Source organism: Clarias gariepinus, chromosome 17, assembly GCF_024256425.1.
Source record: "Clarias gariepinus isolate MV-2021 ecotype Netherlands chromosome 17, CGAR_prim_01v2, whole genome shotgun sequence".
Taxonomy (NCBI): domain Eukaryota; kingdom Metazoa; phylum Chordata; class Actinopteri; order Siluriformes; family Clariidae; genus Clarias; species Clarias gariepinus.
Genome location: NC_071116.1, coordinates 1,122,144 through 1,193,884, shown reverse-complemented (window position 1 = coordinate 1,193,884; position 71,741 = coordinate 1,122,144). Strand labels below are relative to the sequence as shown.

General features: G+C 39.7%; 3 protein-coding genes and 1 long non-coding RNA gene across 12 annotated transcripts; 2 read left to right on the top strand and 2 right to left on the bottom strand.

Annotated features, from left to right (window-relative positions):
* Window positions 1-18,063: 18,063 nt before the first annotated feature.
* LOC128545424 (uncharacterized) lies at window positions 18,064-27,997 on the bottom strand. The gene is made up of 4 exons (XR_008365863.1): window positions 27,622-27,997; window positions 24,266-24,332; window positions 23,921-24,160; window positions 18,064-18,470 (listed from the first exon to the last, which is right to left on the bottom strand). It is a non-coding gene; the product is annotated as an uncharacterized LOC128545424 (long non-coding RNA).
* On the top strand, window positions 21,613-43,863 carry kdm6bb (lysine (K)-specific demethylase 6B, b). 6 transcript variants are annotated; one of them, XM_053515670.1, is made up of 21 exons: window positions 26,085-26,251; window positions 29,774-29,850; window positions 29,930-30,053; window positions 30,130-30,204; window positions 30,299-30,482; window positions 30,749-30,919; window positions 31,156-31,296; window positions 31,419-31,745; window positions 31,977-34,495; window positions 35,580-35,706; window positions 35,801-35,906; window positions 36,538-36,743; window positions 37,308-37,399; window positions 37,529-37,597; window positions 37,685-37,833; window positions 38,330-38,444; window positions 38,529-38,716; window positions 39,861-40,002; window positions 40,392-40,518; window positions 40,651-40,821; window positions 42,131-43,863. In XM_053515670.1, exons 3-21 carry the CDS (start codon window positions 29,935-29,937, stop codon window positions 42,152-42,154), a joined length of 5,052 nt encoding a protein of 1,683 aa, XP_053371645.1. In that variant the 5' UTR covers window positions 26,085-26,251; window positions 29,774-29,850; window positions 29,930-29,934; the 3' UTR covers window positions 42,155-43,863. The 6 variants fall into 6 exon arrangements, with proteins under 6 accessions (XP_053371644.1, XP_053371646.1, XP_053371642.1 ...); XM_053515669.1 differs by lacking the exon at window positions 26,085-26,251 and adding an exon at window positions 21,613-21,746 and having other exon boundaries at window positions 40,651-43,863; XM_053515667.1 differs by having other exon boundaries at window positions 26,084-26,251; window positions 40,651-43,863.
* Window positions 43,864-47,632: 3,769 nt separating this feature from the next.
* On the top strand, window positions 47,633-52,783 carry tmem88a (transmembrane protein 88 a). 4 transcript variants are annotated; one of them, XM_053475782.1, is made up of 4 exons: window positions 47,633-48,056; window positions 48,732-48,791; window positions 51,559-51,907; window positions 52,208-52,783. In XM_053475782.1, exons 2-4 carry the CDS (start codon window positions 48,739-48,741, stop codon window positions 52,487-52,489), a joined length of 684 nt encoding a protein of 227 aa, XP_053331757.1. In that variant the 5' UTR covers window positions 47,633-48,056; window positions 48,732-48,738; the 3' UTR covers window positions 52,490-52,783. The 4 variants fall into 4 exon arrangements, with proteins under 4 accessions (XP_053331757.1, XP_053331761.1, XP_053331760.1 ...); XM_053475786.1 differs by having other exon boundaries at window positions 47,637-48,056; window positions 48,754-48,865; XM_053475785.1 differs by lacking the exon at window positions 48,732-48,791 and having other exon boundaries at window positions 47,642-48,056.
* Window positions 52,784-53,071: 288 nt separating this feature from the next.
* pcolcea (procollagen C-endopeptidase enhancer a) lies at window positions 53,072-60,657 on the bottom strand. The gene is made up of 9 exons (XM_053515804.1): window positions 60,468-60,657; window positions 58,639-58,747; window positions 58,166-58,424; window positions 57,339-57,463; window positions 57,002-57,138; window positions 54,929-55,242; window positions 54,647-54,721; window positions 54,387-54,557; window positions 53,072-53,784 (listed from the first exon to the last, which is right to left on the bottom strand). Exons 1-9 carry the CDS (start codon window positions 60,557-60,559, stop codon window positions 53,654-53,656), a joined length of 1,413 nt encoding a protein of 470 aa, XP_053371779.1. The 5' UTR covers window positions 60,560-60,657; the 3' UTR covers window positions 53,072-53,653.
* Window positions 60,658-71,741: the final 11,084 nt, after the last annotated feature.

Genomic DNA, 71,741 nt, shown 5'->3' with positions numbered 1-71,741 from the left:
AACAACTTGGGTTGTCCTTGTCCTCTTTGGTCCAGATGACATGGCGTCCCAGATTTCCAAAAAGAACTGCAAATCGTGACTCTTCTGACCACAGAACAGTCTTCCCTTTTTGCCACACTCCATTTTAAATGATCCCAGGCCCAGTGAAAACGCCTGAGCTTGTGGATCTTGCTTAGAAATGGCTTCTTCTTAGCACTGTAGAGTTTCAGCTGGCAACTGCGGATGGCACAGTGGATTGTGTTCACTGACAATGGTTTCTGGAGGTATTCCTGAGCCCATTCTGTGATTTCCTTTACAGTAGCATTCCTGTTTATGGTGCAGTGTCGTTTAAGGGCCCGGAGATCACGGTCATCCAGTATAGTTTTACGCCCTTGACCCTTAAGCACAGAGATTGTTCCAGATTCTCTGAATCTTCGGATGATGTTATGCACAGTTGATGATGATAACTGCAAAGTCTTTGCAATTTTTCGCTGGGTAACACCTTTCTGATATTGCTCCACTATCTTTCTGCGCAACATTGTGGGAATTGGTGATCCTCTATCCATCTTGGCTTCTGAGAGACACTGCCACTCTGAGAAGCTCTTTTTATACCCTATCATGTTGCCAATTGACCTAATTAGTGTTAATTGGTCTTCCAGCGACTCGCTATGCTCAAATTTACTTTTTCCAGCCTCTTATTGCTACTTGTCCCAACTTTTTGGGGATTTGTTGACACCATGAAATTTTGAATCAACATATTTTTCCCTTAAAATTATACATTTTCTCAGTTTAAACTTTTGTTCCGTGATTTATGTTCTATTCTGAATAAAATATTAGAAGTTGGCACCTCCACATCATTGCATTCAGTTTTTATTTACGATTTGTATAGTGGCCCAACTTTTTTGGAATCCGGTTTGTATACAGTATATATATATATACAGTGGTGTGAAAAACTATTTGCCCCCTTCCTGATTTCTTATTCTTTTGCATGTTTGTCACACAAAATATTTCTGATCATCAAACACATTTAACTATTAGTCAAAGATAACACAAGTAAACACAAAATGCAGTTTTTAAATGATGGTTTTTATTATTTAAGGAGAAAAAAAATCCAAACCTACATGGCCCTGTGTGAAAAAATAATTGCCCCCTGAACCTAATAACTGGTTGGGCCACCCTTAGCAGCAATAACTGCAATCAAGCGTTTGCGATACGAGTCTTTTACAGCGCTCTGGAGGAATTTTGGCCCACTCATCTTTGCAGAATTGTTGTAATTCAGCTTTATTTGAGGGTTTTCTAGCATGAACCGCCTTTTTAAGGTCATGCCACAACATCTCAATAGGATTCAGGTCAGGACTTTGACTAGGCCACTCCAAAGTCTTCATTTTGTTTTTCCTCAGCCATTCAGAGGTGGATTTGCTGGTGTGTTTTGGGTCATTGTCCTGCTGCAGCACCCAAGATCGCTTCAGCTTGAGTTGACGAACAGATGGCCGGACATCCTCCTTCAGGATTTTTTGGTAGACAGTAGAATTCATGGTTCCATCTATCACAGCAAGCCTTCCAGGTCCTGAAGCAGCAAAACAACCCCAGACCATCACACTACCACCACCATATTTTACTGTTGGTATGATGTTCTTTTTCTGAAATGCAGTGTTACTTTTACGCCAGATGTAATGGGACACGCACCTTCCAAAAAGGTCAACTTTTGTCTCGTCTGTCCACAAGGTATTTTCCCAAAAGTCTTGGCAATCATTGAGATGTTTTTTAGCAAAATTGAGACGAGCCTTAATGTTCTTTTTGCTTAAAAGTGGTTTGCGCCTTGGAAATCTGCAGGCCGTTTTTGCCCAGTCTCTTTCTTATGGTGGAGTCGTGAACACCTTAATTGAGGTAAGTGAGGCCTGCAGTTCTTTAGATGTTGTCCTGGGGTCTTTTGTGGCCTCTCGGATGAGTTGTCTCTGCGCTCTTGGGGTAATTTTGGTCGGCCGGCCACTCCTGGGAAGGTTCACCACTGTTCCATGTTTTTGCCATTTGTGGATAATGGCTCTCACTGTGATTCGCTGGAGTCCCAAAGCTTTAGAAATGGCTTTATAACCTTTACCAGACTGATAGATCTCAATTACTTTTGTTCTCATTTGTTCCTGAGTTTCTTTGGATCTTGGCATGATGTCTAGCTTTTGAGATGCTTTTGGTCTACTTCTCTGTGTCAGGTAGCTCCTATTTAAGTGATTTCTTGATTGAAACAGGTGTGGCAGTAATCAGGCCTGGGGGCGACTACAGAAATTGAAATCAGGTGTGATAAACCACAGTTAAGTTTTTTTTTAACAAGGGGGCAATCACTTTTTCACACAGGGCCATGTAGATTTGGAGTTTTTTTTCTCCATTAATAACGTAAACCTTAATTTAAAAACTGCATTTTGTGTTAAATTATGTTTTCTTTGACTAATAGTTAACGGTTTTTGATGAGCAGAAACATTTAAGTGTGACAAACATGCAAAAGAATAAGAAATCAGGAAGGGGGCAAATAGTTTTTCACACCACTGTATATAAACTGTATTCAAATAAGGGGCCAACCCTTTCACATCAGGATGTGGTCTGTCAGGGGCGGGGCTTAATTCTAATCCAGGTCACAATGTAACATGCCACCTGCTTTATACTAGAATAAAGATTCATGGCCTCGAGCAGGTGGAGAGGTGTGTATGATGTGTTGAGCAGCAAAGCATGCAGAATAAGAGCTGTGCGAGTGTGTGTGTGTGTGTGTGTGTGAGAGAGAGAGAGAGAGAGAGAGAGAGAGAGACATTGATGTTTAATTGTCTCAAATAAATATAATTTCTCTCTCTCTCTCTCTCTCTCTCTCTGGAGTGATAAAAGTATGGCGGAGGGGAACGGGGGCTGAGAGATGAGAGAAAGACTTGATGACAGGTCCGACTCACACCTGCTCCAGCTCTCACACCGAATCCATTAAACACCAACAAGCACGAAAACTCCTGCATCTGACGAAAAAACATCATGCTGCAAATAAAACTCCTCCTGTTCCATGATTACGAAACTTCACTTCACTAAAGATGCCTCCATGCTGACGGTTTTTGTGACACCGTCTATCAGAAAACACATCTGCACTGTCAAATTATTTTCATATGTTTGTTTTATAGTGACTTGAATTTTTTTTTATTACCTGAAGAATGTATTAAAATGTTTTGGGACTATGATGTAGATTTTCTAAACGTTCTTCTGAGCGTACGGTGGTGTCAGGGTTAGAAATGTGGCCTCACACTGCGACCCAGTGCATGAGACGTGCTACAGGAAATTATATGTATGTTTGAATAATATGTGATACATTAAATAATGTTAAACAAATTACAAAAATATAAATGAATCTTTTTATTAAAAAAAAAGAATAGATTTTTCTTTCAAAGCCAGTTTCTTTGAAAATCCAAAAGTAATGGAACAGAATCAGGATTAAAGATGATTAACATACCTAACATACAAATTTTATACAGTAAATTCTGTGTACATTCGATTATTATGCAATACACTTCATGAGGGGCTCTTCATATATGAGGTCACATTAGGGGTAAATATAACTGATTTGTTTGAATTAGTTAATACAAAAATGGAAAAACAAATAAATAAGCAAGGATTTTTGTTGTCTTATATAGGAGGTTTGCACACACACACACTCACACACACACACACACACACTGTAGATCCATCTGAACATCCAAACGTGATGGAAAAGAGAATCTTGCGTAATACGTGCCCTATAAACAGGACATTTTCTCTGGACTGTTTTTTAGAAGCCGTGTTTATCGTGCTTTTCACTAAAAGCAGCTCGGTGTGAATCTGATCCTGATTTTTTTTCCCCCATTCCTCGGCAGGTTTACCAGTGGTGGGAACAATGGTGCAATCAGAGAGCAAATCAACAGCATCATTCGCAGCACATCGGAAAATCGCAAATGACATTAAGGCTTAAAACGTCACACGCCAATCAGAAACACGAGAGACGCTGCATATCGACACGACCGGGCTGGATGTAGCAGGTGATGTGGTGATTCACGTCTTATACACTGTAAAATAAACAGATGAGAAATGCAGAACTGGGGGATCCGACAATGACTGTAATAGCGATATCGCTATGAATTATGTTTCAGAGACATCATACAGTAAGTTTCATAAGCATTTTTTATAACGAGTACAAACTCTCACCCGGAGGCAGCTGATTGGACGCAAACATTCAGCACTGAATCGATAAAGTTGTGTTAAATAATATTCAGTATTTTGTCATATAATGTTATGTAAGTTTAGAACATACTTTACTTACTCATCATATATACTGCTTTATCCTGTATACAGGGTCGCGGGGGCGGAGCCTATCCCAGGAGACTTAAGGCATGGGGCAGGGTACACCCTGGACAGTGTGCCAATCCATCACAGGACACACACACACACACACACACACACTTACAGTACTGTACACTCATTCACACATTGCGGGCATTTAGAGAACGCCAATTAGCCTGATCTGCATGTATTTGGACTGTGGGAGGAAACCGAAGAACCTGGAGGAAACCCACCAAGCATGAAGAGGACATGCAAACTCCACACACACACACACACACACACACACACACACAGACCAAGAGGCGTGAATTAAACCCTGAACATGTGTGTGAGGCGTAAGAGCTAACCACTACACCACTGTGCGAAGGCTAGACCTAAAAAGAATTAAGCATTTAAGAGTGTTGTTTTTTTATATGACACAAATTGTGGTTTTAGATTTATTGGCACCCTTGGGAAAATGTAAAGCTCACAGTGGAAAAAATGAGCTTAAGAAGGAATATGAGAGAAGTCAAAAGTTTAATCAAAGGAAATTCTAAGAAAGAAATGAAATGACACACACACACACACACACACACACACACACACACTCATGCACACACATATGCTTTGTAATTATACACTTGATGTGGAGACCAGAACTGTTCTCCAAGTGTTCTCTGTTAACATGTGAATGAACTCTAGCTGACACTCGACCTCGCTCGCTACGGCAATTACCTGATTCTGATAACGATGAAGAGATTGAAGAGGTATCAGAGAGAGAGAGAGGAGAGAGAGAGAGAGAGGAGAGAGAGAGAGAGAGAGAGACCGGGGAGGTGATGAGAGAAATCAGAGCGCAATTTCTTTAGTTCTGATTCTAATCAAGCCGTTCACTAATCACTCTCTGATGAGCCTCTGCTTCTTTCTAAACAATCTCTCTCTCTCTCTCTCTCTCTCTCTCTCTCTCTCTCTCTCTCTTTTCACCTCTCCTATTTAAAATCAGATTATGAAGTGATCATGTCATTCATCCAACACATGACCTGAATAAGAGCAATTAGACAGGGAATGTGTCCTCTCTCTCTCTCTCTCTCTCTCTCCTTGACTCTTGTCCATAGTTTGAGAGTCTCACGCTGTTCACCACTATGTGGGTTCCATCTTCTCATGAACAATGGGGAAAAGTTCACCAGGAAAAAAAGGAATTATTCTGACTAACGCTGCCAAGTAAAGTGAGAACTGAAAACACAGCCAAGGAACGAATCTCTGGAAATATCTGACAGAACAGAGAGAGAGAGAGAGAGAGAGAGAGAGAGATTAATATGTTTAACATGATGTAAGAAACCATTAAATATATTTGATCCAAAATCTCTACAATAAACATCAGCGAGTAAATGAAAATAAACCAGATGAGAGATTTTTATTATTAATTTCGTATCGCGTTGCTTCTCTCTGAAAGTAAATGCCCAAAAAATGCAAAATTATCTCACAATCAGCATCGCGTTATATCAGTTACACCAGAGTCTCCTAATGAGAAACATTAAATCAGCTCGTCTCTTTATCCCAGATATTTTTCCTTCCTTAAATTTCATTTCGTGCGGCGTATAATCACAATCAGCCTGTGACAGGACGCCATCGACAGACTGCTGAAGAAAAGAGAGACCAGGAGGAAACTGAGAGAAATGGAGAGGCAGAACGAGAGTGAGAGAGGAGGAGGACAGGAACACAGAGAGACAGAGACAGAGGAGATGGAATGAGAAAAAGCAAAGACGGACTGAGATAAAGAACTAATGAGAGAGACTTAAATAAATGAGAGAAAAATGAGAGAAAGACTGTGACAGAAAGAGAGAAAGAAAGTCAGAGAGAGAGACAGTAGCAACTGAGGAAACAAAGAACCAAAAACAGACAGAGAAAGAGGTGTAGAAAGAAAGAAGGAAAGAAAGAGAGAGAGAAAATTTTAAAAGCGAAGAGAGAGAGAGAGACAAAGAGAGACAGAGAGAGACATGCAGCCAGACAAAGACTTTAAAAAAAATTAGAAAAAGACTATGACAGAACGAGAGACATAAAGACAGAGAGAGAGAGAGACAGGGAGAGAGAGAGCGAGAGAGAGGGAGAGACAGAGAGAGAGAGAGATCTCTGTGGAGGAGAGCAGATGTGAGATGTTCCACCAGTTTTCTCATTTTCTTCTCTTCCAGCTGCGCCCTAGTTTCCTCACTAATCACTCTGATCACTAGAGTACAGGCATGTGTGTGTGTGTGTGTGTGTGTGTGTGTGTTCACATATGAAGCAAGGCTCAAAATCAGTCTGAAAAGGAGAAATTTTCCACCACACACACACACACACACACACATCCACCCCCACAAACATTTCTCCGTTAGCATCCCCGAATGCTAGTTAGCAAAGCATTAATTAGCCCATCTGTTCCATTTGGCTTGAAATGACCCGTTTTAATATTTTTTTTTAAAGTGGAAACATATTTAATGTCAGGATTTAGAGCAGACGATGGCACTTTGAATCAGAAAGACTATTTATAAAAACCCGGGAAACATTTGAAGTGAAAACACAGTGTGAAGCTTCACGATTGTTCTTTAAGCTGTACATTGTTTAGTTCATCAGAAGATTTTAGTTATTAAATAACGTCTAATGATTTAAATGAACTCAAACAGTCATTTGAAGAAAGAAAAAAATGGTTTAATAAATTAGCACAAGTATTGGCACCCCAAAATTGCCCGTAAGTCTGACATTAGTGAAATGCGTTTGATTATAAAGGAGAATAATTCCACAGGTGACTGTGTGATTTTTTCTTTTTTTTTACCCGGTAATGTAATTGCACCTTTCAAACCCCAGCGAGAGTATAATCTCGCCCGATTGTAATTCTGACACGTGATCACCTGATTTTTCCCCTCGAGCAGGGAGCAGCTGAGGAGCGAAAATGTCTGCAATTTGCAAATCTGTGTGACAATCAGCGCCTGATTCGGAGCCTTGAATAAGAGCCGGGTTTTTTTTTTTAATGACCAAAAATATCAAATTGATGAATAAATGTTTCACTTAAGAGAAAAGTATTGAGGCCTTAAAACAGCATTTAAGAAATAATAGGTGATACAGTGCATTTTCTCCTTAATCAGACCACAGTGCTGGATTGGATTCTGCATCCTGATTGGTTATCAGTTGTTGTAACTTTCTAGAACAGACGCTCTGACGGTAGCGCAAGTTTAATATATTAATGACGTAGTGGTTAGCGCTGTAGTTACACTGTTGGGGTTTGCATGTTCTCCCTGTGCTTGATGGGTTTCCTCTGGGTACTCCGGTTTCCTCCCACAGTCCAAAGACATGCAGATTAGACTAGTTAGTGAGGATGTGAGTGTTTGTGCTTGAATGGCCTGCAACGGACTGGTACCCCATCCAGAGTGTGCCTCCTGCCTCCTGCCTCAATTTCCCTGGTGTTAGCTCCACACTCTGTACAGGACAAGAGCTATAGAGAACGAGTGAATGAGTGAGGGAATCGCCAGGGACGACCCGATACAATATTATCACGATACCTAGGAGGTGATTTGTATAAAAATAAAATTAAAACAGATTAATCTAAAATCTGCACATATCTCTGGTGTGTCATCCAATTATTAATTGTTATTTCAGTAATAAATAAAAATAAAAATAAGTACATAATACGCACTGATTACTCTGGATACTACTGTGCTGCCTGTAAATGTGTTTAAATTAACTCAAACAGTCAGTTGGAGGAAGAAAAAATGGTTTAATAAATTAGCACAAGTATTGGCACCCCAAAATTGCCCGTACTGTAAGTCTGACTTAGTGACATTTAAGACATTTCAATGCCACTTTAAAACATTAAAAAAAAATGTATATATATATTTCCCCCCCATATTCCTATATTCTATTTTTGTGATATTTTTACATGCCCTTATTTGTACAGTTGTTAATTTTACTAGTTACATTTATTTTCCTTTGTATTTTATTTCTTTTATTAATATTTATTCCTTATATATAGTTTTTTATTTTCTTTTTAAGGTAACCGGCGGTCGTATAAGCATTTCACTGCATATCGTACTGTGTATAATTGTGTATGTGACAAATAAAATTTTTATTTGAATTTGATTTGAAATTGCACCTTTCAAACCCCAACGAGAGTATAATCTCGCCTGATTGTAATTCTGACACGCGATCACATGATTATTTTAGAGAGCATCACCTGTAGGATTATACAGGGACTGCAACATTTTAGCATCTCAAATGCAAACGTAAAAACTTTTGATTTTGGAGTGTGGTGACACAAGGTATTCACACAAAATGCAATAAATAATAAATATAAAATATATTATTATAATATAATGTATTTTCCCCATCACTAATAAGTATTGCTGAATTATAAGAACTAACAAAATTCTAAGTTGATGCTGAATATTGCATATTGGCACCCACCAGTGGAACTTTTACAAACGTTTTTAATGAGACAACTAACCACAGTCAAATTAAATAATTAGGGAGTTGTGTAAAACAGTATAACCCTGTATATAAACAGTATGAAGCCATTTTTAAATTAAAATACCAAATCTCGTGTTACAGATTTAACACTAATTACTGTATGATGCATTAGTGCTGGAATCTGTATGTACTCTATCACTATGTACTTTTAATATCTCTATATACACACATTTCTTGCTGTGCCATTTCTTCAATGTAAATGACAATAATCACTATTATTATATAGTGAACTGTCTCATGATCAGACTCTTGTCTGATCTCAACCTTAGTGCACCAATCACGTCATGAAATTCAGCATTGTTGGATCTTTGACATCCAGCAATGTGGTTTCTGTTTGTTCGCCACAGACCGCATAAAAAAACCGTGTAAGGCTGGCTGGCAAAACCAAGCATCCCATCTGTAGTGTGTGAGGAGGAATGTGGGGAGGGAATGGGAGCGAATTGGCTGAAGTGGAAAAGCAGGATCATGAGTTTCCTCAGGAGTGTGGGCCAGGTTCATCATCTCATCATCTCATTACTCTCTCTCTCTCTCTCTCTCTCTCTCTCTGGGTGGGAGTTTAATCCGACTGTTGTGTTTGTACAGAAACTAGAAAACAAGACAACAGGATAAAAACAAATCCAAAGCTCAGGGATGCATTATGAACACTAAAATTAGTCCCAAAATAAAAGTAGGCTAACGACCTATAGCTAGCATATACCTGTCGCCTGTCTGGAATAATTCAGAGTGACGACACAGATCAACATTTGGTAAATGGTAAATTTTGATATATTTGGGAAATAAAAAAACTCACCAACAACAAGAAACACTCTGTTTGTCCAACATTACACAAGAGCACTAAACAATAATGAAACCTCAATCCAATATTTTGAAGAATGTCAATAGAAATTACTTAAATCCTGAGGTGTGCATTTATAAATACCATAAAAGACATCATTTAATGGAGCAGTATGACATTAAAGCGACTGCAGTGGTTGTGGGCGGAGCTACAGAAAGACTGTAGACGTGCTGTGGATTGTGGTAAATGTTAGTCACTTCAAGTTTCCTTCTTATTTATTATCTTTTCTTACTTAAAAAGTCAAAAAGGCACAATTTCAGCAACAGAGAGGAACAGGCTGATCTAATTAATGATACGAAGTGATTGAGAGATGCAACATCACATGTAACTGCAGAATAAGTGAACAAAAAAAAAACAACAAAATGTTTTTCTTTAATGAGTAAAAATGGTAATCACTGTGTTATAGGACGTATACGTGCTTTTATGGTTTCTTCATCAGTTTATCATCGTCCTGTTCTTCTGTCTATTAGGACAGCTGGATGATGGACAGCTTCAGTTCGACTGCGTGCTCGGCATCTTATTTTTTCCAGACTTTCTCTTTCTGTTTTTTTGGATTCATAAGTTTTAGAAACAGAAAGCAGCAGAGACGGAAGAAGATCTGTTCTCCAAACCCACGTTCTCAGGAGCTTAATTGTCCCTCATGGCCAAAGTGAAGGGAAGGAGATTTTAGTGATGGAGAAACGTCTTTAATCCAGAGGAGATTTCAAACCTGCTAAATTAAACAAAAGAGTGAAGGAAAGAAAAAAAAAAAACATAAGCAAGTATGTAACAATAAGATAAAATAAAATAAAAAATTTTAATGACAACTTAAGTCAATAGATTAATAATCATACAAGTATATAATAAAAAAATTTTATACAATAAAGTAAATTACAAATATAGCACCTAATCAAAGAATAGTTAATTACATTTTTAATTTATGTCAAATAATTTATTGAAATTAAATGAATTTTTGCTTCATTAATTAATTTACTTTTTATAGAATGTTCATAGATTTAGATTTTAAAACCTGCTAAAAATAAGCACTTCTTCCATTTTTTGATCGTTTATAATCTTTTGTAATGGGAAGCTCCACCCCTTCAGATATCAGCCAGGGTTGGTGTTGGGGACGAACAGTGCAGCTTCCTTCGGCTAAACCAGACTAGCAGATCTGTTTGAATCTGTTCAGTTGTTGTGAACCTACAACACACAACAGCAGCTTAGCCAAGAGACAAATCATCAATAACATTGTTAAATATTATGTAGTTTACTATTAAATATATAAATTAAGGACTTTTGATTGTACAGAATAACAGAGAACAGTCCTAAGAGTAAACACTCCCTTTATTTCTCTATATAATCCCCTGATACTCTAATGCACTTATCCCAGTGTTTCACTAGTGCTTAGACACCATCAAGGAGCCATGATCAAACTGTCTGATTCACACCTGAAATGCCGGCCTCCCAGGAACTCCTTTAACAACCCTAGGACTGTACTGGGGATGTGGCAGTAACTCTCAGCCGAGTTCCTTTAATGTGCAAGTGGTGTTGGTGATTGAGTGTGTGTCCAGTTCATACATATAGATGTGTCTCTTCTGCAAGTCATTACCACAGATTTTCAAGGATGGTTCCACTTGCTTACTGTTCACAGGAATGACTACAGTGAGCTCTGAGGATCGTCATTTACTGACTTCCGGCCTTCTTTAAAACGTTTACACCGTTCAAATGTTTTACTGCAGCTAGAAGCTTAAAGTCTGTAAATGTCAATCAGTTTCATGCCTTAATTCAACCAGAAATTACATCACAAGTCCCAGTTTAATTTGAACGCCCCTGTACTAAGTCAGGTAAATAAAAAATATAGAAAATATAGAAATTACAAATATATAAATATATATAACCCTCTTGTTTCATGAACGTTAATACCCTTTATAAGTGAAAATGGCATTTTTCTCATTGTCTGTTCTTTTTAAAAAATATATACAAATATTTATTATTATATATTATTATTATTATTATTATTATTATTAGAATGGTGATGATGATGATGATGATGATGATTATTTTAAACCTTTATTATTCTCTTTATTATCTTTTTTCTGTTGTCATGGTGTAGCATTATGTCTACATAGGAACTACATAGTGTGTGTGTGTGTGTGTGTGTGTTCGTCAGGTGTAGAAGGTGTTTTTTGTCAGCAGGGAGTGTGTGAGCAGACTGAGATTAGCCTCCTCTGTCTCCGTCTCAGCAGGTCTGATCTGAGCGCATTGACACAACAGAGTGGAAAAAAAAAAGAAACGTGCAGCAAATCTGCCTCCCTGACCGGAATTTAATTAGTGAACATACGGCGCTGCAGTCGGACGTTTCAAAATCGTAAATAACACCGCCTGTTTTTTGCTGTCCTACGATGCAGCTTAGAGATGAAGATTGATCCCTTTTGGCCTGTTTTTGTGAGCAGTAACTCATGATGAAGGCTATAACGTGCTAGTAAAATCGCAATATTTTGAAACGATCTTCTGATGCAGCGGGACAAAAAAAAGTGCTCAAGGTTATGCATTTAGCTGATCAGAACAGAGGCTTAAAGTTTTTCTACATTTAGTCATGTTTATTAAATGTGTTTAAATCAATCAGAATAAAAAAGCAATAAAAACTTTTGTTTCTTTAAAATGTAAACATATTTGTCTATTTTGAGCTAACATTATATAGCATGCTAATCAGTGAACTAGCAAGCAGATGAGCTAGCAGAATTAAGGAAGGAAGTTTCGTTAGCTTGACACGGAGCAGTCAGAGTTACAACACACTGCATTTAAAATATTCATAATCCTCACTCAAGACTTTTTAAAATAATTTCTTTTGACCGCAGTGCATTCAAAAACTAGTGTTTCTTCCATTTTTGATCATTTTAAAGCACCACCAAACAAATTAATATCAAGGCTCTTTTGCAATATAGTGTATTTCAAAGCATTTATTTGAACTCACTTGATGTACAATTAAGAGCATGTTTCTAGCTTCACTTTTATGAATTCTCTTAAGTCAGTTTGTGTGATCACTGCTGGATTGTAAGATGATTATTTCTCACACCTTAATGACATGCCAATCAAATCTCAAATTCTATGACAGACCATGTGATAGTGTGGGTACTTCAGAGATCCTGTAACAGTAGATTGTGATTAAATGAAATGACATTCGACTGCTCTGCTTATGTCGTGCTTCAGTGTGATCAGGAAATCAAATATCAAACCCTCGTTTCGTTCCAAGATCTTAGAAAAGGATATAGCTCGACAGATAGCTTTTATAATTGCACAAGAATCACATTCATGAAATCATTCGGTCAGGATTTAGTCCTACTCGTGGTACTGTAACGGCACTGGTTAAAGTGGTAAATTACCCCAGAAGGTCAGGGCTGCTTCTGCTCCCTTGTGTTGCTTTAACTCAGTAGAATATAATATAAAAAAGTAAAAGAAAACGTTCTGATTATGTAGTAGCTCTGGATGGCCTTTGAGTTACAGCATGTGCCGTTGTGCTTCATGCCTCCTCATTGCTGGTGAGCTGTTTTGTGTAGTCAGCATGACGCTCTTACAGAAACTCACTCTGTGGTAGATTATTTATTTATTTATTTATTGTCGATGTTTTATGGTCACTAAAAAATGTCTATTTCCAACAGTGTTGTGAGATATTTATAATAAATAAACAGACACAGATAACTGAGCCGGTTTAATTGATTTGGCACAGTGTTTTTTTTTTTTTTTTACACTAGATTGCCTTTTTGACACAACCCACCCTATTAATCTGGCCACTAAGTGTGCAGTGGCTTGTTCACCCCCCAGTGACTGATTGAATTGAACCCAGTCCATAGCGGTCAAGACAATGTTACCTCTCTGCATAAATATTTATGAGCGCATTTGCATATGAGCAGGGTTTTAACTAATAAAGTGAGTCGGAAATGTAAAAAAAAAACCGAAAAAAAAAACCAAGTGCACTTTAAAAACTAAACTAAATAATGAAAAAACTGGTTTAACCAGCAATTTTTGTAAGAATGTTCACAGCAATATATGTACATACAGTAATGGGTAGAAAATGACATCATTCTCCATCCAGGGTTCCAACATGCCAGATTTAGGGCTACTTATTTTCTAGTTTTGCAAAAAAAAAATTATAAATGTATAGTGTCCACTATCTACACTTTTTGTTGTGAATGTGTTTGCAGATTTGGATTAATATTTAAAATATTAAAATCCTGCTTACTTTCACTGCACTTTGTTACACCACCTAATTTTTTTTTTACATCTTTATTATATTTTAGCCTTTTAAAATATATCGTTTTTGACCACTAAAACAGAATCAAATTTACAGTATCCTAAAATGATCTTAAATATCCAAAATCCCCCCCACAAAAAAATAATAATAACAATCTGTGCATGAAGGAGTTTTTTGCTGTGCTTTGGATATTTTTGTGCAGTTTTGCAGCTCCAGCATGATTTTTGATGATTTAGGTACAGATAGTATTACAATTGTGTGTGTGTGTGTGTGTGTGTGTGTGTGTGTGTGTCCGTGCGTGCATGTGCATGCACCCGTGTGCATCTGCTTCTCATTTGCTCTGAAGGTCAAGAGCGTGTCTGGATGCTGAAGAGGTTTTTTTTTTTATTTCCTCAGGGCTCTCTCTCTCTCTCTCTCTCTCTCTCTCACTGCCATGACAACAACACCTCACCTCTCTGTCATTCATCCTAAAACACACACTTAGTGATCAAATCCACTCTGCACCACCTAATTACCTTATCATGTAAATGAAAGTATCATTACTGCACATGTATCTGCACGGGGCTCCAGTGGAGGAAAACCCATTTCTGAGATTTCAGATCAGCATCTCAAGCCGTGGTTAATGATATGGTTTTAGCTCAAATTCATTAGCAGGTTATCACAATATGACATGATTGAGTCCTGCACTGAAAATAAACCGTCACGCAAATAATCCTGTACAAGCAGAAGGTGACGAAGAGAGGTGCCAATATTTTTGTGCAGACAAACAACTTGACCTTTATGGATAAACTAAATGCTTGATTTATTTTACTCTCACTCATCTTCTATACCGCTTTATCCTGTATTCAGGGTCGCAGGGACCTGGAGCCCATCCCAGGAGGGGATACACACTACGTGCAATTTGGGAACGCCAGTTAGCCTAACCTGCATATTTTTGGACTGTAGGAGGAACCCGGTGAGTACCCAGAGGAAGCTCCATGCAGACAGAGACGGGAATCGAACCCCAACCCTGAAGATGCAAGGCGACAGTGCTAACCAGTACAACTGCTCGATTTATACTGAAATATAAAGTCAAACGTGACAAACATGCTCCAAAACTAAAAATATAGAAACCTTCAAAGTCCTTTGGTTGTTGCGCTAGAGAAACCATCAAAGTTTTGATGTAGAACTTTACAACAAATTGGGTTCCACATAGAACTCATTTTGAAGTTAGGAACTGTTCATTATACAACATTTGGTTATTATTTTCTTCTTCCAGCTCTTGGTGCTTGGTAAACTTTTTAAAATGAGATTCTTTAAAGGTTTTCTGAGTTAACTGGGTAATCACAGTTCCTAAGTCTTTGTATTAACTGGGTATTTGTGGAAGTGCAAGCTTTAAATTATTGCTCATTAATTTATTCGTAATCTTCAGAACCAGTCAAGGAGTTTAATGTATCATTAAACTACCATTTGGTCCAAGTAGAACCCATGTAGATGACTTACTGGTCCAATAAATCATGAAAGAACCATTAAAGAACCCTCGGTATTAAACTTAGATGTTAAGAACACAATCATGAGCAACAGACAAATAAACAATAAACTAATTTCCCAGGCAGAACATACACTTTTGGGGGTAGATGTTTCTTCAGGGTTCCCCCGAATGGGTCATTGTATAATAAATCGGTTCTTCACGAGATCCACTTGGACCAAATGAGCTTAGCCTAAATGTGAATCAGAGTTTAAAGCACCTGACAGGTGTTGGCCATCAAGAAGAACATAATGAGCAGGTGTTTGAGGGCCTGCTAAATAAATAATTAAACATTCCAAGCTTCTGGATAGGAGCAGAGCATTGTTCCAGAGATCTCTACAGCACCTCTAAAGTTTCCTACAGCGGGATAAAGCACTTTCTTAAGAGTTTTAAATTATTTATAAGTGTACAAGGTCTGTTCAGTCTCTGATTATAGTATTTGTGCTGTAAGATACCATGTTCCTAGTTCTACAGCCAGTTTCTAGGATTATAAGTCTCTAGCGCTCTCTAGTGGTGATTGTTGTGTAAGAGGCTGTTATCTGAATCCCAGACTCGCTCACTCATGGTCTGTACGACTTTATCCTGTATTTACAGTAGAGTCACAGGCGACCTCAGGAGACTTATGGCATGAGGTAGGGTACACCCTGGACAGGGTGCCAATCTATACACACACTATAAGCAATTTGCAAACACCAATTAGCCTAATTTGCATGTTTGTTGACTGTGGGAGGAAACTGCAGTCCCCGGAAGAAACCCAACAAGCACGGGAGAACCTGCAAACCCCATGCACACAGGGGCAAGAATCGAACTTAGACCTTGGAGGTGTAAGTGCTTACCACTAAGCCGCCACGCCAACTTCGTAGATGTAAGAAAAAACAAAGGAATATCTCTACACATTTACTTTTTACTTCTACTCACTACATTTGTAATGGAAAATCTGTACTTTTACTCCCTGCATTTTAAATAGATTCACGTTACTTTTATAATAATCACACAATGGTGCATTGATTTTTATTTAACTGTTCATGCTGTCACTCACAGCATAGCATGACTTAAGCTATCCCATGTGAGAAGTAGAACAACAGTTTCACCAGTCCTAGTTTACAGAAATGACTAGCAATGCGCCAAGACAATTTGACTGTTACCTTAGCGGTGGATTCCGCCAACTTAGTCTTTGCAGGGCAGCTGATTTTTCTGGCTACATTTTCAAGTGTCTTGATTACAGGCGATCTAACTACTTACCTAACATTCTGGGCAAAATAGTTGTGAACTCTTTAGTATAGTTGTGTTTTGCTGTTCCCTTTAACCTCATTTTATTCTGTATGTTTGCTGTATTCCTGCGTTTAATTACATAGAGTAAAATTAGGAAGATTATACAAAGTAGCAATGGTAGCAACTAGCTAGATTATCTACGGAGACAATGAAAGATGCTAACAATGCTGCTCGCCATTCTTTTAATTAATATAAAATCTTGTTCCTACCAACAAAAAAGGCCTCCTTCCCATTATCTACAGTAAGTTAATAATTTCTTAGTTATAATTCATCAACATCTGCCTTTGTGGGGGAAAAAAACAAACCATATTTCTCTGGGTTGATTTAATAATAATAATAATAATAATAATAATAATAATAATAATAATAATTATTATTATTATTATTATTATTATTATTATTATTATATTATTATTATTATTTCCAGGCACATAAAATATATATCAGTAATTCAGTCAGACAGATATTCAAAAAATAATATTTGTGGAGTACTTATGCTTTTGTATTTAAAGATCATTCTTATGTAGAGATCATTCTTAGTCTTCAGTAAAAAAAAAAAAAAAAAAACTTGTACTTTTATTTGAGTATTAAGTTTGTCTACTTCTGCCACCTCTAAATTTGACTTATTCTAGCTACATATATAAATATATATATATATATATATATATATATATATATATATATATTTTTTAATTAATTTATTGAATTTGAGTTAGAAGGCGATATGATAACCGCTAAGTCACTGTGGTGCCGCTCAGCAGAGCCCCACATGCCGAACCCGTTTATACAGAAAATGCTCAAAGTATCGGCTTAAAAAAAAGAAAGGAAAAGAAATTACCCATCTGGCCACCAGATGTCAGTGTTTTACCGCTGAACACCGCGTGGGCAGCCTTTTCATGATGAACAGCGACTTGAGCCAATTAGCCCTACTAGGGGCGGGGCTTATTGTGATTAATGGCAGCTATTAGACCGCGTCACGTGATTACCCTCAGGTTTTACATGAGATTCAGACGAATTAAACACATTCAGGAGAGAAATAAATAATGATCAGGTGGCAAATATATGAGAATATTAATTTAATTCCTTGACAAGTTTAATTATTTTCTTTTTTTTATTGCAAAACATTATAAAATATATTTTACACACACACACACACACACACATTGTAGATTGAGTTTTGTATACTGCATGCACTCGAACACACAATTTGCATATATTAAAGACCCGTCGAATCTCATACACACACGTACTGTGGATACAACACACACTCATGAAAACACAACTGTGTGTATGGCACAGACAAAATCTCAAACACATTTATTCTTATAATTATGATTTTTACTATTATTTTATGATATATATGTGTGTGTGTACAGCAAACACACACTCCCATTGTTAAACACACACTAATAGTGTAAATCACAGAAACACACTTTATATACTGCATGTCTTTACACAGCTCACAATTCTGCAGCATGTAGCAGCTCTTTGTGTGTGTGTGAGTGTGTGTGTGTGTGTGTGTGGACTCCATGTTTGACTGACTCAAGTGTGTCGTCCTGTTACCATGGTGATCATGGAACCCCGGCTTAGCATTCCAAGCACACTGATTGGCTGAAATCCTCTCCCAGACTTATCAGGCTCGTCCAATCAGAGCAGAGCAGCGCTGGTGCAGTTGCTATGGGCAAGTCAGTGTGGAGCCTGGAATCTGTCTCTCCCTCTGCCTTACACACACACACACACACACACACACACTGAGGTATCCACTGTCTGTGTGTGATTTCACGCCTCTGATTCTAGACGGATGATGAAAGTGCGGAGGAGACGTGGTTGTGTTCCTGAATGTGAAAAATAAAGGAACACTCTGTAGATCCTCTGGTGTGTGTTTTTATTTAGGAAAATATGCACACACACACACACACACACACACACACACATTTGTAAAGTTAATAACACCCAGTCCTCATAATGATAGCTAAAACAAATGAAAAGAAACACAATGTCTAGCATTAAAGCAAACGCTCCATAAAGGCACAGATGTAGACCAGATAGGACGTCTTCCATCTCTGAATTTATATTTGCAGCATTTGCCAGACGGCAGCAGACCCTTATCCACAGCGACTTACATTTTTATTCACAGCGACTTACATTTTTTTCCACAGCGACTTACATTTTTATGCAGTTCTACCTGCAGATACAAGCAGTTGAGGGTTTAGAGCCCAACAGCGGTACCGTGGTAGAGGTTGGGTTTGAACCTTGGACATTCCGAGCCATAGTCCAATGGCTTAACCACTGATCTACCTGCCTCCTGGTCCATGTTTGCTTGTTTCCTCTAGTGCTAGTACTAATGAAGACTCTAACGTACTAACTACCTCTATAAAACAGAAATCCAGGGTGGCCGTTGATTGTGTGTTTGCGGGTGTTTGCGCAGGTACTGTCACAGGCGCGTCCCTCTCTGAATTTAATGGTAGGCATCGTCATCATCAGCTTTTATGTCATACTTTGAGTGTCACTGCCGTTGTAACAATAGCAAAAACGGGTAAAGTCAGACTGAGATCATAGGTACTGAAACTGCATCAGACTGCAGGGCGTCTAGAGCGACAGCACATTCGACAGACAGAGTGAAGTCCTGCCAAACCATTGGAGCAGTGTCAGAAGCAGCAGGGATTTGACCACAAATTCCATTCGCAGGTAACGCTAGCATGCAGGTGTTAGGATCTGCAGATAACCTCTAGTAGCTGATAAGTAAAGAAAGCGTAAAGCTGCCAGTTTTAGCCAATTAGTCTGATCGATTCTGATTTGACTGAGAAAGTGACAAGTCTGTTTTAAAGAAGCTTCAACTGACCGATTCTGATCTGAATGAGAAAAAGATTAAAGTCTGATTCGAGTGAGAAAGTGATTCACATGTGGAAATGATTCGACTGAACTGCCTGAGAAGGATTCTGATTCTGATTCAACTGTAAAAGCAACTTAAATCTGAGCAACTGAGAAAACAATTCGACTTATGGAATACTGATTTGATTAAGAAACTTGAGTGAATCGATTGAAAACGTGATTAAGCTTCGATTTGACAAAGTGAGTGAATTTTGATTCCAATGAGAAAATTATTCAACTTACATTCTTATATAATATGATTCTGATTCGAATTTGATTTTACCCATTTGTTTGAGAAAATAATTTTCACAATGTTATTACTGTAGTTTTAAATTAATTAGAACAAAAAGGGTGCCCTCTGGTGGCAGACTGGTGGATGTTAGAACACACAGTACTTCAATGCTTGAGTTCAGTTCCAATCAAAGGCTTGGCATTTATATAGAAAACAAATGTTGAAGCAAAATCTATATACATATAAAAACCTGCAGTGTTCACTCACAGATAATTTGTGTGATATATTTTAATGGACTTTTGATTAATGGCTACAGTTTAGAGTTGGACACCATGAGCAAAGAGAACAACCTTGCACCACCAGGGTCGAGTTTTTGATTCTCGCCTTGGGGTCTGAGTTCATTGGGTTTTCTCTAGGTACTCTGGTTTTCTCCCACAGTCCAAAGACATGCAGATTAATTTGCGTTCCCAAATTGCCCAAAGAGTTTGACTGTGTGGGTGTATGTGTGTGTCTCCTGCGATGGATTGCAGTGATACATGGGTTGAACTCCAAAGAACTGATCATCTCAGAGAGCGATTCACTCGTTTTCTACTGTGCGCACATGCGCAAAGCATCGCAAAACCTCCGTAGGTTATGTACAGGAAACAGAAATGAGTAGTTACTTCTCAAGTCTTAGTTCGAATTGTTCGTTCTTTTGTCACATGACTTTCAAAGGAACGAACGATTCGAACCAGAAGATATGACGGTGAGCTGCTCATTCTGTTTACCATAATATGTCCTCAGCTGCATTGTAATATTTTCCCTACTGAAACTATAGCCAGGATTTGTGTATGTACGTAAATGTGTTGGGGGTCTGTTTATTGAAAATGTAACATTTTATTTTATTTCTGATCAAAAAAACTAAATGAACTAAATGACTCAAAAAAAGATTTGTTCATTTTGCTGAACGAGATTCAAAGAACTCTAAATCATCAAAACTTGATCCAAACTTCCCATCACCAATGGATCGGCACCCTGCCCAGGGTGTACCCTGCCTTGTGTCCCAAGTCTCCTGGGATAGGATCCAGGCCCCCTGTGACCTGGTATACAGGATGAAGCGGTATAAGTGATGAGTGCGTAAGAGTGTGAGAGTAAGTCCCGTTCTTTTGTTCCTTTTGCTCCTTTTGCTGTCCATAGTGAGATAAATAAGTTAAAGCCTGGATCACTTTGCTCTTTTTACATTGTTTCATTTCTCTGTGTTTCTCAGAATAGGTTTGAGCGGCAGCTTGTTGAGCGACAGCGTTGCTCTCGAGGTGCTACTACACTGCCGTATCAGCTGCATCGCACTTGAGCAGGTGTTACATCCCTCGCTTCATGAATTTCAGCCTGTTTCAGCAACTTTGCTTTGTTTAGCCTTCTCACAAGTGCACATTTCCATCACGTGCGCAGTGAAGACTGGTTCAAAAAAAGCCCTAGTGCTGGTGTGAATTCTGCGAATATCATCATTACAACTTACAAACACACTCCTTTGGAGCGTTACGCTTCACACCGTCTTTCCAAAAAGACCCCTGTTTCTGTCAGCTAGAAAATGGAGTCAACTGTGGAGAGCTAAAAATAGCTTGCAGTGTGTTGGCCTTGTTCCCAAACACACACACATACACACATATGCATTGCACAGACACTCGTATGTACACACACATACACACACTCGAGCACTAAAGCTAGGGTGCACTCCCACTCGGTCCTGATAGGCCGCGCTGGGATGAGTGGCGGGGAACCGAAGACAGGTATTGGCTGCCGGGTTTTGATCGACAGACGAGCCGTGTGCACGTGCATGGGTCTGATGTGAACGTCTGAGCATCGAAAAGAGGAGAGGAGGAAAGAAGGAGGGAGGAAGAGGAGGAGAAGAGGAAGAGGAGACAGGTTCATGTTCATGGAGCAAAGGATCAGTGAAGCTGAGGAGGAGAAGAAGAAAGGACTGAGAGGTTTTTAAAAAAGGGAAAAAGAAAAAAAGAAGGAGGACGAGGAGGTGGGGAACTGCTGATGTCTATTTCTGTGGCTCTGCAACATGAAGACATCTCCTTTGTGTGTGTGTGTGTGTGTGCGTGTGTGTGTGTGTGCATGCTCATGTACATTTATAAGCATAATTTAACTGCCTGTTAATTATCATTATGCATGTGTGTGTGTGTGTGTTTTGTACTGTGATGCAGCCGGCATGTATATATAATTATTGAAAGCACTACACACACATACACACATACACACACACACACTTGCAGCTTTACACTTGGTGCTACTAATCATTTTCCCATATTTTCTTGCTGTTGTGTGTGTGTGTGTGTGTGTGTGTGTGTGTGTGTCCTTGTCTAGTACAGGCTTTTACAGTATTATATGGTCTAAGACAGAGTGTGTGAATGTGTATGTTAACCTGCTAGCTACACACTGACCTACATTCACCGGTTAATCAGCGTGCTGCGCTACACACCGCTAACATCTCATTCTGTAACGCAAAGGCTCTTAAAAAAAAAGACACACGTGCACAGAGACACGCACACACAGATTCACCGCAAAGCCATCAATCAGAATCCAAATCTCTGTCCCATGATGCATCACTGCAGGCTGAAACACCGGGACCCGTCCCCGGCATGAGGAGTGTAATTAACGATGCTGAGTCTCACCCAATCCCACGTTCTCTCGCTTTCCCCCTCACATCAATCAGCCGGCGTTCCCTCACCTGAGCACCCGGGAACAGCTGCTGCACTCTTCTCGCCTTATTACACACATTCCTTAGTGCTCTAGGAGGATTATTTTACATCACAACAAAATTTAACGTTGTTACATTCCTTTGTATTCCAACCACATGAAAGTCACATGCAGGGGAAACAGGGGAAACAGGGTGTAAAATGGAACCGCGGCTGGTTATAACACTGTTACACTGCGACAGGGAAACCTCTCAGCTATGGCCATGTACTGCCATGTAACACCACTGTTGTATTGTGGTGTTGATGTGGTAGGATGTAACATTCTTGTGTAATTGTGTTTAAGGCTGTAGCAATGGTATTCCTTTTTTACACTTAAACATTGGGCTGTTGTGTTGTTACATTGGTACGATGTAACATCCTTGTGTAATTGTGTTGTTTCATTATCAGGATCTAACATTGGTGTGTTATAGTGCTGTAATGTTGTTGGGGTGTAACTTTGTGTAATTGTGTTGTTACATTGTTTGTAGGTAACATTGTTGTGTTAATATGTTGTTATTATGGTGTTATGTTGTTTTTCTGTGTGTTTTATGTTTCATGTGTTATAACATTGTTAGGGTGTATCATTGATGCGGTTTGGTAGTCTAATGTGGTGCTGGTTGTGTTGTTACATTGTTAAGATGTAACATTGTTGTGTTCTGGTGTTAGTATAGACCATTAAAGTGTTATTGTGTTGTTACATTGTTAAATGTAACAGTATTGTGTTGTGGTATTCTATTGTGGTTGGGCTGTAAGGTTTTCATTGTGTGATTGTTTTATTACATTATTAGGATGTAACATAATTTTGTTGTGGTGTCGTTGTGTTTTTAGATTGTAAACTGTTCTGACATTGTCAGGAGTTTTCATTGTTGTGTTTTAATGATACTGTATTTGAAAGTAGTTTTGTTGTGTGTTTACATGGTAGAATTGTTCGGATTTAGCATTGTTGTGTTGTTTTGTGTGTCTGATAAGATGAAACTGTTGTGTTGCAACATTGTCACGATGTAACACTGTGTTTTAACGATGTTTGGATGTCACATTGTGTTATTGTATTGTTACATTGTAAGGATCTAATGTTGTGTTAAAATGAGTGGGTGTGGCATTGTTGTTGTGTTGCATTGTAACATTGTAAGAAAGTAACGTTGTGGTGAGGGTTTGTCTTAATCTTCTTATGATGTACTGGTGTTTTATTGTGAGGTTAATTTTTTTGACCTAGCATTGCATTGCATTACATGTCCTGTAATATATATAAAAAAAAAGATTTTAATTAATATAAACATTCTATTTAAACATAATAGGGGATAATTAGAGTGAGTGAAAGCTAGCCTAGCGAATAAGTGAAAGCTAGCCTAGTGAATGAGTTAAACTAGCCTAGCCATCACGTGAAACCTAGCTTAGAGAGTGAATGCAAGCAGTTGAGCGAGTAAAAGCTAACATAGCCAACAGCTCCTGTGTGACTCTATACCTGGCTGGTTGCTACGAACAGGTTGATTCCTGGTTCCCTGCTGAAGTGGTGTTCTGGGCGGACTCTCAGACAGATGGTTCTGAATTAGATGTGTTTATTAGAATATTTGGCCACACCCCCCTCCAGGACCACTCTGTTGTAGAGTTCAGTTGCTGTTTGGTCTTTCATCTTATTTCGGTCTCATGTTAATTCACTAGATTTTTGTTGTGACAACTGGACTCCACTGAGGTTTTGGTTCTGCTGTAGAGGAAACGTGTAAAAAGACCACATCAAATTATGTGTCATCTCAACACACACACACACACACACACACACACACACAGACACAGATAAAATGGGACTTACTATGTTTGACTTCATTATTCGAATGCAGGGCTTCTCACACTATGTTGTGGTAGAAGATTTGAGGAAACTGCATTGAGACAGAAAAAACCTCATGATGTTACGCAGGACACTGTGGCTTCCTGCCTCTTACGCTTCACCTCACAGTCACAAGCAGAGCACTCTGACGAACTGGGTCACTTTACTACACTTCGCTGGTGGGCAAAGGTGTACTCACATTAGAGCTCACTCTGTTAATCAGCGGCGTTCCACCCAAATCTTTCACCATGAAACCAATCAGAGTACAAACCTCCTTCTGCCCCATGATGCACCACTGCAGCTGTTTGTCTTCAGGTCTTAGAATGTGAGAGTCGTTGTTAAATTATTGTCGAAACAAACAGTTTTTTTTCTCAATAGCAGGTAGCTAGAGGGGAACAGGCACCCTCTAGTGGTCAGTCGTGGGAATTATTAACGAGTGGTGTGCTTGAATGCCGGAGCTCGTTTTACTCTCCGTCTGTACTGCAGTTTCCCGCTGTCTTTGGAAGAGAACGTTATCAGATACAATCACTAATCGAAGAGCGCTGTGATACAGAGGTGTAAATAGATGATTGATTTAACTGATAATTATTGTGTTATTCTTTTTTTTAGACACCAATTGCGTTGCTTTGTTTCACTGTGTACTGAACTCTATATGATTGAAATGGCAATTTGATGGAATGTCTATCTGTGCAAACTTTTAAACTGGCAACGCAGAGTGTTTTTTAAAAATACATTTTAATAGCAATGATGGAGTTTTATTCAAGAACTGTCATAAGGTGTGCATGGATTAGTAGGGTCATACGGTGCAAACACACACACACACACACACACACACAGTGATTTTGTTTCACCTGGCAGTGTGATAGAGAGGGCAGGTGTTTGTTTGTGTGTGTGTGTGTGTGTGTGTGTGTGTGTATGTGTGTGTGTGTGTGTGTGTTTGTGTGCGTGCGTTTGTGTGTGTATATGTGCATGCATGTGTGTGTTTCCGCGTGTGTGCTGACAGAGCAAACTTATAACTTCATCCATCACATGTACAGTGCTGCAGTGTCTCCTCTTGCTGCAGAGCTTCAGTGTGCAGAAGGCCTATTGTGTGTGTGTGTGTGTGTGTGTGTGTGTGTGTGTGTGTGAATGCATTATATGTGTGCTCTGCGTGTAAAATGGGACACCTGAAATGTGTGTGTGTGTGTGTGTGTGTGTGTGTGCATGCGTGTCAGGTGAAGCTGTCCTGCTAGGTTGATTGAATCTGCAGGGGAATGAGTGTATTGCTGGTTTCCTAGGAAACACATACTGTACACCAAAGGTGTGAAATACGGAGAGAGAGAGAGAGAGAGAGAGAGAGAGAGAAATATATAATGCATAGAGAGATAGAATGAGAGGAACAGTCAAAAAGACAAAGAGAAAACAGTTAAATGGAGAGATATGGAGATGGAAAGAAAGAAGAGAGACAAAAGGTAGAGTGACAGAGAGACAGTAAGAGGGGCAGACGATAGAGGGATAGTGGGAGAAGTGGAGACTGAGGAGATGGAGACATATGGAGAAAGAGAGAGACTGATAGACAGAGAGATAGAAAAAAGGCAGTGAGAAAGAGCGAGAGGGAGAGAAAAAAGAGAGGCTGACAGGGAAGGAGGAGCCAAACCAGCTGTAAGGTGATTGGTTTATGAAAAGGGGCGGAGAATTATTTTTTCTCCCAGCCTCTCTCTGTCTTTCTCTCTGTCTTTTTTTTTTTTTTTTTGCTTTCTCTTTCCCAGCCATCCCCTTCCTTTCTTTGTCTGTCTGCTGGAGGGGGAGCAAACAGGGTGGAAGACAGAGAGAGAGAGAGAGAGAGAGAGAGACAGACAGAAAGAGAGAGTGAGACAGATAGAGGGAGTGAGGGGAGGGGGAAAGGGGGACGAGTGTGCAGGAAGAAAGGAAAGAAAGAAAGAAAGAATGGAGGAACTGCAGTCATCTGTTTGACACCCTCTGTCTGTCACAGTAAGTGCTGGCTATGTGTGTGTGTGTGTGTGTGTGTGTGGCTGTTTAAAGGGACTGAACTCAGCTGCCATTCTCTGCAGGCGTCCGGAAGTGTGTGTGTTTGTGTTTGTATTTGTGTGTGTGTGTGTGTGTGTGTGTGTGCATGGCGTGCAGGTTCTCTCCTGTGTGCATCGCATGCAACAATATAAAAATGCAAAGAAGCTACAGATGATTGCCCACAATGCTGTGTGTGTGTGTGTGTGTGTGTGTGTGTGTGTGTGTGATATGAAAGCCTTGTTGAAGTGAATACAGGAAGTGAGCTTATTACTTTTGCTTATCATGATCCCAGCCCTCACTGTGCATACTTATGTGTGTGTGTGTGTGTGTGTGTGTGTGTGTGTGTGAGTGAGAGGAGGAATTAAAAATGTATAATGTTGTACAGTATTTTTTTCACAATACATTCAGTAGTTGGTTTTTCTCAGCTGCAAGCTGTAACCACACACACACACACACACACACACACACACACACACACACACACACAAATAACCCACACCCAATAGCAGAAATATTCCAAAACATTAAATTTTTATGAATAAATTATGAAATCCATATTAGTTTGTTCCTTTAGTTAACCATGCCAAGGCGAATGCACAGCACACTAAACTGCATAAAGTTGCGTAAACATTGTTGCTAGGCAACTGGCTGGCATAGACGCTGAACAGAAGCTAGCTAATTCCTGAGGTAAAAAGAATGCAGCTAGAAATCGTTCTTTTAGAGACACGATGAAGAAACAAATCCAGAAATGAGACAGACGTGATTTACATTAAAGGTGTACATTACTACGAAAAGTTCCAGAATGTGTGAAACTACAGTATTATAACACTTAGCATCAAATGCTAACTAAACTGCCACAACATCTGTCACTTTGATGGCAAATATCGCTCGACTGTCTGAAAAAAAAAGGGAAATCGTTTTCTGAAGTTAAAAAAAGCACTTGTAAAAACACAATGAACAGAGGATGGCTTTATTTTTTTGCTAAGGTCTTAGCTGGTTTGCTAACACGGTTTAATACTGAAACATACAAAACAACCCTGCTAGATTACGACCTATCAAATAGCAGTAACATTAAAGAAAATCTATAAAATTTATCTGAATCTATTCCATGTTCTATAATAAATTCTATTGAATTTTAAAACAATTTCGGCTGGAGGATATTATGGTCTACAGTATGTTTGAGAAATTACATGCTAATACATTGTGAAAGGCTAGTATTTCTATGTGAGTGTATGACGCTGTGTTTTGTCGCGGCCATGACGTAAGTGCGAGGTGTTGAGCTATGTCTGTAGTCGTACGCTGTGAAGTGGCCTTAGCCCCTGTCTAATACTCACCTCAGAAATTGGGTTGCTTTGGAAACTTTTCCTCCGATTGATCTCCTGGTTTGTTTAGTCTATCAAGCCTTTTCTGCTTCCTTCTGTAAACGTAAAAACCAGCCCATGCTGATTTCGCTCTGCAATTTGACTAAATACAAAGTGGCTTTTGCGTTACACCCTCACACACATAACACACCATCCTACACATTGTCCTATACACAATGAAGCATTTGGAGTTTATAGGGTGGCTCCTGGATGCACACTAATCCCGGGGATTAAACACAAGCCCTGTTGGTGTGCATGCTGCCTTGTTTCTGGGATGTATTCCTATTTTGTTTAATCATGTTTGAGTGTTTGTGTTCAGAGCAGTCAAACAGGAATCCCCGCATATCGTATGTTTCGTTGCCTGCATGTTGTTGTTGTTGTTGTTGCGTTCTCGTCATGAACTCACGAGTCAGTCCAAATCCTTCGTAACTTGATGCCTTTGCCCTTGACCACTGCTCTCTTACTCTAATCCTTCTCCATCCCCCTCTTTCTTTCCTTCCGGGCTCTTGCATTCCCTGTGTAGTTTTCTTTCTGCTCCGCCCCCTCCCTCTTCCCATGTGCTATCAGTTTCACCAGGCTGAGCTCGGCTGCAGATCGTTCCCCTTTGTCTCGGTTCGGTCTGAGTGCCCGTAGTCCTCTCGCTGTCTCGCAGAGTGCAAAATGAGGCACCTTTAACTAAATTTGTATTGATGGACATTAAGAGCATTTCTGCTTATTACCCACGGGTATGCTTTTTATCTGGGGTTGAAGTCAGTCTTGTGAAGCGATGGAGCTTTGCTTGTGTGAGAATCATAAAGAGCTTTAGATCATTAGCTGGTACAAAAACAGAGACTTAGAGAGTTTACAGCACTGTAGGTTTGTGTGCATGTACGATCATATCCGCAGAAGAAATAGTTACTTTTCCACAGGAAGTTAACACCACTTCCGTCCCACCTCGTTCCTGTGCCAAGTATAATCTGCACCTGCCCACACACACACACACACACAGACTTTAACATTTAAATGCAGGGTTGCATTTTACCCCAATGTAAAAGGCCTTTTTAAGCTTTAGGCCACGCCCCCTACCTAGGTCTGATGCTTGTGCTCTCTAAGGAAGGAAGCGATTTGACTGTCTGTAGCTCTGTAATGACCTTCAGTCCATGTGTGTCAGACTTCACAAACCACATCAACAGGTCTGTGTGAAATGGTGACGGACTGCACACAAGCCCATCATGCTAAATTGGAGGCGTCCCTTTAGGCTACTTGTACCATTAGGCTACTACAGTATGTTTGTTCTCATTGCCCTAAAGAGGCAAACTTCATGCTCAGCTCATTGATGATGTTCGGCGTTTTATAAAAGAACTCCAACATGTTTGACTTCATGTCTGATGGAAATCAAAGATTACATCCATCACCCTGAAGCAGGCTTCAGATTGTCCTTCTTGGGGATAAAGATTTTATAAATAGTTCTGTTTTAAAACTATCCTGGTAATTCTCATGGGACAATCAAGGGTATTTAATCAAAAACCCAGACTGTCTTAATTTGGGAAAAGGTTTAGGATGTGTGTGTGTGTGTGTGTGTGTGTGTGTGTGTGTGTGTGTGTGTGTGTGTGTGTGTCCACGACAGAATCTTTGGTTGGTCACTGGTTTTACCAGAGCAATGTGTGTTTGCTGCACGAGTAGAACAGACACACACACACACACACACACACACACATATGCACATGCCGTTGCCTCATTCCTTTCATTCTTCTCCTGCTGCTCTGTCTCTCCTCCAAACACTGATAATTTTTCTGACACAGCAGTGACATTCATTTGCTTATCAACCCGTTGCACACACATTTCAGAAGAACTACTGTGTGCGTGTGTATCTGTTTCTTGTCATTGGATCGACCCATGTTGTTGGGCAGGGTTTGGAGCAGTTTTATGTGGTGCATTTGGTAAAAAAAAGAAGAGGCAAAGAACAGAGAACGAGTCAGAGAGGTTTTCCAGAATAAACACAGCTGTGTGGGTATAACAAACTTGACTACACACACCCATGACTCCAAATGATGTGTGTGTATGTGTGCCTGCGCTATTTTGGTTGTAGTTTCACTTCCAAACAATGGCTTACTGTTAAATGTTTTCTTCTTGCCCTTTTTTTCAGGACTGGAAGTGAAGTCAGGTGCTTTTGTTGTGGTGTCACACTTCTGAACTGGAGGGTTTCCCACACGCACTAGTGTGGTGAGTTCTTATTCGCAGATTGGATGCTCAGTTCCCCATATGAGTAGTCTGCAACAACGAGCTCTGTTTCTTTCCCCAGGCTGGATGTATCACACAGAGCACCAGTATTCTGACCGGTACCCGTGGGACTCCTTCCCCTCTGGCGGTTCCAGCAGGGCTTCATGGGCTCCCAGCTCCAGCCGCCATTTGCCCCCTTCATCCAGGTATGCTTTCGGGGAACTGAAATGTCATCATTCATACAACACTGTTCTTATGTACCTTCTCTCCATACATCTGAAGGGGCAGTGGTGGAGGGTACCAGTCAGACTTGAGCCATGCGTCAGGAAGAAACTATTACAAAGCATATAACAATAGGTCAGTCTAAGTGTAGACAATACAATTCTGCAACTTTTATGATGTTCCAACCTTGCATTTACTGTGGTAATTCCACCTTTCTGCTTTCTACCAGACCTCTGGAGTTTAGCAGACACAGAATCCATGATCATTCCCCCAGGGAGAGAGGACCAAATATTAGAGATCGGGTCACATCATGGTCTTGGGGTTTGAATCAGCACCAGAACGCTGACCGGGCTGCTTTGAATGGATATGGCTCAGGATGTGGAGGACGTGTTCCCAATAATCAGCCTCCACGGGTGAGCTAGGACGCAAGAGAGAAAGAAATGTGTGAGCCTGTATGCAACCACAGAAAGATTTGGGAGTAAAAACATTATTAAGGTCTGTGATTCAGCCATTCATTTTTCAGTAACTGCTTTATACTGGTCACAACCCAGGATCCACCTCAGGAAACACAGTTCAGGGATACATTTTCTGCATACTCATCTGCCAAATGCTTAAATGTAAATCTGTTTAGTAATACCAAAATAATGCACCTAAATGTTATTACATTTTCATTGGATAGTATGGAGGCCCCCACCAGCAGCACCGGACACCAACAGCAGACAGATGGAGTCCAGTGGCCTCGTCCAGATCCTTTCAAAGTCCCTCACTTAAACGTCCAGGTCCCCGAAACACCTCACCCTCAAGAGATGACTGTCCCAGCAAGAGAAATAAAAGCATCAGCTCACACGAGGTCAGTGACCATTTGTATTAAATAACCTTTATGTATTTCTGTGAAGGTCTTCATTTCTTAATGCATGTTTCTGGCATATTTTTACCTCTCATCGATATGGTTGCCCAAGTGATTATGACTGCCAAATATTGAACAAAAGTATTTTAGCACCATCTACTGGTCAATTAAAGAAGAGCTTAGATAAGATTGATATTTTCCTAAATAGTTCCTAAGTAGTCTTATTTTTTCCTCTGCAGGCTCTTCCCTCGAAAAATAAGCACCCTCTGCCAATGAACCCCCATCCCTTGTCTCATCTCCCTCGTACTGCTAGCCCTCCATACCGCAGTGACGGCCAATGGAGTCAGTCAAATAAGAGACAGTCTGCTTTAAGGTTTCAGGTCTGTCCCCCATTGCCTAAGTTAATTTTTGCTTCCTCCCTGGTTTTGCTTTACTTTAAACTAAGACTGTCATTATCTCAAAGGAAAATCTACACATTTTTATTCTGTTTTTATTTCAACAGGAGTCGAGTCAGTCCAACAGCAAAGATCACCTCCACAGGATCCATCCAGAGTTCTCATCTACCCTTGGTGGCCCTGGCCAAGATTTCCACAGCTCAAAGTCCCTGAAACCTGGTCACCTCCACTCTCATGGCCACCAAATCCACGAGCATCTGGGACCCCATGGAACCAAAGGGGACTGGGAGCATTCTGTTCCGCCCTCACCAGCAAACCTCACCAGAGTGCCTTATAGCCCCCAGCACCAGCCTCCAGCGGGCTCACACAGGCACCCAGTACCTCATGCCAGCCGTGGTTCTCCCACAACAGCCTGGAAGGACAAGCAGAGCAGTGTGAGTGCTGTCATGCCTCATGAGCCATTTAAGCCATCTCTTTGGATTTTTGTCCATACATAGGCAAGAAGTGCGAGCAATCATATTTGCTCCAGGATGGACTTTCAAATCCGTCAAGCCCTTAGTGAGTAACTAAGGGTTTAGGGTGTTGTAAGATCAGCACTTATCTAGCGAGCTTTGATTGATATGTTTGTTTTTCCTAAAATTCTGTGTGCTTCTGTTTCTGCACAGGACACTGGGCGCTCTGGTCTAGGGTTTGAAGAGCGGCAGCAACTGCAAGGGCCAAAAGAGGGAGGGCGGCATTATATCACCGCAAAACACACACAGATCCATTGCAGCCCTGAAAGCAGAAGCAGAAGCACCACCTGCGGGAGAGCAAGCCTGTCCCCTAGCCCTGAACCTGGGTTCAGCTCTCAGAGGTTAGAGGGGAAAAAAATCAGGGTTTCTAAACATCGAGCTCCATCGACTCACACTAAGCCCAGCTACTCTAACCATGGTGCTCAGGATAGCCCAATCCATCAGCTGGAAACAGACATGTTAAAACATGCCGAAACCAAGAAGAGACACAGAGAGCGAGAAAGAAGACAAGACAGGAAAGGGGAGGAGGGGGCAGATGAACGAAAGGCAAGGATACTAAGAAAGCTAGAGGCAAAGAAAAAGAAAAGGGAAAGGCAAGAGAAAAGGAGCCGCCGGGAAAGGAAAGGAAGCCATAGAAAAGGAGAGACAGGGGTACACTCTGATAGAAAAACAAAAGATGAGAGGAAACGAGCAAAGAAAGCAGAAAAAAATGGCAACAAGAAAGAGGAGAAAGACAATTTAAGACGAGAATTGTCTCCCCAGATTCCTTCTTGTGATTCACTGAGTAAAAGTACAGACTCAGCCACCTTTGAGTCTCCTCAGCTGGCAGCTTTTTCAGACACATCACTGTGTATTCAGAAATACACAAAACACGAGGAAGACAAAGAGTCCAAATGTGACTCTGACTCTTCAAAAACCTCAGGGTTCATTTCGCCCTCCACCCCCCCTCTAGCAAATCAGATGCAATGTCAGTCAGAAGAGATTGCCAATGACATAATTTCAAAAAATGACAACAGCCTGCCATCTTCTGAGCCTACAAGTCCAAACACCAGCAGTTTTCAGACTCAAGTCAAGCAGCTTGACCAGGACGACATTACCTCTGAACCTTCTGCTAGCAGTGAGCTGGAGTTGCCCATGTTAAATAGCTTCAGTGGTTTTCAGAAAAGATTTCCTCAGCCTGAGGAGAAGAACCAACATGCGCCAGATTTGCTACCTGCACACACCAATTCTACAGAGGACCCTCTAAGACTGGATCCCTCAGCAAGTCCTCCGGTACTGAGCTGGCAGGGCTCACCTGTTTTAGATCTCAGTGAAGAAGAGGAGGATGAAGCAGGGGTCAATGTTGCTGGAGTGATTAGGAGACCAGTTCTCCAGCCAAGCCCTACTCATCTTTCTCCAATCCAAGAATCAAAGGAAATCTGGAAACAACCAGGTCATCCCTTAGGACTGGACTACCACCCTAGTGACCTGGCCAAACTATATGGCATTATTGAGCCTTTGAAAGCTGAGGGTGAAGATGATGATGAAGAAGAAGTGGAAGAAGAAGAAGACAATGAACCTGTGTCAGAGCAGCAGGACAGTAGCACAAGAACCTCTCAGGGACTGCATCTGCATGACACTGATGTTACCTTGACCTCAGACAGCCATAAGTACACCTACAGGGGTGGCCCCTTTGGTCGGCCACCTCCCCATACAATGGTTGGGGTCAAGTACTCTTCTTCACTTTTATCGGGACCAGAGATACACTCTCCAGAACAGCACAGTCCACCCTCCACACCCCCAAGAGCTGCGTCTCAAGTTGGCATGCTTTTGACCAGCCTTTCCCCTTTCATATCTACCTCAGATCTTTCAAAGCCTGACAACAACATGCAGGCAAATGAAGAGACAAAAGAAGACAGAGCTGACCAAAAGGAGGGTGATGACATAACCGAAGCTGTAGATTTGTTAACAGACACAATCTGTACTTCCTTGGTAAAGGCGGATGAGGTCAAGGTTGTGCCCTGCACCTTGTCACCTGCTAGCTTGCAGGCTAAACTTGCACATAGCTGTGAGGTGCTACTGAACCAGACCTCTAATACCCTCCTTTCATCTGATGTGGACACTGAGAAGGAAAAATCAAAAACTAAGCTGGAGAGGAAGAAGAAAAAGAAGCATGGACAAAGTAGGGACAGAAAGAGAATGCATCAGAAGAAGCAGGAAACGAAACCTGGCAGCAGCAGTATAACAGAAGAGTCAAGTATTAGAGAGGGAAGACGGCATGAAAAGCAGAAAAGAAACACCACGAGTGAGAAACATAATTGCTCGACTAGCAGTGAAGCCGCTAAACAACTTACCAAGGGCCGCAAGAAACAAGAAGTAGCTGAGAGGAAACCAACAGAGCCTGAGAAGGAGCAAAGAAAAGGGGTTAAAGAGAGAGCCAAAGCTAAAGAGAAAAACAAGGATAAAGATGTAGGAATGACAAAACCAACCTTCTCCAGCAGAAGTGGCTCCAGTAAAGCTCCAGCTGTTCGGATTATGTCCTCTGTGCCCCTGAAGGAGCTAAAGATTCAGTTGGTAAAGCTCAAGATCAGTGGGAGGCAGATGTTCCTGGCCTCTGAGTTTAATCAGGAGAGAATCTCACTGAAGGAGATTAGCATCAACAACAGTGCAGCGGAGATCATTAGAGCCTGCAAGTGAGTGTTGGTACTTTTTGGTTAACACATTAAGCTAATATCATTAGTTAGGAAAAAAACAACCCAAGCTAGAAGAGCATCTTTAGATGGATTTTTGCCAATACTGTGTTTAGCTGAAGACATGCGATTGATTGGCATACCTGTCTGAACTGAAATAGCAGGCAAAAACAGGAGCATAAGATTAAATAGCATCTTTCTTTAGGCAGAATCTCTCTTCATTTGGCATATCACCTGTTAGTGTATTAGCATGTTATCTGGAATGTCACACAATTTAGCTTATTAGCTGTATCATTAGCTGTAAAAGGCTAAAATCCATCTAGCTGGATTAGCATATTTATTTGAGCAGACATGCATCTTTTACTCAATTAGCATTCGTTGTTATCAAATAGCATCTCCATATTTTTTCTTTCTCTCCCTATTTCATCCCATTTATTTCCATTTCTCAGTCAGATCAAGTTCTGAAGGCTTAATTAGCTATTAAATGTACCTTTCTTTCCTGAGAGTACAGGTAGTCCCCAATTTACGAACATTCGAGTCACAAATTTCCACAGACACAAATATACCGTGGTTCCACTTCTGATTCAATCGCGTAGCTCAAACAAGTAGCTCACGTGTATTGTACAAAAAACAGACACTGCAGTGCACCAGATAGCAATATTTACTATTATATACAATATTTCCAGTGTTTACGTGCATGTATAAAATGTCTAGTCCTGTATATTGTATGTGTGCGTTTGGGAGTGCGGGAGAAATGAGTCGGCCTCACTGGTTTTAATGAATCAGTCTGGCAGCACAATGATCGAAAATGCCTGTCCTGTAAAGCTGTCCTGACGGTGAATGATCCTAATTTTTTGAAAACCCTCAACAAAACAGAGTACAGTGTACTTGTACGTAAATGTGCACAACACAGCTACTAGCAGCATCTGATACCAACGGATTAAAAAGAAGGGAGAAGGCAAGAACAAAACAATAACTCTGTTTTGCTTTTTTTCTCTGTCTGCATGTCTGTATATCTGTGTGTGTGTGTGTGTGTGTGTGTGTGTGCATCTGTCTCTTTGTCTGTGTGTATTTGTCTGTGTGTCAGAGATGCGAAGCTGAAGGGTCGTTTTCGTGAGTCTTATCTGCTTCCTTCTTTGTCTGTGAAGCCTGTGCTGAACCCAGAGACTCCAATTCCAAGAGAGAAACTCAACCCACCCACGCCAAGCATCTATGTGAGATGGAAAATCTCTTCTCTTGTTCTATCTTGAAGGTGTTTATTATGGGATGTACAACCTCCCTGACTCCCTGACTCTGGTGTGTTTTTAGCTCGAGAGTAAGAGGGATGCATTTTCCCCGGTGTTGCTCCAATTCTGCACAGATCCCAAAAACCCGGTTACTGTTATCCGAGGTCTTGCAGGATCACTCCGACTCAGTGAGGACACACACACACACACACACACACACACACACACACATATATATATATATATATATATATATATATATATATATATATATATATATATATATACACCAAGAAATCTGGATTGCCCTCAAAACTCAGAGGATCTATGCAAATTGTCCCCCACTTTTTTCCTTTATGCCTGGAATGACATCATACAGCCAGGAAGATTCAGAGTTGGGGTTCTCACATTTTTTTTATGTGTATGTACACACTGGGCTCCCATAAAATGATTAAAAAGTGAATTTTGTGTAACAATTGCCCTTTAACCTGATTGTTTTATTTCAAAATGTGTTATATTTATTCTATAATTATAATTCTTAACAACATTAGCTAAGCTAGCAAAATACTGTACAGTACATAGCACTAGCTTTGGCTAGCCTTTTGAAAGTCAAGGTTGCTGACAAGTTAACTAACCTTAGGCCATTTTTTAATGAAGGGTAGATAAGACAAAGTAAAATGATTGACGCTAATTAAACGGGATGCCAAAGGCATCTGCTGTTTTTTTTGGAGAGGAAAGAGATATGTAATACAGATACATTTATGTTAAAGGTCAGATTTCTCTCTCTCTCTCTCTCTCTCTCTCTCTCAAATTTGCCAGATTTGGGTTTGTTCTCCACTAAGTCCCTGGTGGAGGCGAACGCCGATCACGCGGTGGAGGTGAGGACTCAGGTGCAGCAGCCGGCTGATGAGAACTGGAACACGACAGGCTCAGCTCAGACGTGGCCGTGTGAGAGCAGCAGATCTCACACCACCATCTCCAAGTACGCTCAGTACCAAGCCTCCAGCTTCCAAGAGAGCTTACAGGTACATCCACCTGCCACCAGAGCCTCTTTTCTTACCCTGATGCCCCATCACCCTGGAACAGGGTACATCTTTTTTCCAATGCGTTGCAGACCATTCTCTTGTGTTCTCTTCAAATTGTGTGTGTGTGTGTGTGTGTGTGTGTGTGTGGAAATTCTCTTACCTTCACTATTAAATAAAGCTGTAAAGTTTGCCAGTGTTTTTTATTCTAACAGTTTAATTTCATTGTGCATGTAAGTGATCGTCTATTCATGCTCATTCAGATTACGTGTCACCAAACGTGTAACCTTGAAGAAGGTTAAATAACTTGTTGCAGCCAACCATATTAATCACTGTAGAAGATTATAACTATGTGCAGTTAAATCCAGGTGGTGACATTTAGTGGCCTGGCAGTGTATATTTATGGTCAGCTTTGTGATGTCTGTGTTCGTGTGTTTGTTTTGGGTCTTTATGGCGCCACCTGGCTGTGGAATAGTAGTGTTTTTCCCTCATTATTGTGCCAATATTTTTTAGCGTGCAGTTCAAGCCCAAAGTTGATTTTTTTTTGCTTTTCTCAACACTCTACAGGAAGAGAAGGACAGCGAGGATGAAGATGAAGGAGAAAGAAAAACTGAATCCAAATCAGAGACTCCATCCATTAGCCCTTCCTGCACACAGAGGTGTGAAATACATCATTGATTCATCTGTTTAGTACTAAGTGTCCTTTTATGTGTGTGTGTGTGTGTGTGTGTGTGTGTGTGTGTATCTTTGTGCGGAGTGAGTAACCTGTTTGTTTCTCTCTTGTTCAGCTCAGAGCAGAAGTCCATCGGCAGGATCATCAAGTTTGGTACCAACATCGATCTGTCTGACCCGAAGAGGTACATGCACACACAGACGCAGGTGGTATAAACCAGAGTGTGTTGTTGACTGTGTGTATGTGTGTGTGTGTGTGTGTGTGTGTGTAGGTGGAAGGCACAGCTGCAGGAGTTGTTGAAGTTGCCTGTGTTCATGCGCGTCTCCTCCACGGAGAACATGCTGAGCCACGTCGGACACACCATCCTCGGCATGAACACCGTCCAGCTGTACATGAAGGTTCCAGGCAGCCGCACACCAGGTACACACACGCACACACACACACACACACACACACACACATACACAAAGAGGGCAATAAAAAACACTTTCATAAACAAACCCATAAAAAAGTAATATATGCAAATAATTTTTTTTATTTTAAACAAATAGAATGTGATTTTTAAAGCGTAAAAACAATGACCCATAAATTAATTTAAAAAAGAAAGTATTTAAAAAAAAGAATAATTTTAACTGATTGTAAAGACAACATAAAACAATTGTTGCACGCACTGATGAACGGGCCCAAGCACCTGTGCCACTGATATGTGGGCGGAACAGAAGATAAACTGGTTCATGCATTTAAACATTGCTATGATAATAATAATAACACTAAAGTAAACTTGAAACATTCTGTAATAATTATGAAAAGCTAAGCTAAAAAATGTTTTAAATGAACATAAGTATCAAATATAAAACAAAAGACGAGCTGTTGTGTGACGAGCGTGATTATTTTTTGTGCATGTTTGTCTCCTCAGGACACCAGGAGAACAACAACTTCTGCTCGGTGAACATTAACATTGGCCCCGGAGACTGTGAGTGGTTCGCTGTACATGATAATTACTGGGAGGCCATCAGCCGCTTCTGTGACAAGTGAGTTGGGTCTCAGATCCTTACACCAGCCTCCTACACCATTCACGTCAAGCGTCTCCATGTGGTCTCTTTCCTGTCCTTCAGAAATGGTGTGGATTATCTGACGGGTGCATGGTGGCCGGTTTTGGAGGATCTCTATCGCTCCAACATCCCCGTGTACCGCTTCATCCAGCGTCCTGGGGATTTAGTGTGGATTAATGCCGGAACGGTGCACTGGGTCCAGGCCGTCGGCTGGTGCAACAACATCGCCTGGAACGTCGGGCCGCTAAACTGTGAGTGTTAAATAATAATAGACAAAAAGCTCATTCAATTCCACCAACAGCCTTTAACGTTCATATTCTGTTGCTTCTTTAGATCCTAACAAATTGAAATGCATACCTACCGTCAAAGACCCACCCTACACACCACACACGCTAAAGCTCTAAACATGAGACTTTCTGATGTCTTCAAAAAAATATTGCAATATTTGGACAAGGACGTGAGACATTCTGAGCTGATGAATATAAGATACTGAATAAAGTACGAAACATTCTTTGCTAAATATAAAAGACTAAGCTAAACACACATTAGGCTAAACATGAGCTAAACTAACACAAAACACTCTGTACTAAACATGACATATTAAATTATATATATATATATATATATATATATATATATATATATATATATATATATATAAATATATAAATGAAATAATAATCGATGACTAAGAGTCTAAGTTTCTAAGAGTATATGTGTTAAATCTAGTACTAAATTAGAAATGAGACGTTCAGTGCTAAATATGAGATACTAAACTAGACCTAAGACGTTCTTTACTAAGCCAGATATAGAACAATCTGTGCTAAATATCAGACACTCGGCTAAAAGGAGACACTTTGTGCTGATTATAAGATAAACATAATACAAGACACTCAATATGCACTTAATATGGAATCTTAAAATAATACACGACATTCTGTGTTCAATAAATTTGGGATACTAAACTAGATATAAGATATTCTATGGTAAACATGAGATACTAACTGAAATCTGAGACATTCTGTGTTAATTATGAAATACTAAGCTATAAACAAGACATTCTATACTAAATATGAAAAAAATACCCAAATTAGAAGACCTTCTTTGCTAAATATGAGAAAGTGATCTACGACTACGATCCAAATATGAGATAAACATCCTGTGTTTAACAGAAAACAAGACATTTTGTGCTAAATACAAGTTACAAGTTATTAAATACAAGTTACGAGACATTCAATAGTGAATATGGAATATTTATCTACTAGGAGACAGTTTGTGTTAAAATATGAGATACTAGACAAGATATAAGATCTGTGCTAATTATGGCTAACTACACAAGATAGGACATTAGGAAGAACATGATGTGTGTGTGTGTGTGTGTGTGTGTGTTTGCAGCTTATCAGTATCAGCTGGCACTGGAGCGCTTTGAGTGGAACGAGGTCAAAAAGGTCAAATCGATCGTCCCCATGATTCACGTCTCCTGGAACATCGCCCGTACGATTAAGATCACCGACCCAAACACTTACAAAATGATCAGGTGATTTCATTTGAAAGCGTGGCTAAGGGCATGTGAGATGATATTGTGAGATGTTTTGCGTTAAATATGACTCAACAGGGGAATCCTCTGGAACAGGTTTAAAAACTAATAAACTAGTTTAGACCAAAAAGGTATGAGATTGTTTATGAAAGATGAAATTTTCTGCGCAGAATAAATAAAATAGATTTTTTTGTAGAAATTGAGTGTTTTATGTTCTATGTAAATATGATATTCTTAACAGAATTTCAGACATTTTGAGCTGAATATCGGATATTTTGAAATGTAAAATATGAGAAGTTTCAAGATAATAAGACAATTTTGAACAAAATATTAAACACTTTAATCTAAATAAGACCTTCTGCATCACTTGTGGTCCGTGTCTGGTGTAGACATTGCCTCCTGCAATCCATAAAACACGTCCAGATCCTGAGAGAGCAGCTCATAGCAGAAGGAAAGAAGATCTGCTACCAGAGCCGAGTGAAGGACGAGCCGGCCTACTACTGCAACGAGTGTGATGTGAGTCTGGCACTATATGGACTATATGATGAGAAATCGATTGTTTTGTCCCCCTGGCAGGCACACAAGCAGCCACATTAGTATTCTGCGGTATAATTGATGCAGACGTGGGATGGATGTTCTTCTGTGCAGGTGGAGGTGTTTAACCTGCTGTTCGTCACCAGCGAGGGCAGCAGTAGGAAGATGTACGTGGTGCACTGTGAGGATTGCGCTCGTCGGAGGAACTCCACCCTCAGCGGCACCGTGGTGCTCGAACAGTACAGAGCGGAGGAACTGATGAACACCTATGACAACTTTGTCTTGGTCAGACACACACACACGACACATGACATGAAAAGCAGTGCATTATGTTTTTACGTTAAAAGCAATGTACAGGATTTACAAATGTCATTAGGACATCAGTGCAAAAACTTTTTACCCCTTTTTCTAAGTGCGATGTGCTTATAAATATTATACAATCACTTGTATTCAGCATCTAGCTGGATACAAACAAATTGTTCACAGCGGTGGTTACACTAGATATTTGGTGTAAAAGAAAATCCAGTTTATTTGTATAGTTTGGGTAAATTTCTGTAATTTTCAAGATTTTATCAGCTTCGAATCCTATAAATGACTGTAAATACAGATTATGTACGTTTTTTATATTTAAAAAAAATCTTTTTTTAATATTTTTTTTGGATTTTTCCCGATTTTCTTCCCTAATTTTAGTCGTGTCCAATTCCTCCCCGCCACTAGGGGGCTCCCACATTAAGGCTACTACTACCAATCAGTCGGGAGGGCGAAGACTATCACGTGTTTCCTCCGAACCGCGTGACGTCAGCCGACTGCATCTTTTCGAACTGCTTGCTCACGCACCGTTAGGGGCGGAGTAACACACTCGGAGGAAAGCGCTATCCACTCCTTCCGCTTGGGCGAGCTCACAGACGCCCCTGATTGGCTGTAGAGCCGTGATTAATGTGGGAGCGCAAAGTACCTCTCATCCCTCGAACCCGCGCTCCCCGGATGATAGGGCGAGCACTTTAACACTGCGACAAGAACCCAACAATCAAATCTACCTTTTTCTTACTTATGGTTCTATTCGTGCTTCAAGGATGGGGTGCACCCAAAAACAGTACTTTTTTTCTTTTCATTCTTTTGCAAAAATTATTTCAGTACCAAAAGAAATGATCTTATCTTATTTAAGTGTGTTAAGGCTCTGAGTTACTCCTCGGAAGGTCGATCGTTCTAACCCGAACTCTTTTAGGATCCTACTAGCAAACGTTGCGATATGTGAAGAATAAAGAATTTTACTGTGCAATAATGCAAATGTGACAAATATGTGGCTAAACTGAATCTTAAATTTTACCCACCCTGCAGCTTCCTCGTCGTCACGCAGCCCGCAGCTTGTGGTTGCTTAGAGACGGCAGATGCTGCAAAAGCTTAAAGGAATAAGGTTTTAAGAGTGTGGTGTTACATACAACAAGTTACAGCAACAATCCAAAAAGTCAAGATTTTAACTGTGTAGTGTCTTGATTGTGTCTTGAACAGTGGACAGCACCGAGAGATTTCACATTCTAATGTTCTCTTTCTCTCTCTCTCTCTCTCTCTCTCTCTCTCTCTCTCTTTCTTTCAGGCTTCTCTGCCGTGTTCGAAATGAACCCGAGGTGCTTGATGTCACACAGCCATGACCAAATCTCCTGCTCGCTCGCCAGCATCAGTGCCAACGTTCACTTCTCTCATTCTCATTTTTTTTTTTTTTTACTCATTATTTTTATTGTTGTTATGATTTTAAAAAAGAATCAAAAACCACTACTGCGGACTCTCCAATCCACAAGCTGTTTACTCGACACTGTTTACAGAACCACATCAGCAGGTGCTTCACCGACTCACTCGTCTTCCCCTTCACCAGCTACTGGAGTCACGATGCTGTTTTGACGCTGTTACGATGCGTTTTAAGCGCTCTGAAGTCAGACAGGCCAGAAACGTGCCACACACACACACACACATAGACACACAAACACACACACCAGTACACACTGGACCCGTGAGTGTTATTCGAACTGTGCTTTTTTTTTTTATGAAGCTCACTCACTCTCTGACACACACATACACGCGCACACACACACACACATACACACGCACACATACACACGCACACAGAGCAAACAAACTGCTGTGATCGTTCACAGTCGCCGAAACGTGTGAACTCATTCAGGTACTGTTGTAGTTTACATTTATGCAAATGTCTCAGTTTATTTATTCGGCGTCTCTGGTGCTTTTATACGACACAATAGAACAGCAGGGGAAGGAGCTACACACACACACACACACACACACACACACACACATACGCACAGGCATTACGAGGGGTTGCTACAATTATATTGTCATCAATACAACGCTAAACTTTCTAAATGCTGTTTGCATACCGATCTGGGTGCTATTATTTTTTACTTTTTTTATTTTTCTTTAATTTTGTAAAGGTTTTCAAAAAGAAAGAAAAGAATTTACACCATTTTGGCCTTGTGACAGATTTAAAAGGAAAAAAACATTAGTACAAGAAAGCAGTAATGCAATATGATTAATTTTTACAACAATATTGCATTTTTCTCAGAGCATTAACAATTTTCACAAATGTTGAAAAAAAAAAACAACAACAATAATACGGGTTCGAAACTTATTTGCATTAGTCCAGAAAACCTTGTGAGTGTTTAGTGGTTGTTTTAGTATTATTGTTTTTTTTTTTTTTAAAGGAAAGTAATAATAGTAATGATGATGATTCAGTTTTTTCTTTATTCTTGTTTGTTCTCAAAATTAATTTTCAAAGAATTTGATTTTCATTTTTTTTATTGTGATTTTTATTTATTCGATTGCTTTGAGTGTATTTATTAAAACGTACATGGTGCTCCTCTTAACGAGGGAAGTCCAGATTTTGTAAATGAATTTTTAATAATTAACCCTTTCAGACTCATTTTAAAGGTAAAACTTTCACAAAAAAAAAAACCATAAAATTTACATATATGATGAAAGCATAAAAATTCAGTAGCAAGATTTTCGGATTGGTTAACGGGAAGACCTCTAACAGCCGGTGGAGTTGGTGTGTTGTAGCGGGTTGTAACGGCGAGGTGGGTCTGATGGGGTTAATTGTGCTGATTTCTGAGGCGAGGCGGTCGCTGAAGCTGAGAAGGCGGACGTTTATTTCATGATGGTGCTTGATCCCCCTCGGCTCGGCCGTCCCTCGGCGTATATATATGATCTAGAGAATTACATATGAATATTAATGAATATTAATCTCACAGCTTGGTGCTTAGAACAAAGTCTGTACAACCTGAATGTTATTGTATCAGATTAAAGCATTTGTTTTTACCTTTTCTTTCCTCCTCCTTTCCATTCCATTCCCAAAACCCTATGAGACGTCGTGCTGCCTGTGGATGACGACTATCATAATCGCTCTTCTTCGTGATCTTTTTAACGATCATGTTTCTCTCGCAGATTTCAATGAGACTGTGCTTGGTTGCTTTCTGTCCACTCGTTTCCTGAGTGTTTTGTTTTTTTGTTTGTTTTCCCATGTTTTATGATTTTAAAATTTATTGTAAGATGTAAAACAAAGAAAGAAAGAAGAAAAAAAAAGAAGAAAAAAAAAAAAACCTGAGCCAGACCTGTCTTAAACACCTGTGTGATTTTGTGTGTCATAATTGATATAATGATGATGATGATAATAATAATAGCTATGATAAAAAAAAATAAAAATAAAAACATTTTCATAAATTCAACAAGGTATTTCGGGGAGTTTATTACAGAAAGCTTTATTGCAGAGATTTCCTGTTCCTTAGAGTTTTCTGGCTATAATAAGCCTGACAGCTCGGCGCCCTCTGCAGGCGGATATCCTGCATCCAAGAGAGGAAATCAGTCCCACATGAGTCTCAGGATATCCCCTTAAGCACTATTTTTTTTCCTTCTGCTCCTGTCACTGCTGATGCATTCTTCCCAGTCGTTATCCGACTCCAGTCCGCATGCGTCTCGTACGCCAGCCTCGTACTCCAGCCTCTACTCAGCCTGAAGCTCCTGAAGGAGGTGAAGGAAGGAATGCAGATAGAGAAGACCTCAAAAACCATGTGGTGTCTCAAATAGTCATCAGTCAGTCCTGAGGTCTTGCAGGGTCATTTAGTATGTGCACATATTCCTGAAGATATTGTCTGTTAAGATAAAGTTTGGAGTGGAAGAAGCCGAGTGTCCTGCACAGAGCCCTGACTGAATTCAACTGCACTGAACCATCAGCTTTGTGGTGAACTGGAACTGGAGACTCCTTGACGTGACATCAGCACCTGAGCTCACTAACGCTCTTTTAGAATGCATGACTGAGCACAAATCTACGCAGTCGCACACCGATATCTAGTGGAAAGTCTTCACAGAAGACAAGAGGGACACATTGGAACAGGAACGTGATCTTCAACATGGACACATAGTTGTGATGGTCAGGGCTGCGCATACTTTTGACTGTATAGTGAATTTAAACAGATGTTCAGGGTTAAAGCTGACACACCTGTGTGATTTTTTTTTTTTTTTAAAGGAAATGATATGTGCTTCTCGGGTCATGTGAATGCCGTGACACACTCACAGGAAGTCTGACCTCAATTCCAACATTCTAAACTCACTTTGTTTCCGGTGGAGCAAAAATAATCACGCTGACGTGATGCATCAAGCTTAAACACACACACACCTGCAATGGACCTACAACTCACCTCGGTTCAATAATAAAAAGTTAGACGTAATAAACAAAGATTAAACATTTATTTAGAAAAATTAAAACAGCCAGCTACTCAACAAGTCACGCTCTACTTATGAATAATAGCTGATCACATGAAGTTTGGTCTCGCTAATGGTTTCTCATTTATCGTCTTTCCATTCAAAAGAGAAGAAACAGTTACTGACCCTGGATTAAGAACTGTGTAAATGAAAAATTAAGATGAAATACCAAAGCTACAGTGGTGTTTATCACTGCTAATCAGTCGATCTGTGCGTTCATGCTAACTAGAGAACATTAATCAACAATCTCAGTGATTAAAGTGATTAAAGTGCCAGTAACATAGCAGAGAGGTTTCATTAGTGACATGCAGTTCGATGAAACGGAAACAAAGATACCAACGCTGTATACGAGCCACTGTCTGGGTCTAACACGGGGTTTTCTCAGTGACATTAAGCAGACTCGAATCTCACTGCGTTCCATCAGTGAAAAAATGAGCTGAGAGTAACATCAGGCCAAACAGCAGCTTGACCTTTACTCATCAAGCTCCACGTGAACAACCTGCGTGAAAACGTTCCCGCCGTTCACTGTTACAGGCGCATCTGGCTCCTTTACTGGAACATTATTGTTCAGATTATTGTTAAGATTTTGTGCTGTTTTCTGATATTTGTTCGTATTTGTTGGTGTTTGTTAACGTTTGTCGGAGTTCACTGGGTTACCTTGGTTACAACTGTGGGGTGTTTGAAATTTTAACAGTGTATAGTTTCTAACAGTGTATGATTACGTTTGATGAAGAACATCGGTGTTTGTAGATTGTTTGTGAATAGGAGTAAATGGTGGAAAATTGTGATTTGAAAAGGTGTTTGGTGTATTTTTTATTGGTATTTGATATTTGAATTGTTTAATGTAGCATAATAGATGTGGTGTTCATAGTACTAGTGTTTGTTTATAATGTGTATTTGATAGTGTGATGTAAGTTTTTAGTCCTCATTACTGGTCAGCATTGGTGTTTGATAGTGGGTATTGGTGTTTGATAGTGGGTATTGATGTTTAATAGTGGGTATTGGTGTTTGATAGTGGGTATTGATGTTTAATAGTGGGTATTGGTGTTTGATAGTGGGTATTGGTGTTTGATAGTGGGTATTTATCTGTGTTTGATGGTGAATTTTGGTGTTTATTGGTAAATATTTATTGCCATTTGAATTGATGGATATAGGTGTTTGATGGGTGGTATTTGGTGTTTGATGGTGGGCATTGGTGTTTGATAATAAATACTGGTGCTAGATGGTGGTTATCGTTATCGTTATGGTCATTGTCTCAAAGGAAATTAATGGAAGTGTATATGAATGAGAAAAAATGTGTTTAGATAATAATGAGATTGTGAGATTTTCCCAGATTAGCAAGCAGAGGGCGACGGTGGCAAGAGAAAACTCCCTAAGATGGCAATAGAACAAAATTGGTGTTTGATGGTGACTATTTATTGGTGGTTGAAGGTGGGTATTAGGGTTTAATGGTGGATATTGGTGTTTGGTGGATAAGGTTGGGGTTGATTGGTGACTGTTTATTGGTGTTTGATGGCAAATCTTGCTGTTTGATGGGTGGTTTTTGGTATTTGATGGTGAGCATGGGCATTGTATGGTACCATTGGTGTTTGATTGTGTGCATTGGTGTTTGATGGTGAATACTGGTGTTTAATGGTGGCAATTGATGTTTGATGGTGGGCATTGACGTTTTATGGTGGATATTGGTGTTTGATGATGGGCATTGGCATTTTATGATACCCATTAGTGTTTGATGGTGGAAATTAGAGTCTTATGGTGGGGATTGGGATTTGATGATTTCTATTGGTAAATAATGGTGGGCATTTTATGGTACCCATTGGTGTTTGATGGTGGGTATTAAAGTTGATTCTGCTATGTATTCTAATTCTTTTGTGTGGAACTTAAGTATAGTTAAAATAGTTTTAAATTAATTTATTATTTGTAGATTTCTGTATTTGATGGTGGGTACTGGTGTTTAATGGTGAGTATTGGTGTTGGAATTGATCTTGAATGCCCTAATTAAATTAGTTTTTCATGCCAAAAATGCTGACAAAACATGTTCTACTGTGAATGTCTAGTAGACATTTAACCTGTTGATGGATCTGGCCATTTGCATTCACATATCTCCTGCGCGTTCTCTCCTCCCACGCTGGATAGAGATAGTTTACCTTCTCTGCTACTCCCTAACACTAAACTGTGCAGAGGAATGTGACAGCTGTAATGGTAGACTTACTCCTATGTAACTGGTGGACATTTGCTTCTTTTTTTTTCATTTCATGAAGATAGTGGCACTGAGAATAAATGAACACTTTACACTGTTTGATAAATCAGGAAAATCATCTGTACAGCATCATTTGTAGCTAAGCTTTGCCCCACCTCCCCTCTTCACACTGCCACTGAATCAGGTCTACCTCAGTGTCCAAACAGCTTATCTACACCGAGCAGAAGAAAACCTCAGCCCAAAAGAGGGAAAGGAGGATACCCTGGTCAGAGGAAGGAAAGAGTGAAGCAGGAAGGGAGATCGAGTGAGAAGAGAAGAAAGGCTGACTTTTCCATCAGACACCCCTGTTTTTAACACTAACGTCGTTTGAGGACCGAGAGCTGCAAAGCAGAGTTCAATAAAGAAAAAAAATCAGGAACACACAAACAAAACAAAGGATTTTGGCACTTTAAAGGACAGATCTGAAGTGACGTTGTCGAGGATTAAAATCAACCACCCGAGAAAATATTTGGCAAATTTTGTAGACTTTTGAAGACTTTAAGTCCATCCTAAAGTAAGTAAGATATTTTTTTAAAAACACAACAGGAAAAAGTTACTATGATTTCCATGTATTTAAGCTTCAATTTATTTTTATCGCCAAACTTTTAGTGTTAAAACTTCATTAAAAACTTCACATGCATTATTGTTGCATCATCTTTATGAAATTCAATAAATGATTTAAATCTTAATTTAAATTTCTGGGTTGTTGTCAAATCACGCTTCAAAAAATGGCATCTTAGCAAGTGAAAAAAAAATGTATCTAGTCAAACCTATATATAATTTATTAACATAATATAACAATTATAACATCCCAAAGCTTATTTTAAGTCAAATATTACTAAGCCAAATCATCTGCCATGAGAACAAGATTTTATCGCTTATACTTTTAATAATACGCTTAATAACATTATATTTGCTTTGTTGTAATTTTATGTTGAGAAAGTGTGGATAAATTAAACTATATTTAAGATATTTTAACTTGATGTTTTTTTTTCAGTGCAATATAATGTTTTATAATAATAATAATAATAATAATAATTACTATTATTAATACTGTATTATTGTTATTGTTGGTATTATTATTACTACTATTAATATCACAGTTATGTAATTTTTTGATTAATATTTTTAGAAATTATAGAAATACACCTAGTGGAAAGGTATGTTTACACCATGTTGTTTGTCACAGTGATGTCATGCTGTTTGTGCAGGGAGTATACCGCTGGACTCGTGCCCAAAACTGGCGCAGGTAAAAAAGGCGCCTTTTTCCTAGTAAGACGGATCTTACAGTTCTCTAGACCAGACACTAAATTGGTGCCAAAGGTGACTAAACTAAAATGTCTGTAGACAGTGTTTTCCTGTAAGAAAGTAAAGAACTTTTAATTATTGTGTATATCCAATAAGAAGAATCATTTATAACAGGTGGTTAACTAAGTGTGCAAATGATTACCCATTAATATTTTCTTATCTTAGAAAAGTAAATAATCTGTTTTAGTTAAAGTTAATGTGTTGATTTAATGAGACTGTAAAGCACAATTTACTGTATAAACCATTTTATTGTCACATCCACATATAGATAGTTAATAATCACCATTTTAGAAATAAAAACAATAAATACTTGTTAGTTGATTCTTTTAAAATCTTGTGAAATGCTTGTTCCTACATTCCTAAAATATAAAGTCTATAGTCATATAAAAGTTTGTTTACAAAATAAGAAAAATGTTATAACTGTTTTTAGAGGGGTCTAGGACTAGGACTAATCCCCACTGCATTTGCACCCTGCTGGAGGCCCGGGGTCGATCTGTCAGGGTCAGGAGGTTATCCTGGTTTATTTGTCTCAGCATGAGCAGGAAGTCATGTGTTTGAGGAGATGTCCTGCTCGTGGAGATATTGGAAGTCAGTTTGGCACACACGCTTTCCTCTGGGCTCGGGTTCCTGCCTCATTGTTTTGTGTTTTTATTTTTTCTCTCGGTTCCTGTTTCCTCCAGTTCACAGTCACTCAATTATCTCTGTTTACCTTACGCACTCTGTGCCCTGGAGCCATTGTACGAGGTTTGAAACGAGGCAAAGAATTATTTTGCTTTTGCTGGTATCTGAGGTATTTGATTGTTTTTTTAGCGTTTTAATATGTATCGTATTATACCCAGGATGTGTCACTAGTGGAGAGATAACAGATATTTATACATATATTTATTATTTGTTAGCCACATTAAAGCCTTAACAGTTATAGCACTTCTTTAAAAAGCAGACTCCAGAAACTGAACATGACTGGTTTAAGTTCCATAATGTTTTCACCATTTTAGGCAAAATATGAAATATAATGAAATATAATAAATAAAGTGAAATATAATGCATCATGTAATGATATATGCAGTTGTATGTAATGTATACTATATAAATACACACATCAATGAAAGTTCACAAATAGCTAGAACTGAGTGGTTAATCATAACCACTTTTTCTTTCCTATAGTTTTCTTGATCAGCTTGCCTTTTCAATGCACTTGGAATAGTCTGTGTCTTTCCAAGCTTTACATCACACCCAATAGGCAAACTCTGGTTCTGAAGTTTCAAAAGTTTTAAAGAAGTTTCAGTCCCAAGTTTCAAAAGGTGCAGTTGATCGAAAACCAAAAAGTGAATGAATCCCCATACAGTTCCATGTTAAAGCTGTCTGCTATGAACCAATTTAGATAATAAGCCAACTGTAATCTTGGTAGTTTAACTTTCCACAAAAAATGTGTTAGCTGACACAGGGCGGAGTTCGATTAAGTGCAAAGTAATGATAGTTTCTAAATTATCGCTATCCACCTTAGCCTTTTGATAAACTAGCTATTTTGTGGTAACTGAAGTAAGCAGGCATGCTACGACCAACAGCCACTTTTGCCAATTATGTATTAACAGGGGTGTAGACGGAATCGGCACCTGCGAACATGGCAATGACATCATGGAGGGTCTGTCCATTTACATACATAGGCATTTGGCAGACTCTCTTATCCAGCGACTCTCTTATTACAAAAGTGCTCAAGTTTTCCTCATTGGATAGATCCTTACACTGGGTTACTAGGTCACTAACTAAGTGCTAATCAAACACTGTTAGGAAAGGTGTTTTTATGGGCGGGGTGGGGGATTGGGGGGGCGGTGATGCAGGGAGCAGAGAAGTGGGGTGGTGTGCAAGAACTTGGAAAGGTTAAAAACAAGACATGCAGCTGCAGGTGCCAGGAGTGAGTTGCACTAGTCCAGTCTGGAAATAACAAGGGACTGATCAAGCACCTGAGTAGCCTGTGAGGAGGGAAATGGGCGAATTCTTTGCCCAGCGAGTAAGGTTAGCAATGTGTGGGGAAAATGGCAGTTGATTGTCCAGAGTTACCCCAAGATTGTGGACAGTGGCTGGGGGACTGATTGTTGTCCAGGGAGATTACAAGGTCTTGACCAGTGGAATCACCAGGGATGAAGAGCAGTTCGTTTTTACTCAGATTGAGCTTCATTGGGCGAGATGAAGCGTCATCCAGGATGAGATGCCTGTCAGACATGCTGAGATCCGGGTGCAAACCTGAGTAAGGAAAGGAGAGAATAAGTTGCGTGTCATCTGCATAACAATGGTATGAAAAGCCATGTGAGGATATGACCTTACCAAGAGACCGCGTGTAGAGGGAAAACAGGCCTTTGTCCAGGTCTTATACAGTCTATGATCACTCCGTGTTTTACTAAACTTTATAAAATCCTACTCCTGTGTTTAATTAAATTATAGAAGAAATAAATAAATAAATAGCCTTTAGAAAGGAAACTTGTTTATCTAAATCCTGAGACTTTAAACAGACTTTGTGTGTAAAATACTTCTGAATAATCATTATGTCACAACTTGTTTATAAGCAGATTGTTAGGTGTTAATGATGATCAAGCAATTGTTTGAATTGTTTATTTGCTAAAGAAAATCACTAGAACTCCACATATGCACATGTCTGAGCTCTCTCTCTCTCTCTCTCTCTCTCTTTTTCTCTATCTTTCCGTATAATTCAGGATGACTTTGTCACGCAATGGGACGCTGGAAAGGACGCCGTCTCGCCAGTTCGGCTCCGAAGCAGGTGACTCAGACTCGACGCGTCTGCATCACACGAACTTGTCGTCACCGGTTGTTGACCCTGTTACCCCAGCAGTGGTAGTTCCTCCTCCGTACTCATCCTCCAAAGTGGCAACTGAGCCTCTGGAGCTCAGAGCCTCACTGGACTGCTGGGCATGCTCGGTTCTCGTCACGGTGCAGAACCTCATCATCGCCGCCGTGAATGTCACGCTCGCCAGTGTTGTATTCGGGATCATCCTCACTCCGGCACTCACCATGGTCGTGTTCGGCTTCCTCTGCCATTCTAAGGTAAGATAATAGCGATGGGAATTTGGAGTATTTTAAATTACTCTAATTATTTAACTCCTAAAAGTTGACGTTTAGTTGATACCTTGACTTTTTTTCTATTCTGGACATCAATATTTATAAAAGTAATAGTAAAATGTTGTTGCTTTGCAGTACATCATATATATTCTTATAACTGGAAAATCAGGAAGAGTCAACGAACATAAATTGACTTAAAAGTTAAAGTCCTGATTAATGCAATCTGTGTCTTGCTAAGAAACCTGATGAATATAAGATTGACTTTCCTCCCACCTTCTCATCTAGGTCCAGCCCGGTGGTACCTCGGCTTACTGCTCGGACCTTCTGAACGACGCGTCCTGCGTGGCTTTGCTGGTCGTCGGGTTCTTGTTGTTGGTTCCTCTGCTGGTGCTGGCCCTCGCGGCATACTGCAGATTGGCACGCCACCTGCAGCTCGGCCTCTGCTTCATCCCTTACAGCCGTGCCGTCTATAAGAACCTTCCTGTGTCTCAGCACCCGGGACTACAGGGCTGCTGCGGCCAGCAGGAGGCGCCAGAGAGAGACGGCAAAGCCGGCGAGTGGGTGTGAGGACGAACAGGACGCTCTGATGGCTCTTGGGCTAAAACTGTGACGAAGCTATAATAATCCAATGATCTACATGCATTTTAATTAAATAATTTGTATAGTAAATATGCACAATTTATATCTGGTGATTTTTTAAAATGTTTTTGTTGAAGAAATATCAAAATTGCATGTTTTTTTCTTTGTATTTTACTAAATGTTGCATCAAATAACATTGCATGATTCTGTTGTGGTTAACATACTTCCATGTCCTGTCATGTTTTTTACACAATGTTTAATTTCAATAAATTTAAAATCAGAAATGTTTAAAGTCAGAGGTTTTTGATTATTTTTCTATTTTACTATTCACAGGTTCATCATTTCCAAATGCAAGTTTATTAATGGATAAAAAAAGCGCATTTAATTGTTGATTTAACAATGAGACAAGTCATAAGTATAAGTTCAAGATTTGTAAAGTAATGGCACTTTCCTAAGAAGGAGTCTTCAGTTTAACAAAAAAAATTCTGATGTCTTCAGGGCAGAAGAATTCATCAAGGCTCAAGGTTACATTGCTGTTATTGGGGAAAAACACAGGAGATTCTGTATGATATAAAACCTTTATTTGATGACATCATAAATTACAAATACATGGTATGACATCTTTAATTGTTACAAACGAAAAGGAAAATTTTGCTCTATATGTTGCCATTTCATCATCTCTGTGTACTTCGTGTAGCTGCTCAGAGTTCGATGTTAAACCGCAGACCCTGACTGAGTTACAGTACTGGTTTTAATGCGCCCTTGTTCACTTCCCAAAATCGCTAAGAAGTGTGTATTAAATGTCCGCTCTCTGTTGGGTTGCGTAAACTTTAGCTAACTAGCTAGTGCACTGATTTGCTAATCAGAAAATAGCCACCCAAATATTATAGTTAACAAATATAGAATTCTTTGTGGTTATAATTGTATGTCACGGTCTTAGAGGGTGAAAACGCAACAATACACAACAGTAAACAAACAATGAGGCTGAGAGATACGATACTGTGCTACGGAACAAAGGATACCGGCTAGCAAACACGCTGAACACAGGTCCTAGGCCTGAGGGTTGCTTTAGCAAATGATTTTGTCATGTGATGAGTTTTTTCACTGCCTGTGCTGTTCACTTTTTTTCCGTGTTGGTGTTGGCCCTGGAGATCAGCACGGCTGGTTGGTGAGGCTGGAGAGGATTTTGTGGTGTGGATTTTTGTACACAGCCGTGAACGTGCCTGGAGGGAGGATGCCACGCCCGTCTTCATCCACCTGACCCATCATGATATAGTTCTGACCTGAAATAGAAAAATGTGGACAGATGAAGGAACTGAAGGTCAAGAATTTTATAATGATTTTTTAAATTTTTATTCATCTTTTGAGTCAAATTTGGAGCAACGCTGTTTAACAAGAAACATGATGTTACTTTCATCTTGTTGATTGTTTCGAGAAATTTTCTTTTATTTTGTGCAATTTGTTTATTATTGAATATAGTGTAAAAAAAAATCTTTAAAGACATAAAGTAATTCTTTATAGTCTTTATATATTTATTTATTATTTCTGGTGTATAAATATTAGAGCTTTTAATATTGTTTATTTCTAGTCATTTTACTCACATTTCTGTTTCTTGTGCTGTTTTTATTTTTTGTCATTGTATTTTAGTTTTTTTGTCTGATTTATCTTTAGCAATTTGCAACTTATTTATTTTACAACATTCAACAAATAGTTTAACAAATAGTTACTTAATTATCTAAGTAACTATTTGTTACTTTTGCTTCATTTATTGCTTCGTATGGTTTATTATTCCATAAATATTTACTGTTTTATCATTTATTGCTTGTCATATGTCATTGTTGTTAGTTCTATCACAAATTTATTTTGACCCTTAGCCACAGGTTACCTCTGCGTATTGTTGGACAGTTCTTGCACATGAGCACCAGTTTAACAGTCATGGTCTCTTCTGTCTGCGTGATGGTCAGTCCTCTAGTTTTATAAGCCTTAATGATGGAGACATGGGCCACGAGACGGCCCTGAGGAGCCGGAGAGAGCCCCATCACCGTCCCCGTGATCACTACGGAGAGAGAAAACTTGAGCTGTATTGATTTCACGTACACATATAGGTTTCTTATCAGAATCTTTAACACCGGACAACAAACCTACCGAATTTACTGCTGCAGAAACTCGCCTTTATGCTGCCGTCTCTCTTACACGTTTTAGGGCACTGAGCGTTCGTGTCTGAAAATGTGCACATGTGAAATTTGTATTTAATACGTTTTTTTTAACATACAGACATGTTGTGATTTTTATATTGGCTAAAACATTGCTTGCATGTCACAGAGCATTTTACTCTGCTCCGCTGTCATGCACATGGCCTGTATTTGCATACTCAACCCTGATTGGCTTGTGTATTTTATGATGCCATACCATGTACTCATCTCTCACCTGGATGTTCCGGATTGGGCTGACCCGCTTCTGGTCTGCGACTCGAAGGTCTGGCGGGCTGATTGGGATTGACTGGTTGGCGTCGGCGTGCAGGAACGGTGGTAGTAGTGGTTGTGGTGGTTGTGGTGGATGGTGCCTCTGTGGTCTTTATGATGACGGGTTTGCGAGCCGGGGTGAGCTTTGGGACTTGGGAATGTGTCTGGGGAGAATACCCTCTCGGGACACTGGAATACGAGGCGATGAAGCCGTCGGAGGTGACGCTCTGGTCAGACACGAACTGGACCAGGAGAATGCTACTGTTGGTCAAGATGGGCCTGGGAATGGAGGTACAGGAGAAATAGAACATGGATTGAACTACGTAGTAGTAAGATTGGATCCAACTGCATATGATAAGCTTTTACAATAATTACACTTTAATAATCTTTTTCAGTTGGAAATAATCACGTCAGGCAAGAAGAATTCACCACTATGCTATCAGACGGCATGCTGCCTCAGGATCTAGTTCTTTTTTTGGCATTTTTATTTTCTGTTTTATGCTTATATTAACCAAGTAGACAAATACACACATGAAAAACGTTCGAGCTGCACCATGATCTGCAGCGCTTGGTTAAAGTTTGTTATTAACTTAATGTAGTATTTTTTTATTATTATTAATATAAGACAGGAATCTATTGATGCAAAAACACTCTCCCTGTCTTATCGTAACGCCTTTTCACCAGTGAGTCATGGAAACCTGGAACCTTACAGTGGCTCACTTTACTTCACCAAGTGTTTTTCATGTGAAATTGGAGCTTTCAGAAAGATGGCTGCTTCCATGGATCAGGAGGTTTCCCTGTTGATGTTAGTAAATCTTTCAAGAGGGGCATTCAAATCACACCGGGACTTGCCATGGAATTTCTGGTGAATGAATGCGTAAAAGTGATTGACATTTACAGAAGACTTGGAGGACACTACGGTCATGAGAATCTTAGCCGCAGGGAATCACTTGAACGGTGAAAATACTTTAAAGAAGGCGTGAATGTGAATGATGCTTCTGGACAAGGTGGCTTGGAGCTTCCCATGAAAATTCTGTGAAACCAGGGGGCCAGGGGTAGCTCAGTGGTTAAGGCATTGGACTACGGTTCAGAAGATCCCAGGTTCAAACCCCACAACCACCAAGTTGCCACTGTTGGGCCCTTGAGCGCGGCCCTTAACCCTCAACTGCTCAGATGTGTAATGAGATAAAAAAATGAAATAAAAAGAGCGTCTGCCAAATGCCTAAATGTAAATAAAACACTGGGATAAGTGCATTAGTGTAGCAGGGGATTATATAGAGAAATAAAGGGAGTTTTTGCTCTCAGAATTGTGCTCTGTTATAATTAAAAGTCTTCCCTTGTACATAGGTACAGTACATCCTATGCACTACTCTACCACAGAAGCGCTTTTCCTGTTATTTTTGCCAATTTTTTATAAAAACCCATGACTGTACCCGTCCTGGTGGGCTGCTTTTGGTTGGAGATCTCATCGCATGGATGCCCCGTGTGTCTCTTTGGGATGCGTCTGGTGTCCGGGGATGTTTTCACTTTACCATAAAGACGGTTCTGACCTCGACTGGTGTTGACAGCTGTTTCTCTGAGGACTTGACTTGGCTGCAGTTGCTCAATAGTTCAAGATTGCAATTGTCTCCAAGAACTACCTGAACTCCATATTTACATCAATTAACATCAACTGTTATACTGAACTGCCTGCCAACTAACACACAGTATAAATGCAGATCAATTCCTGCTCTCTGTTTCACCCAGATGAGGATGGGTTCCCTGTTAAGTCTGGTTCCTCTCAAGGTTTCTTCCTTGCCACTGTCGTCCGCGGCTTGCTCACCAGGGACTATCTGACCATCTTGATTCATACACACTTACATTCCATTCGGACTTAAATAATTCTTTTAATTGTGTAAAGCTGCTTTGCGACAATGACAATTGTTAAAACGCTATACAAATAAAATTGAATTGAATTGAATTACAAGGAATCCCATGAAGAACTTCACTTTTAGAAGTGTACAAGTCATGCTAATGATGCTAATGAAGCAGTACTCACTCAGGCACCTTGTCACCGCAGTATTTCCCGATGAGTCTCGAGTCGTCTCTCTCACCTCCATTATAAAACGTCACATAATCGAAGCGGCAGTACGTGTCAGGCTCCAAATCAAACTTATCGAACCTCACCTCTATCACCTAAAAGCAACCAGCACACAAATTCTCATGTCACATCCGCTTGTTAAAAAAACCTAAACAGCTACAGTATGACTGATATTTTCCAAACAGAAATCCATGTATGAAATTTAGCCTGTTACATCCAGCAGCTGTTTTTATATTTTTATTCTTGATACTTAAGGAGTCGACTTATTTATGAGCAACACTTCACCAGTCCTGACCTTGTCTGGATCCACAGTGATGAGCCACGAGCAACTGATGCCTGATGGGTAGTTTTTCTCAGGCCAGTTGGGTGTATGGATGCTGCCTTGTGGTTTTGTCAACTGTCCACCACAGAACTGTACCTCTGGAAGTCAAATTTCAATACAGTTTAGCAGAAAACTGGTGCAACGTCTTAACTGAGTCAGAGTTAACTGATTAAGGCAAGAGTTTTTTTTTTTTTTTTAAGAATCGATCGTGGTTGTGTAATAGTTGCAACACTGGAAGGTTTAAAATACAAAAATGCTAAAATTAGTGATAGTAATTTAGGTGCAAGGATACAACTATCTAGCATACAGTATTACTGTACCTTTTTTTAAAATAAATGATGTCCTGTATATAGCGATATATGAGAAGTGTTTTGATAATTTTCAATAAAATAAAAATGAACCTTGTATCAATGTAAAAAGAAGCCTTGTTCTATCTATGAAAAATAAATACAGATATAAAATTGTATCTAATGTGAGGTATTTTCATTCTCTTTAATCCAAGCACAATTTTTAATGATATATTAAACGATACTCTTTTTAACTAATCTAGATTCTTTATATTTTATGTATTATAAGTTACATTCATCTTAAAATTCACAATCTAACATCTAACGATCTTTTGCACATAACGTATAACATATGACGTAGGCCCGCAAAGGAATTCCACACATTCTGGAGTCTATGGGGTTTCTTTCAATTCTTTGAAACCTTTATTCTTTTTTTTTTATGCAAACGTGGCATAAGCGATAACTATTAATGAAGAATTGATTAGTTAAAGGAATGTTGTAAGTGATGAGTACCATTCAGGCGTGGGTCTGCTCCAGTATACTGGCCGAGGAAGCCACGCCCCCCAGATGTTGAGTCTGACTCCATGTGCAACATCAAGGTGTTGGAGGTGGAGATGAGCATGCCGGGCCGGAACGTCCCACAGAAGCGACCCAGCTTCTGCGCCATGTTTGAGTGACCATTATAAATGTCCAGGAAATCATATCGGCACAGGGAGTCGGCCTCGAGGTCAAAAATCCTGAAGGAGAGCTTGACCACCTGACCTTCTGGGACCTGACCAAGATAGAATCGTGTTTGGCAGTAATTACAATCAGGGTAATCCAGCGACTTTTGTGCTATCTTTAAGTTCCATGTTCCATGCTAAATATACTTTATTTATTCTTTATTGAAATTGATCAATTAATTTTTGGCATCATTTTGGAATAACTTTGTTTCACAACTTGTTCAATAAAAACAAACTGAAAGAAAAACATGAATTCACACTCACAGTGATGTACCACGTGCAGTTGCTGTTCGGTTTATAGAACAAAGGAAAGTTCTCACTTGCTACGAAACCCGATTCTTTGTCCAGATTCCCTCCACATTTAAACTCCGGCCTGAGAGCGGGACAGGAAGGACAAAACACAAACTCTGTGAGACATTTAAAAGTCCCGTAATATACTATTTCTCTAAAGTCTCCTTTATCAGGTCTCAGAGCTCTTGCAAAGTGTATATCTGTGTGTTAATGCTCCAGCTGAAATCACCCTCAGATAATGCATTTTTTAAACCTAAAACATTTACTCCTGTTCCAAATGTGCTGTTTTAGTGTCTATGTAAATGAGCTGCTGCTTAGCCACGCCCCCCAGAGAACAGCAGATCTGAGCAACAAGATAGAGGAGGTGATCCTCTTATATGAGGTCAAATAGGTGTAATATTTAGAATTAGCTTGCCCAAACTGAGGAGATGAGTATGTCTCCATAGAGCATGCATCTACATGACATTTACAGCAACTTATATTTTATCTCATGCATTTGAGCAGTTGAGGGTTAAGGAACAACTTGGTGGTGCTGGGGTTTGAACCTGGGATCTTTCATTCAAAGCGTGGCACCAGTTAATAAAAGGGTATAAACTGAAATCACTGCAATAACAGATAAATGATGTAAGAACAGAGTTTGGCATGAGATGCCACTTTGCTTCCATAATGTAAGGAGGTCGGGCAGGAATGATGATGCTTGGTCAGAGGATGTGACATTTTTCTTTTTTTTATTTGTCTCTTTGGGTTATCACTAAAATATTGTGTGAATGTAACAGTGTTTGTACAACACTTAGCTCAGAGAGAAAAACACACTCAGACGCAGTGTTCTGTAATCCTGGTGCAGAGTTTTGTTGAATCTGGAGGTTATAAACTTTGAGATGCTTTTTTAATCATATTCATTTCCACGATGCTGTAATCATTTTCTTATTGCAGCAGACTGTCCAGACACAGATTCCTGCTGAAGGCTTCGAGCTCAGACCTTTAAAATAAATGTGTCCTGTATGTAGAGTTTTAAGGGTGAAAATGCTGACATCTAGCGGTGGAGATAGATATTGTTTTTGACACATTGTAATCAGAGGCAGGCTTTTAAAAACAAGGCAGCTTTCTGCATAATGAACTACAGACTAAAGCAAATCTACAAGTGGGTTTAAAAGGTCAGTATTTATGAACTTTGAGTCTAAAACAGACCAGATTGAATAATAAGACACACCAGTAATGACTTCGTAGGGTTCTGCAGGGAATGGAACAATGCACAAATTACTATCAGGGGATGTTTTTCTTCCTTGGGGGTTCTCATATCTCATATATATATATACAAATTTATAAATGATGAAATAAATCCATTTTGGTATTTTTGGACCAGGACGTACAGTAAGCAGATTCCCCAAATTCCTGCAGGCTGAAGAGGTTGAAGAAGTTTCCAGCACATCTGCCAGTATGAGTTGTCAATTTAGGAAAACACACACACACACACACACACACACACACACACACACACACATACAGAAACAAAGGCTTTCTCCTTTTTTATAATAATGCTCAGATACACACACACACACACACACACACACACACACACATTTTTAATAATGCTCAGATACACACACACACACACACACACACACACAGACAGAGAGTAGATTGAACAAAAGCTTATTAAACTTCAGTCGGAGACGTCCATTATTTAATTTATGTTTTAAGATTCATGTCAGAAAATCAGTAACAGTCATTTAAGATCACAAGGACCCTTTAAACACACACACACACACACACACACACACATGCACAGACACAAACACTACCTGGTGTAGTTGGTCGTCTGACTGTGTGTCCATCCAAAAACCAGCAGGAGAAGTAACCCTGCAGAGGACACGGTCCTGCTCAGATGCTCCATTTTCCCTTATTAATGGGACGGAGTGAGGGGAAGAAGAGAAGAAAAGAACTGACTGGAAGAAGAGGAGGAGCGAAAGAAAGACAGTACAGGAGAGGAGAAGTGTCGGAGCTCATGCAGGCATAGAGGGAATCCAAACCAAAAGGGGGAAGGGGTTTAATCTGCTCCAGATGTAGCTCTGGATCTCAGCCACCTTTGAAAAATCCTGAAAGAAAGAGCGAGAAAAGTCAGAGAGGAACATTCTCAAAGAATATTCTTATTCAGCCAATTCATCTGCTGGTCAGATGTCATGTTTGAACATGAGGTCACTGGGTTAGGAAGCAGGTTTAGTGCAGATTAGACACAGAAGAGATAGTGTGTGTGTGTGTGTGTGTGTGTGTGTGTGTGTGTGTGTGTGCGCGTTTGGTTGACAGATTTCTGATAAAAAGTCAAGTTTAAAGACTTTTTAATGTCTCGGATATGGAGAAACATCTTTATATGCAGCTTTTTCAATGTGATAGTGTAGCGGTTGCCAGATTGTTAAACCGTTAGAAAAACGAATTTTTTTTACAAGGAACAGATTTTCTCAGATGTGTACCTGATGTGGAAAACATATCAACTCAGGAATAAACAGAGCCAGTGCAGGCTGAGTGTGCACGTCTATTCAACAAAAACAAACAGGAATGCCTCTCAAATGGATTAAAATTAACGAGCCTTAAAAGCTGTTGAGAAATGTTTTAGCATCCCTGATTTTGCAACCTTTGCAAAACCCTTCATCTTTGGTTGCCTAATTTCAGACATCTGTTATGGAATTGTGCTCTAGAAATAACAGTACTGTCTTGGAATGTTATATTTGCTTTATTTCAGCATGTCTGGTTGCCAGATATTCGTTTGCTCTGCTCACACTGCGTAGTGTGAATTCAAATCAAGTGTGTCGAGAAGGAGTGTACTAAGCATGATCACAATGACCAGGCATCAACGTACATATTTTTCAAGCTGAAGCCCATTCACAGATTATTTACAGTATGAGGAAATGTTTTCTACATTAGTTAAGAGTCCTGGCTTTAGAGAGACATTTTTGCAGTTCTTGGAAATCTTGCTGCTTATTAAATGATCTAGTTGCCAGATTTTCTTTTGTAACTCCAATTATACTGTGTAGTACGAAAACTGCCTCAGATGAGAAAAGCTTTTGATCTTTTATGAGATCCGTGTCTTTGAAGTGTCTCTATACAGCTAATTCATTGTCTTTCAGGTGCCAGATTTCACATGTCCAATCTTGTTTCTCTGTATAGTGTCGAGTCAGGAACTGGACAAGAGCCCTAAACTTTTGTGCGTCCACACATTCAGGATGTTTGATTGCCAGATTTAAGACTTCTGGTGCCACTGACCTGTGGAATGTTTGGTGAGGAAGTTGTGAAATTAATGGTTAACATTAAAGGAAACTCTTCAATGTTTATTCATTTAGCATCGTTTAAATTTTATATATTTAGTTGCCAGATTTAAAACTTTTTTGGACAGTTAGTTGACATGCCTGGCGTTAAAAGGACATATTTGCTGTTCTTGGACTCCATACAACTTATTCTGCCTATTTATTTATTTATTGCTTAATTAATACTGTCTAGTTTAAAGTCGAGAACAATCACTCACAATGGATGATTTAAAATGAATTAACATCTAACATTAACATCTCATTTTAAAGAAACATGATGACTAACCCCATTATTTAGGAAGAATGTTCCTGGACTTGTGATCTTTTATGAGACACAGTAAACTTTTGAAGCAGGCATCTTTACTGATTGTCCTCCAGGCAGCTTTTAGTTTTTAGTGTTTAGGTTGCCAGATTGTAAATGTCCAGTATTCTTCATCTTTGTAATTTGGGTAATAAGTTTGTTAAGACTTCTGAGCTTCTAGTAAACGGCCTTGAAATTACAGATGTTCCTGTTGCTTAATTGGTTTTGGTTGCCAGTTATTGACTTTTTTGCACCAATCAAACTTTGTGGAGTGTAGTCAATAAAAGACGACACACACTATGCATGAATGGAATGAAAATGTCCTACTAGTATTAATAATATTCTTTCATGATGCATATCTATTATATAATTATCTCGAAACATCCAAGTGTTGAAAGTGTGAAATGTGAATTTTTATTTTTAAAGCCTTTACTCTCTTTTAACCAGTCAGTTTGTTATGAATCATTTCTGGTTTGGGAAAAATGATTCATATCCCCCCCCCCAACCCACACACACACACACACACTGTTTGGTTTGTTCGGGGGCCGGCAGCTGGGAAAAACAGACATGTTTACAGTTTTTTAAACCGCTCAAAATTCATTAAGAATCACTCGGGAGGAGATGATGAGTCAGGAGGATGAAGCAAACGTTGTGCAGTCATGATGAATCAGTTGTGCTTGAATGGGAAAAAAGTTATTTTTGTAACTTTTTTATTAAACTTCTCTTTTATATTAAATCCCTGTCAGGACCACTGTGTGTGTGTGTGTGTGCGTGTGTGTGAGTGTGCGTGTGTGTGCGTGTGTGTGTGCGTGTGCGTGTGTGTGTGTGTTTACTCAGTGTTTGTGCTGACTGGAGAATTAGAGATAAGGTTCTGCCAGAAACACACAGGAATGTGTTGATGTGGAATGCTGCTCAGGGGTGAGTGGAGGAGTGAAGAGCACACTTTAACAGCTCAGTACCAGTGTCATGACAATGTCAAACAGAAACAACCCCCCTCCACCCCCCCCCCCCCCCCCCCCCCGCCCACAAAAAAAAAAAAAAAGAATCTCAGCAGGGAACTATGTATAAAGTTGTAAAAAATGTTTACATTCTCAGCTGAAAAAAAATTCCCTGTGTTGAACTAACACCATAAAGAGTTAAATAGGTCTGGCCTGACCTCATGTAAACTCTGAAAGTGCTAAATCATTGTGGAGGCAGGCAATTACAAAGTGCAACCTCGTCTCCAACACAGAATACCTTTTTCATATATGTTTTTTATTTAATTACCAAAATCCATGTGTAGTTAACAAGATAATTGTGTTTCTGTGTAATATAATAGTTATAACATAATTATAAATGAAAAACAAAGTGTTTTTAGTATTTTTCAAACAAAATGCAGATATTTCCCTACATATATTCAGTTATAGGTAGAAATATAGAAATATGAAATCTAAAGTCTTGTACCCAGTGTTAACAGGTTTAGCTGGTGATTTCAAGCCGCCAAAATATACACAAAACCACCCAAAATATTGATCAGTACTCAGTTCAGCATTCTGTCACACTGTAGATTTGCAGTTTGTAATGATGCAACTAGATAAGAACATTACAGAACAGCAAGCAGCTGGAGTTATGAAATCAGTAGCAGCAACACAGCACAAACATGCGATACCAACACCTACTGGACTGGAAAGCGAATGAAAAAACACCAGGCTTCTAGTAACCATTGACAATGAAGTGGGCGTGTGTGTCCATTAATGGTATGATAGGAACGCTGATACTAGAGTAAGACTCAAGAAATGATCAAGAATAAGCAGTTTAGAAATGGATGATTATTTCTAGCATTAAATATGGATCACTAGTTAAAGCTGATGTTTACCAGCTGAGATTACTGGAATTAATGATATAACTTTGTAGAAAACCTGAGCCTTAAAGCTTCTTTAAATTTGATAATTCATTTTCCTGGACATCTGTTAATTAGTGAGGACACATTTGATATTTAACGAGGGTCAAAAGAAGATGTATAAAAAGTAAAAAGTATAAAACAGTTTTAAAGGGTTGGAGGTAAGAGGCTCAGAGAGGTTATCTGGACAATGGTGGCAACTCCGTCTCATTTGTCTTGTTTTTTTTTAATCCTGTCTTAAGTGTTTACAGTTAGACCTACAGCTAGAACTTGGACCACAACCACACAAGGAGTCGAGGAAGGTTTTATTATCCTACACACAAATGCAGTGTCTATGTGTGTGTGTGTGTGTGTGTGTGTCTGTGTGTCTTTACCATTTTCCATAATTTGTTCCTATAATGTGGTAACTACTGAGAGGGATGCTCTGTAATACATCCTAAAGGGATATTCTGCTAGGTAACCATAGCAACAGGCAGATGAACTCCATGCACTTTGTAACAGTCTCATCCCTGTGTTAGGTAATGTTAGGAAATGTAATATGATTATAGATTATGTGATGTTAAATACGTGAGGAATGAAATAGAGTTTTTATAGAAAAATAATTACCAACAGGGTGGGAGGATGAAGAGACCTGCCCCGCCGGGTTTTCTGGTACAAGAGTCTTAAATCTGAACATTATGCAGAACTTGTATTAAGGGGCACCCACAGTATGATGCAAAAAATAAAAATAAAAATAAAATAATAATAATAATAATAATAATAATAATAATAATAATAATAATATTAAAACATACCCAACTTTTTTTGTTCATAACTTACCTTGAGCATGCTGTTTGAATTTCCCTCTTAGTATAATGTTATTCCAGACAAAAAGGAAAAAAGGAAGAAGAAAAAATTTCATATCCCCTCCCCTGTCTTCACTCCTGTAATGTTTTACTGAAGTTTTTTTTTTCTGGTGTTCTGAATGGCTAGAAAAATGCATTTCCACATTTCCCCATGGGGGGGCAGTAGGTCATTTTTTGTATGAAATTCTATGAAACAGAAGGAATTTCAGGGATGTGATGTAAGAAGCTGAGATGTTTTGGAGAACTTTAATATTTATGTTAATTTGATTAAAATGAACATAATAAGGCAGTGTTTCCAAACTTTTTTTTTTTATTTAAGGACCCACTTTTTAAAAACGGCAAACCAAATCACAAAAAGCATTATTTATAAACCATGAAAAAAGTTATGTTAAATGTTAAAATCCAAATGAATGCTACCTGAATGGCAAAAAAAATACCTGCTGTCTGGTCGATGGTAGCCAAGCAGGGGTTGGTTGTATCCTGATCATGCCGACTTCTCTCACGTGATTGTAACCCTGACTTCACTGTTAGCTGATGAGTGCTCATTAGATTCAATGTCTTTCTTTTCTATTTGCCAATCATGCATTTTTTGTGGCTAAATGCACCAGAATTATGGCAAAAACTGTGACAGTGGAAACTAGAAAGAGCTACGACCTCCCCCATGTGAGTATAATGTGTGCTGCAGGCATTAATTGCAACAATGATGACCAAAATAAGTGGGGTGCGACCCAGTGTCTGGAAACCAATGTATTAAGGCACCTTTAATAATATTAATAAAAAACAACAACTGTTACACAGTTACACAATTAACCAAGATTTTTTTCCCAAGATTTGTAATTGCAATTCTTTCTCATGACAGAAGAGCAGGCCCGGAGTGGCTAATCGGGAGGACCGGGACAATTCCCGGTGGGCCGGTCTGATGTTTGGGCCGCAAGGGCCGGTGTCTAATTCTTTTCTTCTTCTTCTCCTTTTTTTTTTATTAAATTTTTTTCGTGGGCCAGCCCATTGCTCAGTCATGGCATTAGGTTGATCATACGCTGCTACCGCTGTCCCTGTGCCGCCTCCAATGGTGGCTCTTTTGTTTATAAAAAAGAAAAAAAAATGCCTGTATTATCGGCAGACGCACCCTGACGTAACGCGTCGGTGCACTGGGTCAGCGCCAGGTCAGCGCAGCAGAGTTCTCCTGGCCGGATCAGCTGTTGAAAGATGGAAAGTAGAAAGAGCAAAGGTGGCGCGGAGAAGGCAAGAATTAAAAAGAGGAAAGCTCTGGAAACAGACGCAGCTAAATGTGTCAAAATTGGCACCTTTTTTACTAAAACGAGCTCGCAGTTTCTAGCACCACATGAGGACGATGAAATGGGTAAGGAAAGATGTTGAACTTTAACTTCAAACCACAGTTCAACTTAAAGGTTGGATATGGTATATGAACACGATAGCGGCGGCATCTGTGTGTTTAGGTTGAAGTTACAATAATACAAAAAATATTTCAAGCCGCTGGGTTGTCAGGTTTTCTGCTGATACGTCCAGTGATGAATTTATTGTAGAGGAGTTTAACTGACAGCTAACGTTAGCAAGTGAGTTAGCTTACAGATCCAGGAGGAAAGTAACATTAGCCGTTTCTCAATGACAGATAAAGCCGTTTATCTGTGTTTTGATGCCGTGAAAGTTTTCTATGTGGGTCCATCTAGTGTAGCAGACACATCACTGCCCCCACACATTATTTAATTCCAGAGTATTCTTTTATTTCTTAGTTTTACAAATAATTATAATTATAAATTCAATGAATTGTGTGTTGTTGTGGCATATAACAAAACGTTATACCATTTAAACGATAGTGGCCTATAATGTGACGCCACATAACAGGGAAACTTTGTCTTTTAGCTCCTCAGAAGCCAGATCCAGCACCATGTACCAGCCATGAGCCTGCAAATCCAGAGTGGAAAGGTAGGAAAGGGCTACGCACTGAGTGAATAACTGAATATTATTAGAATTAATATAATATATATATGGTGTATGGTGTAGACCTGCCATATATGAAATGTGCCCTGAAATGCTAGATGATTCAGCATTACATTAACGAAACTGACCTAAATTGATCAGAAAACTTTGTAAAAGGGAGAGATTTGTGCTGAGAATCATGACTATTGTCATAATATGATTTGGTGTCAGAATCAGAGCCAGGAGCCAGTCGTGATGAGAGAGTTGCTTCTGTCAGTATGTAAGAAAGAGGTGAGCTGCTGTAACAGGATGTGTGAACAAGCAAGCATTAGTTCCAGTATAACCACTTACTATGCCCAAACAAAGTCGTGAATTGGAAATGTTTTAGAAATATACACTGAATTACAAGGCTTTACAGAACAATTTGCACTATTGTAGACTTAACATGTAAGCTTAAAATTACATGATTTTAATAATAATAGGTTGTGATCTAAAGTGGGCCGGTCTGAGGCATGAAACTCCAGGGCTGAAAATGAGTCCCACTCCGGCCCTGCAGAAGAGTGTCCATTTTCAGACAAAACTCTAGAATGGGTTATAGTTTAATATTTATTTTAGTTAAAAACTTAATAATTAAATTGCTGCCATTGAAAATAGGTCTTGATAATTATGCATGTTTTGTGGGAATTATATCCTCCGGTCATGATGGTCTTCTTGTGTATTCATATAGTCATGTTTACAGCCATTTGCGCAGGCTGGTTAATATCTACTCCTGCTCCTGTTGTACCGCGTGTTTACTCTGTTATCACCACTGTGCTGCATATTTACTGTATCACACTGCACTTGTTACACAATGTACAGGATGCTGTGTGTACGCTGGAGCTGTACTGCCTTGAATATTATACTGTCATGCCAATCTCTTGATATGTGATGGAAGAAAAGATGGTATGATGTTTTAATAAACTTTTTATATTAATGTAGGAGCCATATTTATCTTTTATAATTTTTCTTCATATTCACTTGATTATTTTGTTGCTGTATTGCTAATTCTGTTTATTTCTCTGAGTGTGTGCCCTCTATAGGTGAGAGGGGAAAAATGTTTAAAGTGAGATGCCACCCCTAACAGGAGGGGGGCGCTGGTGCGAGAGCACACAATTTCTTGACCGTGCACATGGAGCTTAGAGGGCATGGTGCAACAAGCCAGCAAGCCATCTTTAAGTTGTTTGTTTTTGTCCTGTTGAAAATTATTTTTACTTTGATTTAATAAACTTGAGTTATTGTTTGGAACACTATCAAGCCTTTCTCTGGATCTATTCATTCAACTTGCACGCGTCAGAATATTGCATCAACACCTCTCACAGTGGCAAAGAAACAAGGGACAAATTGGACATTGAAACTTGGTTTTACCACTACATTAATATATATCATAATATATATATATATATATATATTTATATATATATGTTACAGAATTACAGACTCAACAGACAATGATTTTTTAGAGAACCCGAACTGGTGTTTTATTGACAGTTTGTGAGTATTGAAAAACAAAGGATAAATAAACCAGAAAGTCTTCACTGTTTGGATGATGGAGCTGGTGGACGAGCGAAGGCAAACAGAGAGAGAGGAAAACACGCTGGATCTTGTTTACACAAACATCCCCGGCGCATATCGGGCAGAGCCCCGCCCCCACCTCGGCTTCTCAGACCACATCTCTGTTATGCTAATTCCAGCATACAGACCACTCGTCAGGCGTTCAAAACCGGTTCTGAAGCAGATGAAAACCTGGCCAGCAGGAGCCATCTCTGCTCTTCAGGATTATTTCGAGAACACTGACTGGAACATGTTTAGGGAGGCTGCAACTTACGGCAACTTTACTGACTTGGAGGAGTACACGTCATCAGCGACAAGTGCACCGATGACGTCACTGTCTCCAAGAGTATCATCTCACGACCCAATCAGAAACCGTGGATTACTGCGGAAGTGCGTGCACTTCTGAGGACACGAGACTCTGCCTTCAAAGCGGGAGACAAGGTGGCCCTTAGAAGAGCAAGGGCCAAACTTTCTCGGGCCATCAGAAAGGCAAGGTGCGCACATGCCCAGAGAATCCACAATAATTTCAGGGACAGCAGCAACACACGGCGCATGTGGCAGGTCTTACAAGCCATCACCCACTACAGGACATCATCATCTGCCTGTGACGGTGACGGCTCCCTCCCAGATGCGCTGAACAACTTCTACGCTCGGTTCGACAGGCAGAACTACGTGGCGGCAAGGAAGACCACCCCTCCTCCGAACGACCAGGTGCTATGTCTTACTACAGCTGATGTGAGGAAAACTCTACGCAGAGTTAACCCACGTAAAGCTGCTGGTCCAAACAACATACCAGGCAGAGTGCTCAGAGAATGTGTGGAACAGCTGGCAGATGTTCATACCGACATCTTCAACATCTCTCTGAGCAGCGCCTTTGTTCCGACGTGCTTCAAGGCCACCACCATCGTTCCCGTGCCCAAGAAGTCTTCTGTGTCCTGTCTCAATGACTACCGTCCCGTTGCACTTACTCCCACCATCATGAAGTGCTTCGAGCGGCTCGTCATGAGACACATCAAGACCCTGCTGCCCCCCTCACTGGAGCCACTGCAATTTGCGTACCATCCTAACCGCTCAATGGATGACGCTATCTCCACCACACTCCATCTTGCCCTCATACACTTGGACAATAAGGACACATACGTTTCGAATGCTGTACATAAATTTCAGCTCAGCATTCAACACTATCATCCCCCAACAACTGATCGGGAAGCTGAACCTGTTGGGCCTTAACACCTCCCTCTGCAACTGGATCCTGGACTTTCTGACCGGTAGGCCTCAGTCAGTACGGATCGGAAACTGCACCTCCAGCACCACCACACTGAGCACTGGGGCCCCACAAGGCTGTGTGCTCAGTCCTTTGCTGTTCACACTGCTGACTCACGACTGTGTAGCAACACACAGTTTAAATCACATCATCAAGTTCGCTGATGACACGACCGTGGTGAATTTCATTAGCAAGAACGACGAGTCAGCGTACAGAGAGGAAGTGCAGAGGCTAACGGACTGGTGTAAAGACAACAACCTGTCTCTAAATGTTGACAAGACAAAGGAGATGGTTGTTGACTTTAGGAGGACACGAGGTGACCATTCTTAGCTGAGCATCAACGGCTCCACTGTGGAGATCGTTGAAAGCACCAAATTCCTGGGCGTCCACCTGGAGAAGGACCTCAGCTGGTCCCTCAACGCCAGCTCCCTGCACAAGAAAGCCCAACAGCGTCTCTTCTTCCTGAGAAGACTGAGGAAGGCTCAGCTTCCACCACCGATCCTGACCACCTACTATAGTGGAACTATCGAGAGCATCCTGAGCAGCTGCATCACTGTCTGGTTTGGGAATTGTGCCATATCGGACTGCAAGACCCTACAGCGGATAGTGAGGACAGCAAAGAAGATCATCGGGGTCTCTCTCCCCTCTATTGAAGACATCTACACCACACGCTGCATCCGCAAAGCCACCAGCATTGTGGCTGATCGGACACACCCCTCTCACACACACTTCACACTACTGCCATCTGAAAAAAGGTACCGAAGCATTCGGGCACACACATCCAGACTGTGCAACAGCTTTTTTGTCACACCGTCACTTTGTTGCTCTTGTTTGCACACTTGCACGTGCACTTTATTATTGTTGTCTGTTGTCTGTAAAAAAAAAAAAAAAAGTATAGTCTTCCTCTCTGGGTTAGCTAGTTAGTTTTTGTTAATTTATGTTGTTAATTTATGTTGTTAAAATTTATGTTGTCAGGTCAATCTGTCTTGTCCCTGCTAGCCAGCTAACTAGGCCTCTTAGTTAGCTAGTTTTAGCTCTTCTGTTAATTTATGTTGTAAATTTACGTTGCATGTGGCACCTTGGTCCTGGAGGAACGTTGTTTTGTTTCACTGTGTACTAACTGTATATAGGACAACATAGCCTACTTGACCTACTTGAACAAGTCAAAAAGCTAGTTAAATCAGTCAGCAGTGCGAGAATCAAAAAGGGAGTGAGCAGAGACAGTCATGAGCCAATGGAGAGTTCAAAGCCAATGAGTCAGTCAGTGATGCGAAAAATCCAAAAAGGAGACCGAGCAGAGACGCTCTGCACTTCCTTAAATGCCAGGAGAAATTAGTTGTAAATGAAATGCCGGTGTGTAAAGGGGCAGGACATGTGAAAAAGCATGACAGCCAGAAGGAAAACATGATCATCTGAGAGAGAAGACATGACAGCGTGAAAAAAAAGGAGAAATGACAGCGGTTTATAATGAAAACGTGACAAAAATATCTAGTGAGGCCAGTTCACTGGATATTTTCCAGTGAGGTCAGAGGAGAACGGCCAGACTGGCAACAGGAACTCAAATAACATCTTGTTATTTAAGGTCTGCCAGGGGGCATTGCTAAACACACAACACGTTGAACCTTTAAGCAGATGGGCTACAGCAGAAGATCATACTAGGCGTCACAGCCACAGAGTAATGCTGCCAAATCATAATTTCTTAAATATGACAATGAGATCACTGTACTCAAATGTACGCTGGCTGAGAAGGGCAAAACAAAATAATAACAAAACTTAAACAAAATAACAAATTCAAAAACAAAATAACAAAACCAAAAACTAAATAACAAATTCAAAAAGAAAATAACAAAACTGTAAACAAAATAACAAATTCAAAAACAAAATAACAAAACTGTAAACAAAATAACACATTCAAAAACAAAAAAAAACAAAACCAAAATTACAAATTAGAAAACACAAC

What these genes read in the sequence shown, in the direction of transcription:
- kdm6bb (XM_053515669.1), top strand. Translation starts at nt 29,935, where the DNA reads ATGTATCACACAGAGCACCAGTATTCTGACCGGTACCCGTGGGACTCC. An exon ending in AAAGCATCAGCTCACACGAG is followed by an intron (nt 30,920 to 31,155) that starts GTCAGTGACCAT and finishes TTTCCTCTGCAG; the next exon opens with GCTCTTCCCTCGAAAAATAA. An exon ending in AACACTTACAAAATGATCAG is followed by an intron (nt 40,003 to 40,391) that starts GTGATTTCATTT and finishes TGTCTGGTGTAG; the next exon opens with ACATTGCCTCCTGCAATCCA.
- tmem88a (XM_053475781.1), top strand. Translation starts at nt 49,399, where the DNA reads ATGTGTTTGAGGAGATGTCCTGCTCGTGGAGATATTGGAAGTCAGTTT. An exon ending in TGCTTTTGCTGGTATCTGAG is followed by an intron (nt 49,641 to 51,558) that starts GTATTTGATTGT and finishes CGTATAATTCAG; the next exon opens with GATGACTTTGTCACGCAATG. An exon ending in GCTTCCTCTGCCATTCTAAG is followed by an intron (nt 51,908 to 52,207) that starts GTAAGATAATAG and finishes CTTCTCATCTAG; the next exon opens with GTCCAGCCCGGTGGTACCTC.
- pcolcea (XM_053515804.1), bottom strand. Translation starts at nt 60,559, where the DNA reads ATGGAGCATCTGAGCAGGACCGTGTCCTCTGCAGGGTTACTTCTCCTG. An exon ending in AGCAGACCCACGCCTGAATG is followed by an intron (nt 57,464 to 58,165) that starts GTACTCATCACT and finishes TTTGACTTCCAG; the next exon opens with AGGTACAGTTCTGTGGTGGA. An exon ending in TCACTGTGGATCCAGACAAG is followed by an intron (nt 57,139 to 57,338) that starts GTCAGGACTGGT and finishes GGTTGCTTTTAG; the next exon opens with GTGATAGAGGTGAGGTTCGA.